This window comes from Cajanus cajan, chromosome 4 (assembly GCF_000230855.2).
Source record: "Cajanus cajan strain Asha chromosome 4, NIPB_CcT2T_4, whole genome shotgun sequence".
Lineage (NCBI taxonomy): Eukaryota > Viridiplantae > Streptophyta > Magnoliopsida > Fabales > Fabaceae > Cajanus > Cajanus cajan.
In genome coordinates, this window is record NC_138520.1 from 63015871 (window position 1) to 63066389 (window position 50519).

At 29.9% G+C, this 50519-nt stretch overlaps 3 protein-coding genes, 1 long non-coding RNA gene and 2 other non-coding genes across 6 annotated transcripts; 1 reads left to right on the forward strand and 5 right to left on the reverse strand.

Moving 5' to 3' along the window:
- Positions 1-7604: 7604 nt before the first annotated feature.
- On the reverse strand, positions 7605-10615 carry LOC109789753 (bidirectional sugar transporter SWEET3). The gene is made up of 6 exons (XM_020348782.3): positions 10000-10615; positions 9851-9887; positions 9532-9754; positions 9007-9168; positions 8611-8730; positions 7605-8513 (listed from the first exon to the last, which is right to left on the reverse strand). Exons 1-6 carry the CDS (start codon positions 10034-10036, stop codon positions 8235-8237), a joined length of 858 nt encoding a protein of 285 aa, XP_020204371.1. The 5' UTR covers positions 10037-10615; the 3' UTR covers positions 7605-8234.
- A 15944-nt stretch (positions 10616-26559) lies between these two features.
- Positions 26560-28043, forward strand: LOC109789744 (lectin DB58). The gene has a single exon (XM_020348773.3). The coding sequence runs from the start codon at positions 26778-26780 to the stop codon at positions 27852-27854; it is 1077 nt and encodes a 358-aa protein (XP_020204362.1). The 5' UTR covers positions 26560-26777; the 3' UTR covers positions 27855-28043.
- Positions 28044-31280: 3237 nt separating this feature from the next.
- LOC145956903 (uncharacterized) lies at positions 31281-38871 on the reverse strand. The gene is made up of 2 exons (XR_014433281.1): positions 38208-38871; positions 31281-31596 (listed from the first exon to the last, which is right to left on the reverse strand). It is a non-coding gene; the product is annotated as an uncharacterized LOC145956903 (long non-coding RNA).
- Positions 37791-37880, reverse strand: LOC114915185 (small nucleolar RNA snoR27). Its single transcript, XR_003803112.1, has one exon. It is a non-coding gene; the product is annotated as a small nucleolar RNA snoR27 (small nucleolar RNA).
- LOC114915184 (small nucleolar RNA snoR26) lies at positions 37970-38061 on the reverse strand. The gene has a single exon (XR_003803111.1). It is a non-coding gene; the product is annotated as a small nucleolar RNA snoR26 (small nucleolar RNA).
- A 4213-nt stretch (positions 38872-43084) lies between the features above and the next one.
- On the reverse strand, positions 43085-47539 carry LOC109789747 (chaperone protein dnaJ-like protein). The gene is made up of 7 exons (XM_020348777.3): positions 47301-47539; positions 46980-47189; positions 46441-46507; positions 44971-45302; positions 44712-44853; positions 44321-44446; positions 43085-43699 (listed from the first exon to the last, which is right to left on the reverse strand). Exons 1-7 carry the CDS (start codon positions 47320-47322, stop codon positions 43315-43317), a joined length of 1284 nt encoding a protein of 427 aa, XP_020204366.1. The 5' UTR covers positions 47323-47539; the 3' UTR covers positions 43085-43314.
- Positions 47540-50519: the final 2980 nt, after the last annotated feature.

Consider the following 50519-nt stretch of genomic DNA (forward strand, 5'->3'; position numbering starts at 1 on the left):
AATTATTTTCTTAATTTCTGAATCATTTGGTACACATATCCTATTATTAAATCTCAAAACTCCTCTTTGATCTAAATCGAACTTTTCACCATCCTTTTGACCTATCAACCTCTTTTTCTTCTGAATGAATTTATCAACTACCTGAGCCTCACCAATTTGTCCATGTAAGTCACTAGTAATTTGAACCGCATGCAATTGTATTTTATCTTGACTTACCGTAGTTGATAAACTCATGTCTCTAAATTTTTCTATCAAATTCATCTCTTGAATCATTAATGAGGAGACATGTAAGGATTTTCTACTCAGTGCATCAGCCACAACATTGGCTTTCCCTGGATGGTAATGTAATTCAAAATCATAATCTTTCAAAAATTCCATCCACCTTCTTTGTCTCATATTCAGTTCCTTTTGATCAAACAAATATTTTAAACTTTTATGATCACTAAAAACATCAAACTTACCACCATACACATAATGTCTCCATATTTTGAGTGCAAAAACAATGGCAGCTAGTTCTAGATCATGGGTTGGGTAATTCCTTTCATGAGCTCTCAATTGTCTAGAAGCATATGCTACTACCCTTCTATCTTGCATAAGAACACACCCTAATCCCATTTTTGAGGCATCACAAAATATGACAAATTGTCCATTAGGATTGGGTAAGGCTAAGACTGGTGCAGTAGTTAATCTTTTCTTGAGCTCCTGAAAACTATTCTCACATTTTTCTGTCCACTCAAAGGGTTGTCCTTTCTTGGTGAGTTGAGTTAAAGGCATAGCTATTTTAGAAAATCCCTCAATGAATCTCCTGTAATATCCTGCCAAACCCAAAAAACTACGGATTTCTGTTACCGTCTTTGGAGGTTCCCATAGTAGAACTGCTTCTACCTTAGATGGATCCACAGACACTCCATCTTTGGAAATCACATGTCCTAAAAACTTAACCTCCTCTAACCAAAATTCACACTTAGAAAGTTTGGCATACAGTTGTTTATCTTTCAGGATTTGGAGAACAGTTTGAAGGTGTTCTTCATGTTCTTCATGAGTTCGAGAATATATGAGGATATCATCTATAAAGACCACCACAAAATGGTCTAAATACGGACGAAAAATCCTATTCATATAATCCATGAACACTGCAGGTGCATTGGTTACTCCAAAAGGCATTACTTGATATTCATAATGACCATACCTTGTTCTAAATGCAGTTTTCTGTATGTCTTCTGCTTTCACTTTGATTTGATGGTATCCTGATCTTAGATCTATCTTAGAAAATACAGTGGCTCCTCTTAATTGATCCATCAAATCATCTATCCTAGGAAGAGGGTATTTATTCTTTATGGTAAACTTATTTAATTGCCGATAGTCCACACACAGTCTAAAGCTTCCATCTTTCTTTTTGACTAACAAAACAGGAGCCCCCCAAGGTGATACACTAGGGCGTATGAATTGTTTTTCAAGTAACTCCTCTAATTGTTTCTTCAACTCAGCTAATTCAGAAGGTGACATCCTATAAGGTTCCATTGAAATTGGTCCAGTTCCAGGTATTAAATCAATCGAAAATTCAATCTCTCTGTCAGGTGGCAAACCAGGAATATCATTAGGAAAGACTTCAGGAAAATTTTGAACGACAGCTATGTCTTTCAAGTTGACTTCCTCTTTAGTTTCCATAGAGGATAAGATTAAATATCCTTGAACTTTACCCCAAGGAAACTTGTTTATTGGTTTAGATAATGAAATCGATAGGTCCTTAGGATCAGAAAATATTATAGACTTTTCTGCACAATTAAGAAGAACGTGGTTGGAAGATAACCAGTTCATACCTAAAATCACATCTAATTGTGATAAAGGTAAGCAGATCAAATTTACAAGAAATTTTTTATCGCCAATAAAAATAGGACAGTCTGAACAAACCTTATTGGCAATTACAGATTTGTTTGTAGGGGTTGAAACAATCAAATTATTCTCTAAAGAAGAAATTGGTAATTGGAGGTATTGAACACAATTATTGGAGATAAAAGAATGAGTTGCGCCTGAATCATACAGTACATTTAAAGTTTTGCCTTTAATGAAACATTTACCTTGTATTAGATCATTGTTTTGAGCAGCTTCAGTTCCGGTCATGGTGTAAACTCTTCCAGTTGTAGAAGGTCTTGGTTTGGATCCGGAAGTATTCACGTGCGTCTTTGGTTGTCCACACTCAGAAAATACATGACCAGGCTTTCCACACTTAAAACAAACAGGTCCTTTGAGATGACAATCTTTAGTATAATGACCCTGTCCACACTTAAAACACTTGGCTTGATTATTAATGGACCTACTGGAATTTCCTGCAAATTGAGAGGATTGGGGTTTCCATTGTGGTCGAACATAAGGTTTTCTTTCATTATCCCTTTTCTTACTAAATTGAGGGCCAAAAGATTTTGGTCTATTATCCTTATTATGATCAAAACCTTCCAAAAATCGACACTTGTGTATTAATGTGGGAAAATCAGAGATTTCCAATATCCCTACTGCCTTTCTTAATTCTGATTTAAGTCCATCCTCGAATTTAATACACTTCATCCTCTCATCAGGGTGATAAAAGAAAGTAGAGTATTTTCCCAATTCCTCAAACTTAGAAGCATATTCTCCCACTGTCATATTCCCTTGTTTTAACTGCATAAATTCTATTTCTTTAGCCCTCCTAACATCATTAGGAAAATATTTTTCAAAAAATTTGGTTCTAAATACTTCCCATGTAATGATTATTTCCCCTCCTTCTAATAATCTCCTGGTACTATCCCACCAATATTCTGCTTCTCCTACTAACATAAATACTGCATAATTTACTTTTTGGTTGTCAGGACAGTTCATAGCTCGAAATATTTTTTCTATTTCTTTAATCCATAATTCAGCTTTTTCAGGATTGTATCCTCCATCAAATTGGGAAGGGTTATTGCTTCTGAATTCTACAAGTCCTTGTGACTCTCCTGTTCTTCCTGGTGGTTGATTCCTTAACAAGGCGGCAGCCATGTCCCTAATAGCTTGTACAGCCTCTGTTAGTTCGGTATTCCTTCTTCCTGCCATCTGTAATTTTATAGATCAGTTTATAATAGAAACATGGTTAGCACATTTCCCCAAGTTACACATGGAACGTTGCTCTGATACCATTAAATGTAACGCCTAATTCTAATACCCAAATTATACAATATAAAATTATAATATTTTCGCAATTATATCATTAAAAATATCTATATATTTATTTAATAAAAATAAAAGTAAAGAAAAGAATATCTTGTGAATTTAATACATAACATATCGTTCTAAAATATTTAGAATAACGTATTATTTTACACATTATTCATTTTCCTTACTCTTTTAATACAATATATATATTCATAACGGAAAGAAAATTACAATTAAAATAATATGATTGACAAGTAAAGTTATAACAGATCCATCAAATAGCCTCCGTATTCCAATTTCCTTCCACGTAGGACAGCAGTAATAATAACAGCAAAATGATCTGGAATCTCAAGTTGATCCATCTATTTATAATATATTTAATTAAAAAAAAACAAAGAAAAGAAAGGAGTAAGAACAATATCCAATAAATACAATAATTCGAACGAATAAACATAATTATTTATAAATAAAATTTTAACATATATATATATATAAATATATATTTATACAGATTAAATATTAGATTTTCTTGATACAATAAAATTTGAATTATACTTGTAGTGACTAGTCAGGATAAATGAGCATCATTATAACACCAACCAAAAGATATTCCACCTCCATTTCTTACTCATTTAAATCCCCAAGGTTAAACCTCCAGCTACAAATAATTCAAACTTTATCATCTATGGCCATAGAGTATTAATTATCTTTAAAATGAGTAAAAGACATTTTAACAAATTATATTAATCATAAAAAATTACTCAAAATAGATTTAAGAATTTATCATTATTTAAGCTTTAATTAAATAACACAAATTTAAATAAAATATATTAAGAGCACTAATTAATTAAATGACAATGACAATTATTATAAAATAATTAAACAATATAAAATGTGAATATATTAATAATTATTATAGATAAGAATAATCATAGAATAAGTAATAGTAATTAAAGGTTAAACAAATATATGAGGTTAGAAACACCCCACTAAATAATAACGTAAATAAATAAACATAATAATTAAAAGTTAAGTAGTTAGATGAGGTTAGGAACACCTCACTGAATAAATATAACAATAACATAGTAATTAAAAGTTAAGTAGTTAGATGAGGTTAGGAACACCTCACTGAATAAATATAATAATAACATAAATAAACATTGTAATTAAAAGTTAAGTAGTTAAATGAGGTTAAGAACACCTCACTGAATAAATATATAAATATAGTGAAGTTAGAAACACCTCACTGAATAAATATATAAATATAGTGAGGTTAGAAACACCTCACTGAATAAATATATAAATATAGTGAAGTTAGAAACACCTCACTGAATAAATATATAAATATAGTGAGGTTAGGAACACCTCACTGAATAAATATATAAATATAGTGAGGTTAGGGGCACCCCACTAAATAAATATAATCAAATAAATGCATAAATAATTACACATAATAGTATATAAAATTTTAAAAAGATAAGGTTCTCCTCCCCCTTACCTAAATAAACAAGAGCTACAACTTGAGCAGAACTTCCTCTTTTGGATTCCCTCTCTTTCCCTCTTTCTTTCTCTCTCCTTCTCTCTATTTTCTCTTCCTTCTCACTAATTTTTTTTTTTTTTTCCGTAAACTTGTGTTTTCATTACATGTGAAGCCTATTTATAATGATTGAAAAATACTATTCATAATAATATTATATTAGGATTACTATTTATAAAATAATATTATATTCAAATTAAGAAATTTGGAGGAATTCATTGAATTCCGCAGCCCCCTTCCGTAGCTTTGTAGCAGCCATTTACTATTTATTAAAATAATATTAAATTTACTATTCATTAAAATAATATTATATTTACTATTCATAATATTATAAAATATTATTATTATTATTTTTTTTTTTTACATTTTTTTTAACTTTTAATAATCCCATAAATATTTAAAATACATAAAAATAATCCTTAATACTGCATAAATTTTGGGATATTACATTGAGTCATAAAAGGAGGAGGGATAAGAGTAACAAATTCAAGGGAAAGAGAGAATTCGCAATTTTTATGCTAAGAGGGTTCTTCCCCCTACTAAGATCCATTTTTATCTCATTCTACTCACAAAAACCCTAACAAATTCATCTTATATATTTATATATATATATATATATATATTGTTGAGATTATGATATCAATTTCATCTTTCACCTTTTTCTTTTCTTAACGTGTGTCATAAAAAAAATTACCACTTAAAAGTTAAAATTTCAAGTATTTTTTTGTGTTATATAAAGGAACAAATTCAACTACATAGAATAAAATAAAGTAAGTCAATTAAAGAGAACGAACAGAAAAATAAAACAAGTCAATGACACTATCATTTACATATTAGAGTTTCACAAAATAGGAGAATGGTATGAGAATAGTATTATATATGAGCAATGAACAATAGTGTAGTATTATTAGTAGAGAAAAAATGGAGAAGACAGGAGCATAGAAAAAAAAGATGAAAAACTCACTTGAAAATTCTTAAAACACTTGAAAAATCATTTCAAACAATCCTTCAAAATCCGATGGGTTTGGATGGGATTGTTTTATGAATCTGGTATTTATAGATAACACTAGAAAGTCTTTCAAAATCCCTCTCACACAACAATCCTTTAAAATCCTTAAATTTTTGAATACCAATGGATTGTTTTTAAGTTGTAAAAAATCTCAAATGAATACCAGTGGATTTTAATGGACTCTTTAAAAAATCCTAAAAATCCAGATTGAATACCACTGGATTGTTTTTAAGTGACATAAAATCCTGATTGAATACCAATGGACTTTTTTACTCAAAAAAAGTCTTTTAAAATCCTACGAAATCCTAAACCAATACACCCCCCTTAATGTTTTAATTGTTGGAAGTGTGAAAAGAGAGAAAAAAGAAAAAAAGAGAAGAGACTAATGTGAAAATCAAAAAAATTAAAACGTTCCACTAAAATAGATGAAGAGTGGAGAGAATGTAAGATAGTATATGTGTAAATTAATAGGTGAAGGGAATGAAGTGTATAAAAAAAGGAGAAAGTGTTATATTAAACATTGGAGATAAAAAAGAAAGAAAGAAAAAGATCATGCAAAGGATTAAATGTATCTTAAGAATTTATTTATAAGGGAAAAAAAAAAGTATACCAAAGAGAGAGATGTCACGAGCCATCTTGTAATTGTTAAATCACATGTTATTCGTTCAATGCTATTTTTATTTTCCTGTAGCTTTACGTTCATGAAAAGAAAAAAAAATTCTGGATTAAGTTTTGAAGCACACATGTTTGAGTATTTCATTTTGTGTGTGCTCCTTTGTATTTTTATGTTGGCTGATGATGTAACTAGATCTTCTCAATCTCTACATATTTGGAATTAGTAGATCTATGAAGTGGGAATCATACGTTCAAATTCTTTTAAGGCAGAAAGTGCTTCGAAAATTGTGCTATAGAATAATGGTTCTATAAAGAGCATCCTGCTCCAACTATTGTGTTTAAGAAATGTCTTATTATATATATATATATATATATATATATATATATATATTAAGTTTGTAAATTTATTTAATTTTTTAAATTTAAAATTATTCTTTTTTGTGTGTATAATTTTAAAAATATTATTTTAATTTTTATATTCAAATTTTATTAGAAAAATATATTAAATATTGTCACATAAATTTTATTTATTAATATTTTTATCAATAAAAATATTACATTAAATTTAATTGATAATAGATAATTGTCTCAATTTATTACTTTTAGATATATAATTAATAATTTAAAAGATTAAAATAAAAATTTTAAAATATTATAAGATTAAAAATAATAATTTTAAATTAAAAAATTTACTTTAAATTTAAAAAATAAAAAATATATTTAAACTTTATATTCATATTTACAAATTGTCAAACGATGAAAAAGATAGGATAGAAGTTATGTTAATTTTAGAATAGGTTTGATTTGTATTAAGTACGGTCGCAAAATTATGCATTTAATGAAATTGAAATGAGGACAAAAAAAGCTCCACTCCTCCCTCCACTACTTCGTATGAAATTTAATGTAACGGACAAAAGAGGCACCAATTATCAAATCACCGAATCAGTTACAGAAATCTTTGATATCATGTCAAAAAATTCTATTCTCTTCTAAAGTTATACCGTCATATGGATAATAAATAAAACAATATATTATGCATAAGAAACATTAAATAATTTTACATTCTCATCGATCATAAATTATTCTATAAAAATTATCTTAATATGTATTAGTGAATTTGAGACATTTCATATTTTTAAATTTTATTTAATAAAAATATTTAAGAATTATTAATATTTATTATATAAAGTAATATTATATTTAATTATTAAATTTCAATATTTTGAGTTTGAGTTTTATTTTTATAAGAATATTAATTTTTAAGATTATTTTTATCATTTAAAAATATAAAAATAAAATCATCCAAAATATATATATACTAAATCAAACATTATAAAGCAATATTATAATACTTTATAGATTGTATTATGTCTTCATCATGGTTTCCCAAAACTAATACTTTATAGATTGTGACGCGTTGCGTAAGAAAGTGATCCCACACGTTCATACAACGAGGATCATTGCGATCTTAGCAGACACAATGACTATTCCCACTTTAACCACCACATTTTAAGGAACACCCAAATAGAACTTTAGAACCAGCTGCATAAAAAAACATTCAAGCGTCCACATTAAGTAGAATTTTTGTTATTCTTTTCTCGCGGGATATCTATCATGAGTAATATTATTGTCAGAACAGAGATCCTCTTTTGTTCGAATGTTGTTTAATCTCACATCCCATAAATTACCATAATATTATTCCTTAAATGGCACTTGCAGTAGAAAATCAAGAATCATAGTCAATGGACCAACACAGCAATACTTCCACGGACATAAACGACAACTAAAGCAAACCCTTCTTCAATAAAAGAAACCATTTATTCAGTAGTGTAATTAAGTTTCATGTCAACAATACATGGAACAAATTATAAACATTGAAAGGAATCTGAATAAAGCATATTGAAAATTTCAATCCTTCCCCTTGACACATTGTTCACGAGTAATTCCATTCATGCGATTTGTGACATTCATTTCAAGCTTCCCAATTTCTATGTCCACATCCTGAAAGTTACCATTCATGTGATTTGTGACATTCATTTCAAGCTTCCCAATTTCTATGCCCACCTTCTCCAAGTTACCCTTTTCGGTGTCCCCTTTGTTTGGTTCTTCCACAGCACTCCCTTTTCGGTAGTTAAAGTAAATTACAAGTTGAAGAATGCCCAAGGGAGTTCCAATCACACATGGCCCCTATCATTGTGAAAGAAATAAAATATCAGTATTTGGAGTACTAAATATTTTTTTTCTGAATTTATGAAATTATAATTGAAGAGACCATGAAACATACCGCAACGAATATATCACGAATGAGTAGTCCATAAGTCAGCCATAGTAAAGTTGCTAAGAATGAGCATACGGATAACGGTAGTGGCATAAATTCCACGCTCTTGGTTTGTATAACTTTCTTCTGCAGAAATAAAAAACGAAACATTGTTACAAAATTATTATTTAAGCCATCATATAATATACCATCTCAGTTAATTGAATATATCGTATAGCATAACTTTTGTTTATTTTAATTAGTGAGGTTATATTTTATATATTAGTATATTGTTTGATACTTTGATGGAACTTCTCTGTTTCTCTGTTTTGGATTTGCTTTCTATCAGTTCCCATTTAACTACAAGAATCTAAGCTAGTAGTAACAGAATATTACAGTGAAGGACAAAGATAAGTCACTCACCATGACAACTAGGGGTGATGCGTACATTGCAACTGAAACACCAAAGCCAATGCTACGCACGAGAAGCTTTTGGTGACGATGATCATGGAATGCAAAAGCTGACACTGCAGCAATTATGCTGAACAGAAGCAGAACTGGTATTGCTGTCATGGCCACCTTTCTCTGCAAAAGAAAATTATACTGTGTTTGCTTTCACGTTTGAAACGTGAAAAATAACGTTTAACGTGAAAGTTACAAGTATAACTTTCGTTAAACGTGATTTTTCACATTTCAAACATGATAGCAAACACGCACTTACTCGTCTCAAAAATCACATTTTTTGCTTCTTGTTTCTACATATATTTTTACTATGAAAAAGAAATGACTTAGGTGGTGCCAAACATTTTCATAAAATAATAAAAATGAAAAAAGTAACTATTTGTCAAAAAAAAAAATTTCAAGCAACGAAGTTAAATTGATGAAAACTTTATTGCATATGATTCAAACAATTTTGACACATGAAGAGAAGGATGAAGTGAAGCTAACCTTTCCTTTGGCCGAGGCATACCAGAAATAAATGAGAACATAGGATAACTCAAGAGCAATTCCAACTCCATTAACAGTGGCCAGAGGGAAATTTTCCGGCTTGTAGCTTACAGCAGGCAAACCGTACCAAGCGTAAAGGAGACAGTTCAAGAGTCCAATGATGTAAGGAATGCACGAAAACTCTTCTGTGCTTTTCTTCCTTATAACTCTTTTAAAGGTGACGCTGAACATGAAAAGCATGAAAAGCGTTAATCACTTTATACATTCTCTGAAGTTATTATAATGAGATATAACTTATAATGTTATATGCCTAACATACATTGGTGCAGCGTAAAGGGAAACTGAGGCTGCATGGCCTGCAAGAAAGAAAGAAAGAAAAACATTCTAATGAGCCACTGTTTTTGAAGACTCAAATAATCACAATCCTAAGTTGTAAGCTTAGGAATGAATGAATAAACGAAGAAGTACCAAGAACAGCAACAGCCAAACGAAGGTTCTCTGGCATCTTTTGTTCTTTTAGTGAATACTTTGGGGTTTGAAGTTTGAAGAGGTGAATATTTTATACTGTGTTGAGAAGTGCATCGAGAAAGCTCTATTTATAACAACAGCTTGGGAGTACTATTGAACGCGTAGGGTCAAACATAAAATAATATATAATTTAGAAATGAAAACAATATTTAAAAAGGAAGAAGTGCTGTCTACGTCTTTAATATTTATGTGGATGCAAAATTTTGTACAAATTCAGAAGCTTTCCATCAACTTGCTCAATATAAGAGTGCTCTTCCAAATTCCCACCCCAAACCCTCCTACTTTTTATTTCTTTTTCTTTATTTGCTCCAGTTTTAGCTTTTAGGGGCTTATGATATGGTGAAGCACGAGACAAAAACCATTATTTGCCCTAAACTCTGATGTTTGATGCCTTCATTTTTTATGGTATTTCATGTTTTCTATAATATTTTGGCCTAATAACTTTGTTCTTTCTGTTTAAATTATCAAGTGCTTCTGCTTCTTTTTTTGTTGGTAAAGCGTTTCAATAGTGCGTTTCAAAACATTACTAAAATGATCTACTCTTCATGATGTGGCTTCCATTTTGTAGAGATATGTGAGAGTTATTGGCACATGGCCACATATTAACTTCTCTAAACAGGTGTTAGCAGACTAAGTGACAAATTACGAGTTTTAAATAATGACATGTTTTAACTTTTTCCTTTGTAAATTGAAAAATGTAATTACGTATTATGTAAAAATTGATGGGATCACATAATTTCGAACAATAATATTTTTTTGAGAAATTATGATTTTATATTAAAAAATTAATGAAATAAATTTTAATTTATAATATATGCATGTGTGTATTTATTTATTTTTTTTAATCAAAATTGTGGTACATTTAGATATATAAACAACGTCGTTAAAAATTCAATAATTTACTACCGAAAGAAAAATTGTTCAGAAACTTAACTATAAAATTTACTAGAAAAGGTAAAAGAATTTTCAAAGAGATTAAGAATCATTTTGGATAACTCGAGAAAGTTAACTCTTCGAAATGTTCCGTAATATATTTTTTGAAAGTATAATGTTCCGCAAGTTGATTGATGGATTATTGTTTAAGATTTTTATTCCAAAGAATATTTTTTTAAAAGATATTTCTTCTTCTTCCAAAAAATAAAAAAGAAAGAAAATACCTAATATGGTATTTAACTATTTGATGAAGTTTTTTTTATAAATATTTTCTTTTTAAAATAAAATAAGCATTTGCAGTTAGCTTTTATAAAAGTTATATATTTTTTTTATTAACAAACAAGTTACTTTTATTTTAAAGATTTTTCAAATTTTATTTTTTCCATTTGCACTTTCTGAGGAAATGAAATTTTAAAAAATCTATATAACAGTGCGGTGCATGGGGGTGAAGTTATTTTTACTTCCATGTCGGTCGGGGTCTGAAATTCTATTAATCATATTAATAGTACTTGGCACAACACTGCTTGCTTTCATAGTAATAATTTAACTCTTCAAAACTAGAAAATTGTACTTCAGATAATAGAGTTCTTCCACAATGGTTGATTAAAAAATCATTGAGATATGTGATAATATTAAATACACATATAATAAAATTTATAGTTAATTATAATTTTAATGGTTAATTTCTTAATTAATAGTTATATTGTATTATCCCTACACTTCCCTTTTATAAGAATCAAACCTTTATAGTAATATCATATTCATCAATCACAAAATCTATCATAATTAGTAGTTGCAATCATCAAAGATTTGATTTCTAATTATGTGAATGAAGAAAGTTTTGTTTGAAGAGATAAATTCTACCGGACAATTCTTATGTTTAGAAATCAATTAGTCTCGAAATACCAATTGAGAAATATTTGTTTTTGTGTAATTTAAATATAAGTAATATTATATATACAATAAAAATTGTATAACAATTTATATAACGTTATTTTTCTTATCTATCTTTTTATTATTTTATTTATTGTAAAATGAAATATTATTAATGATAAAAAAATAAATACAAAGATAATATTAATGTTTTTCTTATCTATCTTTCTAAAAAAAAAAAATTCACAATTTTTTTCCTAATACATAAAATATCGTGAACTTTGTCCTCACGTAAACATATTTGACAGATTAAAATAAAAAATTTCACAATTTTTTTTAATGTTGATAATTTAAAAGAAAAGGTTATTTTTCTACGTAGGGGCAAAATTTACGATATTTTATGAATCAGGAAATGATTTGCGACAAAAATTCTTTGTTGATGATTAGGGCCCATGCATGTTTATGTTACGTACATGGGAATGTGATGAAAATTGCAAGAAGAGGACATGAAATTTGGATAATTAGTCCAAGTTCTGTTTGTGTGTCAACTCGATGTGGCATGAGAATAAAAATATTATATATATTAAATATTAATATTGGGATATCACTCAGAGCCAGTTGGAAGTCAAAAAGGAGACAGAAGCAGCAGAATTTGTCACTATCACACTGGAATTTAGCTCCCTTTATAGATCTCACATGCCCCTTTAGGCTTCAAAACTTAATGGCGATTATTACTCCACTATGGTGTAATGTTGGACATGCAAAATGTTTAAATTTAAAAGCACTAGTTTGACCTTCTTAGAAGGAGAATCAAATTGCATGGTGGCTGCTACATAAATATATTTATATGTAACAAGAAAATTGGATCTGTGTCACTGCCTTGTAATTCATGAGTAGGATACAATGCAAGTTATGCAGAATCAACCATAGTGGCCGCACTCTATAAAGGCCGTCCTGCTCCAATATATATATATATATTGGTTTGTAAATTTATTTAATTTTTTTAATTTAAAATTATTTTTTAGTATATATAATTTTAAAAATATATTATTTTAATTTTTATATTCAAATTTTATTAAAAAAAATCTATCAAACATTACCACATAAAACATATTTATTAATGTTTTTATCAGTGAAAACATTACATTATGGTGGATAATTATTTCAATTTATTATTTTTAGGGTTTATTGATATTTAAGAAATTAAAATAAAATTTTTAAAATATTATAAGATTTAAAATAATATTTTAAAATTAAAAAAAATTACTTTAAATTTTAAAAAATAAAAATGTAACAGCCCATTTTTCGTGGGCCAAAGGCCCAATTCGTGGCCCAGAACGGGCCGTTTCAATTTTGAAACGGGCCGTTCTGGAATAGTGAGTATGACCAAAATTGTAGAAACAGAACGGGCCGTTCTAATGGGAGAACGGGCCGTTCTAGTTTGGAGAACGGGTCGTTCCAATTGAAAAATTTACGTAGGTTTGAAGGGCCCAGAACGGGCCGTTCCGATTTTGGAACGGGCCGTAGTGGTAGGTGGGCGAAAAATCCTATAAATAGGCCTCAAATCCTCTCATTTCTAGACACCTCTCTTTCTCACTCTCTTTTCTCTTCTGTTCTCTCTTTCGTTCCTCTTCTTCTCTCTGAAGACCAAAGGGAACTCAGAGGATGAGGTTCTGCTCCAGTTTTAGTTCCGATCCTTATTTAAGGAAAAAGATGAGGAGGTTCTGCCCAAGTTCCTATTTATCCAGGTACGGGGGAAAAGGAGATTATTTATATGTAGAGTTACATGAGGAAATTGGGTAGAGGAAGAGCCCTTAGGGTTATGAATAATTTTATAATTATTTATGTTTGGAGAATTAATTATCTTATGTGATTCTATATATATTTAGGATTACGAATATATGTTTAACTTGTAAAAATGGTGCTCTGGGAGAGAGAACGAAATTATAGAAAAGTGCCTGCAAGTTAGGTTGTGAAAAATTGGATGATTTCTGTTTGAGAAATTGAGGATCCCATTAGATTCTGTATGTGTTGAGGATTATAGATATGCTAATAATTTGTAAGAATGGTGATCTGAGAGGGAGAACGAAATTGTAGAAAAGTGTCTGTGAGTTAGGTTTTGGAACAATTGGGGATTTTACTGTTTACGTTAAAATTATATTAAATTGATAATTCTGTTGTTTGTTATATTAGTTTATGAATGTTATTGTTATATTATTTGATGATCTAGATGATGAATTACTTGAGGGGTATGTGAATCACCATTTTGTGTGGATTGTGTATGTATTGTGGAATTGAGATGTGGATGTGGATGTGGATGTGGATGTGGATGTGGATGTGAATGTGAATGTGGATGTGAATGAGATGTGATTGTGGTTCTTCACACCTATGACCAGGGGTGAGCACGGCCCGAGATTGTTACATGAGTATCGTGACCTTGGTTAACATGTCAGGGGTGAGCACAGCCCTAGGTTAGGGATAACGTGACCTTGGCACAGTGTTATATCAGGGGTGAGCACGGCTCTGGATTGTTACATAAGTATCGTGACCTTGGTTAACATGTCAGGGGTGAGCACGGCCCTGGAATAGGAATAACGTGACCTTGGCACAGTGTTATATCAGGGGTGAGCACGGCTCTGGATTGTTACGTGGGTATCGTGACCTTGGTTAACATGTCAAGGGTGAGCACGGTCCTGGGATAGGGATAACGTGACCTTGGCACAGTGTTATATAAGGGGTGAGCACGGCCTGAGATTGTTAAATGGGTAGCGTGACCTTGGCATAGTGTGAAGTGCAAGATTTGTGATGATTGGTGTGATTGAGAATTATGACGTGATGACGATGTATGATTGATTGAAATACGATATGTTGAAATATTTATGAATATTAAGTTATAATGAGATAATATGTTGTGTTTTCTTATGTGTTATATATATAGATGTTTTCTTTTCTCACCGTGCGATTTGTGGATATTTTAGGTGAGAAAGATCCGACTACGAGTGACATCTAGAATGCTAACGGTTGAGTTGTGGTTATGCTCTGATATTGTGACATCGGAGCAGAGGATTTTCTTTAGGACATAGATTGTTATATGAAATTAGAATTGTAAATATTATTTTTGAAAATCATTTGTAAACTCTCACGTTTCATTTTTATCGTTGTGGTTATTGAAGAATAATTTTAAAGATTCTCATGTGAACCCTTTTACCGAAATAGAGAAATTGTTTTTGTTAAGTTTTCATTATTACAATATATGTGTCGGGGTAGTAAAGGTGTCACAAAAAATATTTAAACTTTAAATTTATATTTACAAATTGTCAAACGATGAAAAGATAGGATAGAACTTTTGTTAATTTTAGAATAGGTTTGGTTTGTATTAAGCACCGTCGCAAAATTATGCATTTTATGAAATTGAAATAGGACAAAAACAATATATCATGCATAAGAAATATAAAATAATTTTACATTCTCATCGATCATAAATTATTCTATAAAATTTATCTTAATATATATTAGTAAATTTGAGACACTTCATACTTTTAAATTTTATTTAATAAAAATATTTAAGAATTATTAATATTTATTATATCAAGTAATATTATATTTAATTATCAAATTTTAAGATTTTTATTTTGAGTTTTATTTTGTAAGAATTATTAATTTAGTATTATTTTTATTGTTTAAAAATATAAAATAAAATAATTTAAAAAATATATATACTAAATCAAACTATTTATCTTTATATAATATTAATAAAGTCGAGATATTTTATATTTTTATATTTTATTTAATAAAAATATTTAAAAATTATCAATGTTGGATAATTAATATTGTATTTAATTTTCAAATTTAAAGGTTTTAAGTTTGAATCTTATTTTTGTAAGAATGATTATTTTTTAATATTTAAAAAATTTTAAGAATAAAATTATTTAAGAAATAAGTATGCAAAATTAGATAATTTTCTTTGTTTTATATATATATATATATATATATATATTAATTTCTTCTTAAAATGTGATTTTATAAAATTGAGTTAAGTTTTAATCTTAATTCTTAAAATAACATAATATAATATAAATTCCCACCAATTAAGTTCTTCCCGTTCCAAACTCAGTCAATAACTCAATGTCTTCATCATGGTTTCCCAAAACTAATACTCCCACACGTAGGGGCAAAATTTACGATATTTTATGAATCAGGAAATGAATTTGCGACAAGAATTCTTTGATTATGATTACATAACTTTGGCGGGGTAGGTGGTTGTGTCGGCAGAGAAGCACATTATATAATCTTATCCATTGACAGTTAGGGAAGTGACACAGATCCAACTTTCTTGTTACATATAAATATATTTATGGAGCAGCCACCATGCAATTTGACTCTCCTTTTAAGAAGGTCAAACTAAACTCTCAAGTGCTTTTAAATTTAAACATTTTGCTCTGAGTGATAATCACCATTAAGTTTTGAAGCCTAAAGGGCCATGTGAGATCTATATAGGGAGCTAAATTCCAGTGTGCTAGTGACAAATTCTGCTGCTTCTGTCTCCTTTTTGCCTTCCAACTGGCTCTGAGTGATATCCCAATATTAATATTTAATATATATAATATTTTTATTCTCATGCCACATCGAGTTGACACACAAACAGAACCTGTACTTCCCTAACTGTCAATGGATAAGATTATATAATGTACTTCTCTGCCCACACAACCACCTACCCCGCCGGCTCTTCCATCATATTCAGGTATTGTATTCATTGAGTTACTTTTCTCTTTATTTTATAATAGGTATTGTATTTAAAAAAAATTAAATATCATATTAATTTTTTTTAATATATTAAAAAAATTTATCATATAATAACACATATCTTATAGAAACATAATCACTAAGAATTATTTTTATTGAAGAGTTATTTTTACTTATATAATAAATATAATATGTTAGTATATTGTTAAAATGTGTAAATATATGTTATAATGACATATAAAATATATTATTAAGTTTTATTCAAAATAAACATTAAATTATATGTAATTATATATACTTATAACCTCAAGCGTGTGATTTAACGATAAGGGTTAATCCACGCTTAAACAAGGTCAGGGTTCGAATCCATATATATAGTGACAATTTTTATATGTTAAAATATGAGACTTTTAGGTATACTGAAACACAAGTAATATTAGTTGTTTCTTTTCATTTTACTCCTTATAATATATTTTAAAAAATAATTATTGTGTTATATTATTTCTAAAAAAATATAATCATGAGATTAATTTTGTAAAGTTAATATTATTTTTATATATTTATTCAATTTTTTAATTTGTATCAAAAAATCGGGGATAACATTTATTATGAGACTGATTATTATGTTATGTTGTTTCTAGTAAAAAAAATCAAACACAAAATTAATTTTGTAAAATTATTTTTATGTTCGTATTAGACTTTTTCTGTAAAAAAATTTGAGATAACATTTATTAGGAGATCGAAAGTAATTTTGTATGATTCTCCAAAGTCCAAAACACAAGTCATGAGTAGATCTTGTAATTTTAACATTAATTTTTTATTATTAAGAGTAACATTATATATTTGCTAGTTATATGTGTGTTTGTTAGAGAAATTATTATCGTTTCATAGTGAGGTGACATTATAGTTTCACGTGACACTTGGGATGGGATGGGCGCACCTAAACCATCCTAGCAAACAGGACGTGACACCCCACAATAGAAATTGCAAAGAATAATTCATGCATGAAAAATATGGTGTACAAATTAAGACAGTGATGTATCAATTAAATGCATAAGTTTAATATTAAAAAAATGCTTTGTGTGTGTGTGTGTGTTTTTTTTTTTTTTTTGGAAATTAAACATGCATGGGTGAGTTTACAATATTTACAGACTCTGCTCCACTAAGACTTCCGTAATGTTGAGTTTAATCAAATGTAAGATTGTATTATTATATTAAAACCTTAAATAAGATCTTCTTAATTTTAATTTTAATTTTTTTTTATCTAATAAAGCAACAACACAAAAATTATTTAACAAATAATATATTTATTTAAAAGTATAACTTAATTACATTTGTAGTGTTTTGTTTTTCTCAATTTACAATTTTTATCTCCTATTTAAAATAGAGATATTTATCCTTTTTATTTTTAAAATGTAATTATTAATTTAATGTTTGATAATCGTTAAATTTTGATATTATACACTAATTTACCGCTATTTAACTGATGTGATATTTATTAATATGATATGTAATAATAAATTTTTTAAAATAATGTATAATTTGTTTTGTTTATATATATTTTAATGAATGATTAATATATATTTTATTAATAAAATTTATTTAAATATTTTTTAATTTATTTTATCTCTAAATATTATATTACTAAATATTATATTACTTAAGTATGAATAAGCATTAAAATTTAATAATTAATAGATATTAATTTGATTTGAGAATTAAAATTTAATATTTTTAAAATTAAAAGAACTAAAATTACATATTTTCAATAGAGGATCAAATTTAAAAATATTTATCTTAAATAATTTAATTTGCAAATTTGAGGATTATTTTTAATTCATATATTTTTAAAAAAATTATAAAATTAAATATAATTCATCAATCAGAATTGTGCCTTAATTTTAAGGAGGTCGGTCATGATTATTTTTTAGGGAAGGGATAATAACAAGATTTTTAGGATCTTGTGACGTTAATTAGTTCTAATTTTATTTTTTTATTTAATTATGATTGAAGGTTAAATATTATTCTGAATAACTAATATATTTTAACTTGTAACACGTCGTTACAAATTATGTGTCAAAGAAATATTCTATCATGCATTAATGGTGTGTTTGGATGAAGAATTTATATAGGATAATTCATTTATTTGAAGAATTTCAAATTCTTTGAGGTAAAATGCTTTGTTTGGATGAGGAATTTACAAAGTATTTGAAATCCAAGCATTTGTGAAATTCTTTAAAATAGTAGAATTTTAAATTCTTCCAAAAATGGAAGAATTTGAAATTCCTCATATTTGTTTTTCTTATTTCACCTATATATTTTATCTTATCTCTTCATTCTTTTAATTATTGGATATTTAAAAAATATTTTTAAAATTATTAAATATTATCTTATATTAATTTTTAAAATTATTAAATATTATCTTATATTAATTTTTAAAATTATTTAATATTATCTAATATTAATTTTTAAAATTATTAAATATTTAAAATGGACTAATATTTATTTTTATAAAATTTAATTTAAAAATCTCAACATATAAATATATTTTTAAAATCAATTTTACTATGATGGAATCATATTATCATATTCAACCTAACAATTTAAAATTTAAGAAATTTGAATTGACTCATCCAAACAAAATATTTTAAGAATAATAGAAATTTAAATCAAAATAATTCAAATATCAAGAATTTAAAATTCTTTAAATTTCTAAAATTCTTCATCCAAACACACTATAAAGGTTCTTCAACTTCCCACTATCTTTCTCTCTAACCTAAATTTTACTCTCCCCTTGTATGAATACATGAATTCTTGACTCTTAGGATTTTATATGTTTCTCAGATCTTAGACTTTATCGCTCCACTCACTTAAGCTACCACGATGGTTCACTTAAGGGAACTCGTGTGGCCTTCTAGTGTTGTTATCGACCTTAGCTCGCTTAAAAGTATTGGTCTTCAAGCTTAAGCTAGCAAGGTTCTTCAATTTGCTTTTGCTCTCAACCTTAACTTGCTTAAGTGTGTATTTGTCTTTGCTTAAGCAAGCGAACTCTCATTCATAAGTTGCTCTCTACCTTGCCTCATCTGAGTGAAGGACAATAACTCTTAGTGAGTTAGTGTCTTCAAAAATTTGTACCTTTTGACTGACTTTTTCACTTCTCCTTTTCTTGTGTTTATCAACACACAAAAACATAAAACATATCTACTAAACTAAGAATTTACGTGACAACAACCAAAACCAATGCTTGTTTTAATCAAAAATAGGATTCAAAAGTATAATACATACTCAATAATTACCTAAACTTACTTTATATATATATATTGAAAATTATCATCATCTTATGTCAAGTTTGATATCTTAAATTAAATTTTATCTTTACAAAATAAAAAATATTGTTACCTCTTCACAAATAAATGTTAAATTAATTTTGAACATTTTTTTTATAATAGTCAATAAGTTGTGGTTTTTTTTATTTATTAAATTATAAAAATGTAATAATCTAAAAAAAATTAATTCCACATATATACCACATGTTAAGTATACTTTTGTGTCGGTAGATAATTATTTAGTATTAAGTTAATTACTAAATGTTATATTAATAAAGTTAAAAAATAATTTAAGAAAATTTTCATAAAAATAAAAATAATTATGCTATTAATGAGTTAAACAAGTTAAGCTGAAGCTTAATTCTTTTAGCAAGCTATCAAGCTCAATTTTCCAATTAGATAAATGAGCCAAACTTTAAAAATTTAAAATTTTTTCACGAGTCAAACTTAAATTTTAAGATAGTTCAACTTAGACTCAACTCCTTTACACCTTACTTAGACATTACATTAGTCTTCCTAATTATTATTTAAAAAATTATTACAATATGACCTTTTGTGCGGAAAGTAATTATAAACATTAAAAAAAATAGTGTTAGTACAAGCCCACAAAACTCCAATATTATCATTTAGAATCAAACAGTGAAAATTATAGAAATTTCGACCCCAACTCAAACTGAAACTATCAACACCCCTAAAAACATTATGGAATAAATGCAAGACTTGAGGAATAAAACAAAACTATCCATCCATGATCAACCCTCACAACAACGACAAAGTTATAGATCGATTAGTTTATAGAATCTACATCCTTTTGCTGTGGTTTGTAACTTTGTATTATTATGGTTGATGAGGGAAATTAGATGATTTCATTACTTGATTAAAATCCTTAACACGATTTAAAATTTTTGAGTCCGGAAGAAAAAATAAAAAATTCTGTTTTTATTTAGTGGCTATATTTTCTCATCTGCCATAGGGTCCAAATTCTATAGCTGGTAGTAGCGAAGCGAAGTAAAGCAAAGCATTGTTATGTTGCATGTGTTGGGTTGAGTAATAAGACAAAGAAAGCACGCGTACGTAGTATTTATTTTTTAATTTGGTGAGCTGGGTTTGCCCATGCCAAAGTGGGCACCGCCACGTACACCACAACTAACTGTCGCTTTCTCCATAGTTGGATGCTAACCAACAAAGGTTGTCCTCCTGCCTTCTGGATTTCCTTTCTTTTAAACACATCTAACAAAATTCTCTCTCCGATTTAACAATTTAGAACTTGAATTTCTTATATATATTTTTTATTAAAAAGTTTAAGCTAATTTCTTATATACATTTTTTATTAAAATGTTTAAGCTAGTTAGGTTCCAGAACTCATCAAGATCTAGATAGACTTCAATGCTCTATAAGTATTAAGAGGAGTACTTACATTTAATATCCTCATATTGATAGTGGAAATCAAATCGACTTTCTTTTTGAGATATAAATTCTTTATCAATTAAATCAACTTTTATTAATTGAATTATATATACATATATATATATATATAGAGGAGGGTTCAAACGACATCGGTGTAACTTTTACTAAGTGTTACACCGCTCAATAACTTTATATTAAATGTGAATTTTAAAAATCCAACCGTTAGATTAAAAGTTCATATCTCTTAGATCATATATATCAAATTTTATATTAATCTAAGATGATTTGATACTTCATTCTCATAAAATAAAATTGACGTAATATATTTATTTCAAAATATACTAAAATATGGACACTTTGATTACCTTCAAGTTGTTGTTCAATTTTAACAAAATTTGACATATATGATCTAAAAGATATGAACTTTCAATCTAACGGTTGGATTTTCAAAATTCACATTTAATATAAAGTTATTAAACGGTGTAACACTTAGTAAAAGTTACACCGGTGTCGTTTGAATCCTCCTCATATATATATATATATATATATATATATATATATATATATATATATATATATATATATATAGATGGAAGATTTACTTGTTTTAAGAGTAAATCTATTTACACATATTTTACTTAATAACTTATATTTTATATTAAATTTTAATGCATAGATTAAATATGCAAATTTTTTAAAGAATTTAAATTTGATACCTTATTTCATTAATTTAAATGAGGAATAATCATAAAAAAATTTATACATCAATTTGAATTAATGAAATTGAGTATCAAATAGTTTTTATTTTTTTTTAATTTGTAGATTTGATTTATACATTAAGAGTTTTTAATTCAACAATTAGATTTTTTGAATTCGATGTAGAATATGATTTATTAAGCAGAATAAATATATGTAAACTTACTCTTGAAATAAGTAGATTTCTTATTTTATATATATATATATATATATATATATATATATAATATTTACTTGAAATCTTGATTAAGAAAATTGACTACAATATTTATTGAACCAAATACTTGTTGATAAATAAATTTATTATAAATGGCAAAGTTCTTTCTTCATATATACTATAATGTAAGTATATATTCAAGACTTAAAACTTTAAAGGCTTAAATATGTTTTAATCTTTTAAATTTAAGATAAATTTATTTTTAGTCTCTCAAATTTAAAATTGATCTTTTTAGTTATTATAATTTCAAAAAATCTTACTTTAGTTCTTATACTCAATTTTCTTTAAGGAAATTGTCAAATACTGTTGTACAAAATCTACCTATTAGTGTCTCTGTTGATAAAAAGATAACATGATACTAAATAACTGTCACAATTTATTACTTTCAAATATATTATTGGCCACCTAAGGAACTAAAACAAGATTTTTAAAAATTAAAGAGACTAAAAAAATAATCTTAAATTGAAGAGACTAAAATCATATTTAAGTCAACTCTAAATTTATAATGATAGCTGAAAGGTATAAATACATCCCAACAACTTTTCTACCTCCACTTTATTGTGATTCTTTTATCTTTAAATTATATATATATATATATATATATATATATATATATATATATATATATATATATATATATATATGTGTGTGTGTGTGTGTGTGAGCGCGTGTGTGTTAAAATATTTTTTTAATCTCAATAATTTTACAAATTTTATTTTTTAGTCTTTATAATTTAAAATAGAATTTTTTATTTCATATACTTATATTTTAAAATTATTTTTAATTTATTTGTAATGTCATTTTCGTATGAGTGATGTAAATTTATTAAATCCACGTGGATAATGTATTTGATGTTTTAGACGATTATGTGTCATTTAATGATGTATTACATAATTAACAACAATTTGATTATTCATATGAATCATATTTGGTCATAGTAAATATTGACTATCTACCATTCGTACATTTTATTTTTTCCTCCTAAACTATTAAGTAACATATTATCCTCCACAAAATCAAATACATTAATGTTATGTAGATTTAATAACTTCACATCATTCACACGGAAATAACATTATAAAAAAAAATATCAACAATGACTAAAAAAAATAAAAAATGCAAATATATACTCTAAAAATGTCTATTTTGAATTATAAAGACGGTAAAGACAGTAAAATAATAAAAATTTTAAAAATATTTTAACCAATTATATATTACAAATGTATTAAATATCTATGGTTTTTCTCATTATTATTAGCAATCTTATCTCTCATTTGTAAGCATAATTTTTCTTTAATAATTATCTCAAAATTCATCTATTATTCATGTTACTTTATTTTCTCTCTTATTTTTTTAAATAAAATATATAAATAAAAAATAAGTGTCTCAACACTACTAATTAGTTACTTATTAAATTAAAACAATTATATTGTACCAATACTTCCATCAATTGAATGATATATACCTAAGCTTACATATAAAGTAAAAAAAGATAAAAAAATTAGTTAATACATAAATCAACTGGCATATATAAGATTTTTTCATCTTTAACAAGTGATCTCAAATTTAAAATATGAGTCTATAATAAAAGATATATGTGGTCTATTAAAAAAAAAGTATATTTATTTTTAATTTATTTATAAAATATAAACAAACTTGCATATAATGGTCCCCTTTATGCATAAGGTGGGAATTCCTTCTCTACTTTTTTCTGGGATTTGGCACTTGTCACTCTCGCACGGCTTTTTCTGCGTTTACCATACAAAAAAGAGAAATTATCCTTTCACAAGAATATTATGAAACCGGGGAGATCGCTTTGAGGAAAAGACAAGTATTGATACTTGCTGTGCATGTTACAAATAGATTCCATTCTTTTTTCTATACTCTCTTACAATTTAAGAGTCCCATGCTTTTTCTGTATAAGAAATTAAACAGTTTTTTTAAATTTAATTCACAATTAAAGTTGATACTACTTTATTTGCCTTATTTTACTTTTATATAATAAATTATTAATGAATTATATATATCATGTAAAATAAAAATATTATTATCATATAGTACACAATTTTTTTTATAAAAATAAATGAGTTATATCAAACTAATATTGATTCAACTCAACTTATCTCAATAATATTAATTTAATTCACAATTCGATTCAAATTTAAACTATATTGTTTTTTTTTTTCAAACTTAACTCGATACAAATTTCAATTTGTTAACAATTTTAGTTTAACTTATTAACTTGAATCACATAGACAAAAAGACAAATATTTTGAATCGTGCACATTTTAAAATTTCAATTTAATAATAATTTTTGATAAAATAATCTCTTAACTTTGTTTAGAAGACAAAACAACCTATTCTATTAGTTTTATAAAATTACAAGATATGATTCTAAAGAAATATAATTACAATCAAAACTTGTATAAATAAAAAACTATATCTTTCATAAAGTAATAGAAAATCTATTCAAATTCTTTTAATATTGTTAACTTAGAATTTAGTTTTGACAATTCTTTCAGTTGAAATTAAATAGAAAACTAATTATAAAAAATATATATATTTATATGTCGAATTGATTTATGAGTCAAAATTACTGAACTATTTCATAATTCAAGTTCGACTAATTTATTTATAAATAATTTTATATATTAAATTAATATATATTTAAATTTTTTTTTTAGAACATGTTTTATAATGTATTATTTTAAAAAATCAATTGATTAACAAAATTATTTTAATCTATATAAGAAAAAAATATTATATAATTATTTATAAAAATAACATTAATAGCATTAAGATATAGACATAGTTAATGGAACTTACACTACCTAATAAATAATGAAATCCCAAATGTTATTTTCAAGACAACCAATAAATGCTGTTACATTATTGTGGTTTAAATATGAAAGAGAAGTGCCAACAATTCAACATGTATTCGGATACAGAAAAGACACCGTAGGTGACATGAATCCTCTCATATCATGTGAAGCAATTAAAGTATTAAGTATATAAATGTCTGGATGAAACACCCTTTATTCCCAATTCCTCTAGTGAATTTATTACCGTGTCACTGCCCTAAAACATAAAATACATGCAATTTAATTGAGTTAACCATAATGGGGTAATAATTGAAAGAAAGTAAAATGTGATTGTTACTCTTTTAAAACTTGAGAGCTACCAATTATGATCTTCTTTTTTCGTTGTGGAAAGAATTAGAGAATTTTTTGAATTTAGAAAACGAGGATTAATATTTGGAGCATAAAATATCTGTTTGTTTTAACCAAACAAAAAATGTTTATTTTCCTTTTTTATTTTTTCACAAAAGTTGACCTATCACTAACTAAACCAACACAGTTAACAGAAGATAAAAGATGATTTTCAACCTAATTGCGAATTGTAATTGGATAAAAGTACCACTTTTCTCTTGCAAATTTTAACTTTCATACGATCTACCTTTTGCATTAAAATTACATTTAGTAGCTAACATATTGATTTATTGAATAAAAATTCTCACTTCCTACAACTATATTTCTGTCGCTGTCTCCCACTAGAAACACTATTGCAAGAGAAAATGCTGCAAAATGTTAAAATTAGACATAAATAAATTTTTTCTTAAATATATTTTTAATATCTTAAATTTGTTTTTAATCTTTTAAAAGTGTTTTTTTACTCTTATAATTTTTTTTAAAAACTTTGTTTTAATCTCTCAAGACATCAATAATATATTTAAAAATGATAGATTCAGACAATTATGTAATATCACTTAACAAAAATATTAATAAATATATTTTATGAGATAATATTTAACAGATTTTTTAATAAAATTTAGTATAAAGACTAAACTAAGTTTTTTAAAAATTATAAAATTAAAAATTTATTTTAAATTTAAATGATTAAAAATAAATTTATCTTATATTTAAGAAATTAAAAATATATTTAAATCATAATTAGGAAAACATTCAAACATATCACCATAAATACTTTTAGAATGATTCTTCAATCTGTGTTAAAGTTTCATCTTGAAAATATAAATTTACAATCAATGCAAATCTTGATATACATTTATATACACTAAATAAAATTTCAATTTTAACAAAGAACAATAATAACACTTTCATTATTTTTTATGTTCAAGTTTTGTTAACAAATATTTATAAAAAAATTGATAGATTAAAATTAATAACTTGTTAATATTATTAAATTCCCTAGTTGAGCTACCCCTACTCGTGAGAGAAAGTGAAAGTGAAGTGCACACACTGCAGATGCAGTTGCAGGGAATGAGTTAAACCGTATTTAATTTTGACAACCTCCAACTCCAACAACTTACCCAATATTCTTTACTTTCTTCCTCCGCCTTCTTCACTCCCAATTCCCAAACCCTAGAAACAGCAAAATCCCCCTTTTGATGCAAATGGGATCAACCCACCAACTCTAGAGTCGCACCCTGCAACATTTAGCTCATGCCCACTTCAATTATGGCACCATTTTCCATTTCCCCCCACTTCACAGCCCTCACCTTCCTCATCTTGCTCCTCAAAACCCAAGCTTTTGATCCCCTTTCTTCCTTTTCCTTCACAGATTTTGAGAAAGATCCAAATTTTAAGTCAAGTGTGGGGCTTTATGGAAATGCAAAGGTTGTCAATGACGGCTCTCAAGTCCTTCTTTCTGGGAATGGTGGGAGAGTCATGTACAAGAAACCCATCAAGCTTGTTCATGGTGTAGCAAGGGAATTGGTCTCATTGTCAACCTACTTTGGGTTTTCAATCAACTTGGATAGTGGGAAGAATGGCTTGGCTTTTGCTATGGTTCCAAGTGGTGTTCAAGGTGAGGTTTTTGGTAATAGTTCATATGGATTTTCTTTTGGAGTGAAGGAAAGTGAGTATAAGGTTATAAGTGTTCAGTTTAGTGCTTCAAGGGATGGTAGAAATGGGGGTTATACTAGTTGTAATGTGGCCATTAATGTTGGTAGTTCTGTTCCTGTTAAAACAATCAATGCTTCATCTGTCATTATGGGTCTAAAAAGTGAGGGGAAATTGCATGCTTGGATTGATTATGAAGCGAGTTCAAAGCGGTTAGAAGTTAGGTTGAATCAATATGGTCAATCAAGGCCATCTGATCCATTGCTTTGGCATTCAATCGACTTGTCAAATGTGTGGGGGACTGAAGAGATGTATGCAGGCTTTAGCACGCTGAAAGGGAGTACTTCTCAAGCATGCTTTCTCTATTCATGGAGCTTTATTGTGAGGCATTTTCCACATTGGATGCATTCGGAGCCTCTGGATCCGAAGGTGTTTGCTAAGAACACTGAAACTCCAGCAGTGAAATCCAGGAGTGATTGCCTTTTGAGGGTTCTTGCTGCCATGATATTTGGTGCTGGATGTGGAGCATTGACTGCATTCATTGTTCTCTATTTGTGGACCATCTTCGGTAATACACGACCGGTGGTGCCGGAGGAGTATGCTATGCAGCCTGTAGATTTTGAGTACAAGAAAGTGAACATTGTTGTAGATAAAACCATCAAAGATGCCAAGGAGTAGATCTACAGGAGGGATCTAGTTGGATGCTTGCATTGTAAATCAGTGTTTCTTGTATTCAGGTTTTGCTTTGTTGTAGTTTGATAAAGAACTATTTAATTTACTTATGTTATTGTCTATTTTTGAACAAATTGAGATCCAGATCTAACTCTGTATTAAGGATTACATGGCTTACTTTTTCTTTTGGAATCATCACTAAATGTCCAAATCTATGTTACTAATTTATTATATGTTGTTGACAGAGGTTCTATTGTATGATGATGGCAAATAACCATAATCACTAACCAGTCTGTATATTGAATATTGATTAGCTAGTAACAGTGTGATATCTGCTTGATACTCCTGTCACTGTCTACTTTAACAAGCTCAAATATAAGAAAGTAAAATATTATGTGTAAAGAATGAGGATTGTAGTGTATTTATACCTCATGCCATAATAGTCTTATAGTTGGTTTTCTTAGTATAGATTTGTAGTTGTTTTTATTTAATAATATTCTTTTTTAAAGTTGCAATTATTCTGTAACTCCTCTTTATTTAACAATATTATTTCCCATTTACTAACATAAGATTAAACTTACAAAAATAAAGAAATAAAACTGTCTGAGGAGCACAGCTTCCATGAAAAGGAGCAGCCATGGAAGGAAATTGCAGCATATTCAGCTTTGGATCATTTCTTCATTTCATTTCAGGTTTCTCAAATGACAGCAACATTTCTCCCCTTTTTTTTATTGATCTTGTCCTACATTCCTTCTGTAAAGCTAATTTTCAGATGTAACAGAAACTTGTAGCAGTCTCACTGATGGGAACTTTGAGTGCACTCAGCTACCTTTCTTTGACATTCAAGCACTTAATGCTCCATAGGTTAGTTGGTTTATACTTTTTAGGCATCTTTCAATCATATTCCCTGGCTCTCTGCATTCAGCTGAAAACGTTTCTGCAATAAAGGGATCAAGCACCTGATATGTGCTACTGCAGCAGATACTTGTATTGTTGACAGAAATTTCATCTAGTTTTCTTATGGAATATCAACACCATTTTGTTACTTTAAAGTAGTTTAGTATATTCTTAAGGGCTTGACTAAGCCTGTGCACGCCATTTGCTTTGTATGCTTGCTTACTAAAGAATAATTGAATTTGCTTGTGATGACACTCTGATTTAGGTATATTCTTGTAACTTTATATAATATTTTGGTGAGTAAAAGTTGGTTTGGATACAATATCAACTTATTATTATTTTTATTGTTTGCTATTAAAGTAAATATTTCTTTGCAATAATATTTACTAGGAATATTTCTGGTTGGCATGATTTGATCTCATTAGTTAATTGCAGACAATAGTAACCTAACTTTGTCCTGGCCCTTATTTTCTGGTAAATTATTGGGAATGGAATTAGGTTTTGAAATGGCTGATTGATTTGTCTATAACCTGAAACTTTCAAAGCATGAGGTAAAACTTAAGCGTTGTTTGAGTTTGCTTTAAATACTGAAGTTCGTTTCTGGTTCCTCTGTCAAGCATTTGTAGCTATGACATTGTCTTTCTAAATGAGTATGTTTGCTTATGTTTTCTCAAATAATGTGACCCGACATTGCGTGCCTAGTTTTGTGGGATGATATTTATCGTACTTTATTTTTTCTTAATCTTGTTATGCTTCACGGAATTATTTTCGTTCATACTCCAATACTTTTTGTCCTCTGCAGGTAGTTGATGATAATTATTTTACATTTAAATAGTCAGACATCTCTTGCCAGCATTGCTTTCTCTGTCTGGAATGCATTAATATATCTTATTTATTTGGTATTCATGGCCCCTGTGACTTCAGCTTTTATAGTATTTTTTTTCTATAAAAAAAAGTGCAGAGCCATGTATATGATAAACTTAAGGTGTCTAGATATTTAACATATGTATATCAAAGACTTGAATTTAAGATCATTGATTAAGCTTAATCAATAATTTCTTACTAGTTAATTCACCTCTTCATTCATTTAATCTCTACTGGCATATAACCTACTATGTAGTACCTACCACTAGGGTGCGAGTGTAAACAACTTCTATCATTTAGCAAACTAGAATAATGCTATACCTCCTGTATTATTTTAATGGTTTGTAAAATTAAACGAAATAGTGAATGCATTTAATAACTTAATGTAAAATGTATTCAATTATCCATTTAGTAAGTAGGATGATTCAAAATTATTCTTTTACTTTATTCCCTCCTTGTTGCTATACCGTGTTTTCCAAGTTATTATAATTTCAAGCATTAGCGGCGTTATTGTTATTTTGCCGAGGAAAAACCTTGCTTATTGACCGAAGGGCAAAAGCATACGGCGATATTTCTTGGTACTGGTGGAATCTGAACTATCTTGGTTCTGTTTACTTAGCATAAAGAGTTCATTTATCCATAAGCTTATTATACATTTGCCATTTGTTGCCCACTGGACATTTTTCATTTATGGCTTGGGGAGGTGATTGGAGCCATAATGTAGAAAGAAGGTAGTGCGTAAAAAGGTGACCTATTGAACAAGATTCAACCAAGTGAACTTTGTGGTAGGTAAGAATACACAATAACTAGAGACGATTGTTTTTTAGTGAAACTAAAAAATTTGAATCCTAATTCTAGATATAAAATAAATTATGTTAACCAGGAGGATCAAGACACTTCGTGTCTCTAATAGTTATACACAAATAAATATTAGAAGTTACGAATAGTTAATTGAAGAGAATGTAAGAATTATTATTTTTTAATTCAAGGAATATAATGATTCATTAAAAAAGTAAAAATTAAAAGAGTGGTTACCAAAATATATCCACTTTATAATAGATATAGATAAAAAATATTTATCTTAGATATCATTGGAAATTAGTCATTATGTCTCAATGATGAATATTTCATACTAAGATTATCATATAAAAAAACTAAAAAATCCTTACAAGTGAATTGTTTGTGATTGTACCTATGCTCTTGGGGTCACAAGCAGCACCCATACCTTGATTCAAGGCTCCCCTAAAATACAAATATACACAAAATTTAGCTATAAAAGTTGTCAAATCAATACATGCAAGTTTTTTTTTGTATTATTTGACTTTTAGTCTATAGTTGGATCGATGGACAGGGATGGAATTAAAATGAAATGAAATAGAATCAAATAAAACTTTCATTTCATTATTTGGATATATTATAATTGAATGGAATAAAATTCACATTCAATTGGTTGAATAATAAATAGAATGAAATAAATTATTATTCTTTAAATCTAATATTAGTCTTACCTATAGGCTATAGCAATTACCATTGATTTTTCTCAACCAGTCCGTAAGATTAGACAAGTAGTATGATTCGTCAATTATGTTCAAATAAATAATTGTTTACGATTATTGTTCTGATACGGATGACCTCTTTTAAACTTTAGTAGCAACTTTTCAATCTATAACATTTAAAGAGTGTAACCCAAATATCATATAGCCCTTGAATCAGGTTATATACATAATACATGTATTTTGTGTCTTAGAATTCCAAGATTTTGGGAGATAACCCCCTAAAATCACATAGTAATCTTTTATTTTGGTAAACAATCGACGCATATCTATGAGAGTAGCTCAAGAGTCTCCTTTATGCCTACTAGATCGGGTTAATTGCATCTTCCATTCTCTTCCTCCTCGGGTCCTCTTCCCCATTCTGTTTTTTCATTCCGAACTTCATTCTTTTGTTTTGCTTGCAACACATTGGTTTTGCATCCAACCTTGTTTGCCTTGTCCAGATAAAATGGTCAACAACAATTATCATGCTTCCAAGGTTTTGGAAAAAGTTCAAAGTCTTCCATTCTGCATTAAATCTGCCCAAAAACTCTTCCACGGGATGGTCGCGTTTAATTATTGTCCACAACCAATTTGGCCATTGGGAATACATTGGGTATGGATTACATAAAAAATCACTGATTTAATAATTTTATTAAAAAAAACTTGTTCTATTACATTTCTCCTGATTCTTAAGAAGATAAAAATTGAGAGATTTTTTTTTTCAATCTGAGACATTTGTTTTGAATGATGCATGTTTGTTATAATATTTCTTAGTTTTAGGAATTCAGATATAATTCAAAGAACAGAGATGAAATAGGGAATCTTATAAGAGAAAATGTTCCGAAGAGTTTATTGCGTGTTTGAGAGTTTACAAGATAGGAGATCTAGATACAACAAAAAATGGTCTCTCTAATTGTTTACCGGCTCTTTATATCTAACTCTCAAAACTGAATCTAACAATTTTCCTTAAAAATGGGACACACGTAACTAACTCATATCCAACAGCTAGCAATATTATTCCTCAGCTTTATTTCATATCAATGCCCCCATCTTGTCAACATCCTTGTCCTCAAGGATGGAATAAAGGGTACTTCTTCTTCAAGTCATAGTAAAATTTCCAAGTGGCATTCTCTAGAAGTTGGTGCTTCCATTTAACAAGAACTTTCGTCACTGCTGCTCCTTTCCTTTTAACTGTCATCCTATCTAGAATTTCTTCAGGCTCCTTCTCTGCAAAGGCATGTTCAGCTTGATATGGCAGATTGGTAGAAGTTACTGCATCTCCAATGTGTTTCTTGAGTTGTAAAATGTGGAATACATTATGAACTTTGGAATGCACAGGAAGATCCAACTTGTAAGCCACTGCCCCAATGCAATCAATGATTTTATAAGGACTAAAATACTTCGGACTTAGCTTAGCATGTCTCTTGTAGGCTACGAAAATTTATCTATAGGGATGCAATTTCACATATACTAAATCACCAATCTGATACTTCTTATTAGTTCTATGTTTGTCAGCTAATTGTTTCATTCTTTCTTGGGCTCTTCTCAAATGAAATTTGATTAATTTCAACATTTCTCCCCTTTTCCTTAAGCTTCTATCAACTAACTCCACCTTGGACTCTCCAGAAAGGTAAGGAAGGTAAATAGGAAGTGGTTGGCCATACATGATTTCATAAGGAGTAGCCTTGATAGCTGTGTGATAGGTAGTGTTGTACCACCATTCTGCCATAGGAAGCCACTTAGACAAATTTTGAGGGGAATCTGCACACATGCATCTAAGATAGGTTTCTAAACATCTATTCACCACCTCAAATTGCCCATCAATCTGAGGATGATAGCTTGTTGAAAGCTAAATTTGGACTACTTGGAAAGCCATAAAATCCTACCAAAATTGACTTACAAACACAGGATCTCTATCACTAGTAATAGAATCAGGAAACCCATGTAGTTTGAACACATTATCCATAAATGCCTAAGTTACTTCCCTTGCAGTGTATGGATGCGATAGAGCTGTGAAACGAGCAGCCTTACTCAACCTATCCACCACAACCCAGATGACCTGTTTACCAAATGAATTAGGCAAGCCCTCTATAAAATCCATTGTAATATGCTGCCAAATCTGATCAGGTATAGGCAATGGTTGCAACAATCCAGGGGTGACAGAATTATCATATTTACATTGCTGGCACACAGAACATTGTTGAATAAATCTCCTAACATCACTGATTAGCCCTTTCCAATAAACTACCGATTTAACTCTCTTCATGGTAACATTGATTCTTGAATGACCTCCTGTAGCAGATGCATGCAACCATAGTAACAAATCTTTTCTTAGTTCAAGGTTATTTCTAACTACAAGTTTCCCTTTCCTTCTCAATTCACCATTCTGCCACTTGTAGTGTTTATGAGTCTGAACTTTTTTGCACTTCACTAATCAAATTCTGCAAGCTCACATCGCTAAGCCAGGATTTACGAATCCTATCAACCAACTCAAATTGCAACTACCGAATAATCAAACTACTGCACTCAATAGGACTTACTCAAGACAAGGCATCTGCTACTACATTATCTTGACCCTTCTTGTACTCAATTGAAAAGTCAAATTCCATGAGTTTTGATAGCCACTTCTGCTGGAAATCTGTAGTCAGCCTTTGATCCAAAATGTATTTGAGACTATAATGATCTGTTTTTACTATAAAATGTTTATTCAAAAGGTAATGTCTCCACCTTTGTATAGCAAAAACTACAGCCAACAACTCCTTCTCATATGTAGATATAAATTGTTGTTGTAGATTCAATATCCTACTAATGTAAGCAATAAGATGGTGATCTTGCATGAGTACGACTCCAATTCCCCCACCTGAAGCATCAACTTCCACCACAAAAACTTTGGAAAAATCTGGAAGTGCTAAGATAGGAGTGTTACTCAGTAATTCCTTGAGCTTCTGAAATGTTAGTTTAGCATCTTGAGTCCACCTAAAATTGTCCTTCTTCAACATATCCATTAGAGGCTTAGTTATAACTCAATATCCCTTCACGAACCTTCTGTAATAACCGACTAAACCCAAGAATCACCTAAGTTGCTTAATAGTCTGAGGTAAAGGCCATTTAGTCATAGCTTCAATCTTACCAAGATCTGTAGCCACTCTTTCACTTGAAATAAAATGACCCAAATATTTCACCCTATTCACAACAAAATAACATTTGGATCTTCTAGCAAATAAGTAATTATTCCTCAAAGTTAGAAGGACCAATTTCAGATGATTCAAATGTTCTTGCAAGTTCACACTATAGATAAGAATGTCATCAAAAAAGAGTAATACAAACTTCCTTAAAAAATGTTGGAACATTGTATTCATATGGCCTTGAAATGTTACAGGTGCATTGGTAAGACCAAAAGGCATTACCACATATTCATAGTGTCCCCCATGAGTTCTAAAAGTTGTCTTGTGTACATCTACAGGGTCCATTCTCACTTGATTGTAACCAGACCTTAGATCAATCTTGGAAAAAATTGTAGAGCCATTTAATTCATCTAGTAAACCGTCTACCAAAGGAATTGGAAACTTGTTCTTCACTGTACTCTTGTTTAATTCCCTATAGTCCACACACATTCTCCAGGATCCATCCTTCTTGCTCACCAAAACTATGGGCTGGCATATGGGCTACTACTGTCCTGAATGATACCAGATTTCAAGTATTCTTGTACCAATTTATCTATAACATCCTTCTGATTTTTAACTTACCTATAAGGGCTTTTATTTACTGGATTAGCACCTTGCACCAGTGGAATTTTATGATCATGGCCAGGCCTAAATGGAGGTAACTGAGTTGGCTCTTCAAATATGTCATCAAACTCTTTTAATAGTTGGTCCATTTCCTCCGGTAATGAAGGTTGAGCAGCATGAGTAGTTAAAGACTGTAATAATCCTCCTTCCTCCTCACAAAGTTGTAGCATGGAAACATGAACACCATCACCCAAGGCCTTGTCGAGTTGTTGTTTCTTAGCAGTCTTAACACCTGTAGAAGGAGAGCCTCTCAACACATGCCTCTTACCATGGACCTTGAAGTCCATTGTCAACTTAGAAAAATTCCAAGTAATATTACCCAATGTGACTAACCATTCAATCCCTAAAACCAAATCACAACAACCTAAAGGAATCAATAACATGTCCGAAGTAAATGTAGTTTGCTAAATAGACCAAGTGAAGCCTTTCACCATAAAAGAAATTGTAAGCTTGGACTCATCTGCTACCACAACACTTAAAGGCTCCTTTTCTTCAATCTTGCACCCATACTTAGCCACTTGAATATCCAAGAAATTGTGTGTGTTGCCACTATCGATAAGGATGTGCAAAGGTTTTTTTTGATAATACCCCGTAATCCTCATGGTACGAAAACTAGCAACTCCTGTCAATGCATTAACCGATATTTGTGGTTCCCTTACTATAGGTCTATCATTTACATTATCCATTGTATCCCACTGGTCATCCTCATCATCAATCTCCAAAACATGCACTTGCAACTTCTTGTGAGTCAAACTATGTTCAGGTGAGTAAGGTTCATCACAAAAATAGCAAAGACCCTTGGCCCTTCCTTTCATTCATGTACGCAAGGGTCAAACTCTTCCCTAACCTTGCCTTAATCTTACTAGCATTAGTTACTGTACTAGAAGAATTAGAATTATCAACACTCAATGGTCTATGGCCCAATACACCTTTCTGCTGTTTATTGATCTCATTAATCACAAAACCTGAAGTATTAGCAGCCTTATACAATCTTGCTAATGAAAAAGCCTTACTTACTATAGTTGGTTGAAACATCCTTACCATTATTTGAATATCCTTCTTAAGCCCTCCCAAAAAACAACTAAGCAAATACTCCTAAGAAAAATTCAAGCGAGTAATAATAGCATCAAACTCCTCATAATATTCGATGACTGACTTTTTCTGCCTCAATTTCATTAAATCCACCATTGGATCATCACAAACATCACCAAACCTTTCAAGAACCAGTTTCTTGTACTTAAGCCAAGGCAAATTAGAACAATTAGTAGTTTTATCAATAGTTGTGTGCCACTGTAAAGCCCGACCCTCTATATGAACAACAAGTTTAACATGAAAGTCATCAGGTGTATTATCAATAAGAAAAAAATTGTCACATTGATACATCCACTGGTTCACATTCTCACCATTAAACCCAGGAAAATCAATCCTAGCAAGCCTAGTTCCACAAGAATAAAAAGACCCACGATTTTGTCCTTGAATAATTGATGATCCTAATATATTTCCCACATTACCCATCAATTCTTGCAATGTTTCTTTCATAGAATTAGTCAAAGTTCACTGACAACCATTCTTCCAACTCCCTCATGGCTACCGCATGATGAGTTGAGTCTACCATGGAAGATTAGTCCAAATGAATCGTCCCGACTAATACCAATTGTTATAATATTTCTTAGTTCTAAGAATTCGAATATAATTCAAAGAACATAGATGTAACAAGAAACCTTATAAGAGAAAAGGTCACGACGAGTTTATTGCATATTTGAGAATTTACAAGAAAGGAGATCTAGATATAACAAAAAGTGTCTCTCTAATTGTTTAGTCTCTTTATATCTAACTCTCAAAACTGAATCTAACAATTCTCCTTAAAAATTAGACACACGTAACTAATTCATATCCAATAGTTAGCAATATTATTCCTAAGCTTTATTTCATATCAACGTTTCGCCACTTCACCTTGTTCCGTCATTTTACATATTCAACTAATACAATATAATCTATATTCATTTTACTCCTTTTCAACTCATCTCTTTTCGTCAAACCAAACATAACTAGTTATACATTTCATCAATATTTTGGAAAGTTTAGATTTGTTCATTCATGCTTTTTTTCAGCATATATTACATTTCTCCAAAAAAAAAAAATCTTAAATTCCATTGTTCATTTTAAAAATTAGATACCGTCCCATGATATTAATACTTAAACAAGCCTATTTGAACGATGTTTTTTTTTGGCTCAACATTATGGGAAATTGGTTTTGAATCCCTACTATCAACTTTGGAACTCCAAACAATGAAATAAACATCTTGACTTATGTTTTAAATAAAAGTTGATCATGAGTTTTCAAAATTTCATTTTATTTACCCTAGTTCAAGTATCAATAATTTCATGTTTAAAATTAACTACCATACAAGTATTATCAGTAACATTTTTTTGCATTACAACTATCAATAAGATGTTTCAACAACCAAGTCTATGATATGCACGATGAATCAAAGAAACTACAAGCAAGCAAGATCTATGATACCGCTGCATTTACATACACGAAAGCTGTCTCTAAATACCCTCATAGATGCACGCTTTAAGCACTACTAGCTTTTTGAATAAACAAGTCATACAAATACAACCACAAATCTAAATAGAACAAATAATACAACATACAGCACATTTGTTCATTTCATGTAATATCACAAAACAGAACAAAATCACAACAGAAATTTAAAATCTTAACCCAAAGCAGTGAAAGAAACCAAAAACACATCGTACAAACTAAGTGCGGTCAGAATAAGAACAAATGATTTTTTTCATAAGATTGAAATAATGACGTTTATATAAGAAAACAAAAATCCTATATGAACATTAATGGATCTCAGCAATATATGGTTATCTGCAATTCCTTTAGGAAGCTTCAGATAGATAACGCAGTTTATAACTAACATCACCGATCCATAAATCCAACCAAGAAAAAAAATGAGTTTTTTTTTTCGAAGTGATCAAAAAGATAAAAAATTTAGCAGAATTTGCAGAGAGATAAAAGAAAGAGCATCTCAGAGTAATCATTCCCCATTAGCTTCTTCACTAGTAATCAAAGTGCAAGGATAACATATTGGAATTGCTCATCACTGATGCTCGTAAAACAGAGATGCATAAGTACCCTAAAAGATGATTGAAATTTGAAAGACGAAATCGTAGGTTTGAACCTCAGATTTGATTCTTCGAATTCCGAATGAATCTAAGACGCGAACAAAGGGAAAGAGGATTTTAGCGTAAATGTTTACCTGCGGCGTGTGCGTTCTGCGAATTTAAAGAAGCGCGTAGAAGCCTAGGGTTTTGTTTGGAGCCTTTCGATGATGGGTTCATTTTCCCGTTTACTTCACTACCACAATTTGGGCTTTTTATTCTATCGTTATTTTTTTAAAAATTTGTTTTCCAATCATTATTAAAACAGGATTTTTGACTTTACCCCCAAAAAAAAAGTTTTTATATATGCACCACTTATATTTATATTTAGTAATAAATTTTATTTTTAGTAGATATAAAAATTAACTAAAAATAATTTAATTGATTATTTTAAGTGATAATTGATTATTATAATGAAGTTTCTTAATTTACTGAAAAATAGAATAAATAATTAATTATTATTTAAAATAATCAATTTTTTAAATGAAAACTTAATATTTTGATTTTTCAAATCAATCCTCCTTTTAAAATATTTTAAAAACTTCTTTTCATCATCAAACATTATTTATATAGAGAAATAAGGTTAAGTTACATATAAAGCACAAAATCTACAAACAACAAAACTTAAACACACAACAAAATGTAATTTGCACTATTATCTTTCAAGAAACTTATATTTGTTATTATCAAAATTAAATATACTATGTCTTCATCTTGAGTTTGATTAATAGGAACCACCCTCAACCAATGAATGTTTATTAGGATCTTGTCAAAGTGCTATAATTATTTATGGTTATCTCTCACTCTTATTAGAGGTTCTTCACCATAGCCCCCCTTAAGGCGTAAGTAAATGACTTATGAAACTTACCTACATAGACTCACACTATTTTGTAAACAAAATATGTATGCATGAACTCTAACAACCACACCACATCATTGCATATAAATGCAACAACCATCAACTTCATTTGTCAATCTACAACACATACTAGACTTATTCACCACATCTTACCACATTACTCATAGTAACTTAATAGATCATGCATCAATATAATTTCTCATACAACAACACTCATACATACTCATCATTCATACATGCTAGAATATATTATTTATTGATCCTCTTACAATCATAGTTCTATTTAGTTCTCCCTTTTATATGTATACATCTTGTTACTAACTTGTTAGCTTCATTCTTATAATTATAATACTTAATCCCCCCTCACGAATCCTCCAATGTTAAATTATGTGTATAACTTGGTTTATTTGAGAAGAAGGCATGGTGCCTAACAAGGTCAAACTTATGCCTAGTGTTAGAGGTTAAAGACCTCTTTACCAAAGTTGCACCTGATGCGATGTTGGGTGAAATACCTCTCGCTTAGTACAAGAAAGTCAAAAACCTCTTTAACGTCCTCATTTCTTGCGTGAGTTCATTTATGCCCAACGCTGGTAACCATGCATCCACGCTCGACGCCATGAAGGCATACTCAAGGCAAACACAAATTTTGCACCTTGTAGAATCACTAGCTTCAAGATTTGGGTTTCCCCAAATCCCATCCACACATATCCACTTGTATCTTTGTAATCTAATCAGCCAAATAGTCACTCGGTTCTCATGCAACATCACAACATTACCAAATCATCTTTATTCATCCAATTAAGCCTAAAGCCCCAAATTCATACGTATAACAACCCTAACCCTCAAAATATATCAATTCATCAACATGTCAATTTAATCAAAATAAAATACATGAATTGCATAACAGAATAACAATTGATTCTCAATCATAGCCATATGTGTCCATACAAGTTAAACAAACAATGTAAGAGGCTTACGGATTGCCTCTCTACCCTTATATTTCATATATACTCATGGATGCGACAATCTCACTCCTCTTTACTGGTAGTAATAATCCCACAATTCTATGCGTTCCTTATAGCTCCAAGCTCCTATTTTCGCACTCTCTTTGATGGACTCCTCTAGGTTTCCTTCTACAAGTGTTCTTAGATTTTTAGAAGATGCACAAGAAAACCTAATCCCTTATTTTATTTTTAATAAGGTTTTGAGATAGGCTTGAAGTCCACCAAATACTCTCCACTTATAACCCCTCTTATTTTATTTAAATTAAATTAAGCATTTCTTTGTATTATAACTAAATTAATCTAAAATTATTATTTAGTTAATAAAAATATTATTTATATTATAAACTTAATCAATAAATTAACTTAGCCTATAACATAATTCTTATTAAAGAATAACATAATTCTTATTAAAGAGAATTTATTTTGTTGATTTCAAAACATTTGGAATGTTACATAATTGATATTAAAGCTAATTGAATAGTTAGTATCATGAAGTAATGAACCGATAGAAAGCAAATTAACATGAAAATTGAAAATATGTGTCATCTTCATGGCTCTATGCCACGAATTGAAGTTCTCCCCAGTGAGTGTCTGTGACACAAGAACAAGACTAGGGTTGTTCAATGGATTCAAGAAGAAAGGATTGGAGGGATCTTCCATAGTAGTGATGCCGAATGTAAGAGACATGAGGTAAAGACAAATGAAATAATCAGATTAGATGGAGAAGAAAGAGCTTAAGCGGAAGCATAAGTTTCTCCTAATACCATATTGAAAATTAGAATATGAAGATAGAAGAGAGAAAAACGGAATTCATGTTTGATCAATTGACTATTGAAAAATTATATCAAAGAAATACAAAATGTTCTTTTTATATCTCTTATAAAATTATGCTAACTAATTAGATGAAAAACAGAAACTAATGGTAATATAACAAATAACTTGAGTTGTAATAGTAAGTTTTAGCTTTTAGCTTGGTTTCTAAAATGACTTTATTTGTGCACGTATGTTGTTATCCTAAATACTAAACTTAGATTAGAATATAGGATATTTAAAAAATATTTTGCCTTTATTATTTTTTCTTAATAAAAACTGTTAAAAAATTCACTCAATAGTTAAAATAAATCACCCCTTAATTACATTGATGAAGTCCACTTCAAATTCATTCTAATGACTAGTTTTTTTAAATTTTTTTTATTCCAAACCAGTTTCGACCTTCCATATAAATTTGAATTCCATTTTTTTTATAGATATAGTGTAAAAACTGAAACAAAAAATGAGGAAAAAAATGCAACTTGCATTTACAAAGTTGTTTATTTACTAGTATTTTAAAATATGCAATATAGATGTTAAATGTTTATTATATAATTAAAATTTAAAATAAATTATATGTATAAATAAATACTATGTTTAAATATAAGTTAAAAAATTATATTTTTAGTCTTTTATCTTATTTTTTTAATTCATTTTAGTACTTTATTTCTTAAAATATTCATCTTAGTCATTTATCTCTTAAATTTATGTTAATTTAGTTCTTTTGAATAATTTTTTTTGATTAATTCAAGATTTAAAACTTATCTCGTAAGATTCATTTATATAAAAATTATTTAGTACAATTGAAGTTCAAACTTAAAGTGTTATATACATGGTGAAAATTAAATATTTTCTAAAAATTTAATTTCATATTATTTTATAATCATTCTTGGAATATATTTTTATTTCATTTTCACTATGTCTATGACACTTTTGGATTTGAGGGTCACTTGCATATCCATCAACTTTATGAATAAGCAATCTTTATCAAAAAAAAAATTGTTAACTATCTTTATAGTATGTTTGGATGGGAAATTTAAATGAAGTAATTCATTTATTTGAAGAATTTCAAATTCTTTGAGGTGATATACCTTGTTTGGATGGAGAATTTATAAGGAATTTGAAATTCAAGTATTTGTGAAATTCCTTGAAATTGTAGAATTTTAAATTCTCCCAAAAACATAAGAATTTGAAATTTCTCACATTTGTTTTTCTTATTTCACTTATATATTTTATCTTATCTCTTATCTCTTCATCCTTTTAATTATTGAATATTCAAAAATATTTTTAAAATTAGTAAATATTATTTAATATTAATTTTTAAAATTATTAAATATTTAAAAATTAGCTAAATTTTTTTTTAAAAAAAATTAATTTAAAAATATCAAAATATAAATATATTTTTAAAATCAATTTTATCATGGTAGAATCAAATTACCATATCCAACCCAATAATTTAAAATTTGAAAAATTTGAATTGACTTACCAAACAAAATATTTTAAGAATAATAGAAATTGAAATTAAAGTAATCCAAATACTAAAAATTTTAAATTCCCTGAATTTGTAAAATTCCTCATCCAAACACACCATTAGTGAAATCTCTCTTTTCAATCATCTTTTTTCCATCTCTAGGACACAGTTCCAAGATTTTACTTAAGAAAACCAAGTCTAATATTACTTGTATCAATAATTTGTTGGTTGACAACTCTATACTTAACGACAATAACTATTATCTTTTGATTGCCCTTAAATGACTATATGAGAAAAATATCGAAGTTGCACGCCTTAAAATATGATTGTGCTTGTTCAATAATATAAAATTTGCTGCACATATTGTCAAAGGCTATTCATGTTCAATTACTAACCAAAATCCATAGTCCAAACTGCTATTTATCAAGTTTGGAGGCCCTGTATTTTACACTTCAACATGCTATTCATTACTACCATGGAGGCAAGAAAGCATGGAATGGAGCACACTATAAAGTACTTATAAATCGAACTCGAATTCCTACTAGATGATTTTTATTTTTTATTTTTATTTTTTGACAAAGAAAATTACAGGCCATAATGATAAGCTGAAAAAGATGATCAAACCAAGAATCTATCAAAGATTAATAACAACTGCCAAAGAAGATAGATCGTCCACTATTTTTGTAATCAACTTTTTGTTTGAGTAAAACTGCTCTTCCTTCTTAGGTATACAAGGAAAGTGATCCAAACAAACTAATGGGTGATTAAAAGAAAACTGAGGGGACTGTCTTTTTATTTAAATAATTAACAGTAACGTCAAGAATTCATCACTTGCACTCCACTTGAATCTGGCCTTGTTTCATAAATATAATAACAAATTAAAAACATTGCTGTGATCCATACAAGCCAACAGATAATATGACAAAGTTCATCTTCACAAGTTCACAACCTACAAAACCCAGAAATCTGCTTCTGTTATTATCAATCTGAAGAGAGAACTCACAAACATGTAGATGAAACATATACACTGCTCAATGCTGCCAGAATGAGGAGTTTCAACATTACAACTTCAACCACTCCAAACAAGGACACAAGCCCCAACAATATCTTGCAGGGTAATAATCCTTTAAGTACACCTCCCTGCCATATTCAATAATATAGAAACTGAAGGATTGCCGACGATGAGACATGGTGACACGAGTTACCGGCACTACAGAGATTGTGTGCCTCTCACATATGACCCTTGCAGTGGCAGGTACTTGAGCTCTTTCTGTGATGACATCAGAAGAAAATTTGTTGAGAAAATAAGAATCAGCAAAAAAGGCTGGTGTGCATTGGTGTGCCTGAGTGTTGCACAACTGAACCCCTTTGGATCTATGGAAAACTTCATCTGGTACTGATGCTGCTCCACTTGTTGCATTTACTTTCCGAGTTGAGAGTGTCTTCCTGTAACAGCGCAAACACGTGTTCCTTTAGCATTGTCACTAAAAGGAATCAATATTAAGCATAACAACATGAAACTGGACATTTATGAACCTCTTAAACGAAGATTATATAATAGACCTCATATGTGATGTTTTGTAAGTTTACAATAACCTAGTCTGCAATAATTTTAGTGACAGATTGCAGTTCTGCACACCGATTGAGCAGTAATGTTTAAACATCAAAGAGTGGCATAGTAATTCAGTTTACATCATCCATTTTCTACAAACTCTATTCCTTATTATTTCTCAACTGATTGCGTCCTTTCTAACATCTTATGTGTTGGTTTGTGTTTAAAAGAGATAAAACAGAAACATAGGTGCTGAAACCGTGTGTTTAAATGGCACCACGGAGGTATGTTTATGCAAGTCTACAAAGACTTTTTGAAAGCATACCACACTGGTTTAAATTATAATACCTACTAATGCACATGAACTATGAAAACTAGTGCCTGACAGCCTGCTTAAGTAACTCCTCCGGATGATGTATTATAAATGAATTATGTATGACAAGTTTGAGTAAAATTATTCTAAAGACCAGAAGCATGTCTAATTAATGGCCAATTGTACCATCAGATTGACATACCATCTAATAATGGCCAACTTTCGTGCTAGAAGAGAACCACTTCCATTACATGTTGCACACTTAATTAGTCCACGAGACCCACAAGTCGCACAAGGAATCTTTCCCTTGCCATTACATTTCACACATCTGCAAGAAAATGTAACCTGATAAGTGAATTACAAGTATAAACATCCACCTTGACAGAAAGCAATGAGGCCTGCTTGAATTCAATGTTCAAAATTTTGATTTTCTATACATCATTTTAAGGAAAATAGCAATCTATCAATGCTACGAAGGAGAAGAAAAATGAAGACTATATGATCATTGTATTTTCTATAGGAGCTTCAGCCATATGCACCATACCATTGCTTCACCCTATCTATCTGTCTATATGAACAAACAAACTACTCACACTGTGTCAGAACCATCTTTATGAGCAATTAAACCCCTTCCGTAACAAGTTGCACACTGAGTCATCTGATTTTCCTTATAAAAACCAGGTTCTTGGTCTGCATTGCACGTAGCACAGACTATACTTCCTCGTCCAGCACAAACTGAAAAAAACTTCAAGGGTTTTGTTAGGAGAGGTAAAAGGAAACAGTAAGAAAATAGAGGTATATACATGTACATATTTGATTTGTGAATCTTGGAGATGAAAATCCAAAATTTACCAGAGCATTTCTCAATAACTTCAGAATGAGGAATCTTTTCTCGCACTTCTTTATAGGGTACAAATAGAACAGGGAACTGCGATCTTAGATCCAATTCCCAAAGACCAAGTTCAGGTCCATTATCCTTTCCGTCAATACTGCCACCAAGGTATGGTTCTGTCTCTCTTATGATCTCTCTTTCCTCTATAAATGTATCCAGAGTTCCTACATAAACATTACAGTCTTCCACCGAATGAATCCTCCATGTTCGAGCAGGACGACTACCCCAACAGCAACGATGACCAACATGATCAATGAGCAACTCTCGTATCTCCACTTCATCCAAGATTTTCCTAAAAGTTAATCATCCAGTTAACAAGATTATTTGTCAATACAGTGCTGGAATATTGAACTTGAGAAATCCATATCATAATGAACTTTATTAAAAGGCATACATTTTAGAGAATAGAGACAGCTGACATGTGGAAGATACTTTTTAATTAAAACTGTATAATATGCTCAACCATAAAATGACCTGCCAATTCTATGACCTATTGGCTGTTAGAGGAAACAAGACAAGTAATATTTTAATGAAGCCAATTGTGATGAGAGGTTTATCTTGATCAACCCTGCTTGTTTCTCTCGCTTTCAAAACCCTTTTGAGCTATAACCATTTTCTTAAACACATAAAGGGAGTAAAAACCTATCTTTATGAATTGGAATATTTCCACTGCAAATAAACTCTAGAATATAAATTAGTTGCTTTCTGCTGTATATAATATATGATTTCACTTATTTGCGCTAGATTCCAAAAGAATGGCACATAACACCACCACCCAGATCAGATATATTTTTACCAACACATTTTCAGGTAGCAAAGATACCTTGGTTCCGCAGAGGTCATTTTAATCAAACAGACCAAAATCAACCCCTAAATATCAAGTTCCATAAACCTTTGTTTCTGTTTTCTTCCCTGAAGTCTTATCTAGACCCCTCTGACCACTCAAAAAGCTAGACCCCTCAAATCCCTGAAGTCTTAACAATCAAGAGCATGGTTGAAAGCCTCTTCATAATAATTGAAATAATCGTTCAAGAGTTATTCATAAAGCCTTAAGCCAAGAGTTGTACCAAAGACTAGCTAAGATCTCTCCATGTAATGTCAACACTTCATAGAGTTAGCAGCTCGGTGACATGTTGCTCTATAATGTAGCTCTCTTATGCATAAGTAGCATAACAACATCACTTTCATTATCTAATGTGATTGGTCATCATTCTCTCAAAAAAATTGTCTGCCCGTTCACATATCTATCATTTTTTTTCTAACATCTAATTTCTTTCACAGTAAGGTCTAAATCATTGTAGAACAAAACCAACTATTTAATTCTTTCAGACAATAAAACCAAAACATTAAATAGCCTCATGAACAGCCTAGTTCCAATATTAAAGTTACATGAAAGAAATCTTCCTTAGATTCGTTTTACGTGATCATACCTCTGGAATTGGGCTCTGGGTCCACCATAATCTCCTCCATATCCACCCTGATAAACAAGAACTTGCCCTGCAACAAGTAATAACGTATTCAACATCCAGGTTTGCATACAGGCAAAAGTCTTCTGTAACAAAGTTAAATAAGAAAACTTAGCAACTCTTCAATTCACTCGTAATTATTTTAAAAAAGACATTGCTAAGGAAAAACAAGCAAACTCCCCCAACTAAAGCTCAAATGCTAGTAGCTATACAATGACCGACAAAATCAAAATCAATCATCAAGGTTTTAAAAACAGTCGGTGACCGCAATTTCGACCACAGCATCAAGGCTTTTGGGGTCTTCCCCACTGCAATTGTGACTGCTTCAGAGTTCAGCCACATTTATCTGCAATTTCCCACAATATCAAGAATTGCAATGAAACTGTGGTCCACATTTGTCCATAATATCAAGGGTTGCAATGAAACTGTGGCTGCTACCGCAATTTAAAACATTGGCAATCATCATAATTGAAATGAGAATCAGGAAAAACAAGAGCACCCACCTATAGGCTCAGGCTCAGGTGAACCAACCAAGGCCCCATGAAGGGAAGGGGGGTAGTAACCAGAAGAAGCAGCAGCAGCAGATCGTATTTCATCCACACTCACCTCAGTCCCAGCCAATGAAGCAGTTGGCACCACAGAACCGGTTTGACCCACATACTGATACGAGCTCCATTTTCCACTCTCCTCCTCAACCGATCCACTTCTTTTTTCTAATTCATACCCAATAAAAAAACAAAAAATACCCAGAATCAAAATCGTTATCTCTATTCAAGATCAACAATAAAAATTGAAAATTTTCCATTAAGGAAGTGAAATTGTACCCGGTAACAGAGGCTCCTCCATGGTGGGGTGGATAGGTGACAGTTGAGAGACAGGTTATGTATGAACTACGGTGCCTTATAATCGAGTATTACCTTTGCCATTAAGGAAACTAGAATTGTGGATTAGAATTAGAAGAGTCAAACGGTGTATGATTTGATCGTTGCGATTGGTCCCCGCGGTTCACAAACCGCGTTCTGCCTTGTAGTTTACAAACCAAACTGACAAAATAAGGGAACTTTTTTGGTGTCAAAATCCGAGATACGATCATGTTCTTTAATTTTACTTTTTATTGTTGAGAATCATAGTTGCTATAGAATTTGCAACAATTCACGTAACAAACAATTAAGTACATGTTACTTACAGGTCTAAAACGTCATTAGGAATAAAAATTACGTTTAAAATATAAAAGTTATAATTAATAGTTTTCATTTTAATGTAATTTATCACGTTAAAAATTTGAACCAAACACACACTAACTAATAGGAGTAACTGGATTATTAGAATTTTATGAGACTGTTTTTAGAAATATAATGAATTTTAAATTTTTTAAAAGATTTTTATAATCAACATTTTCATAATCTAATTTTTAATAGATTTATATTTTAAGAAATTATAAAATTTTAAAGAATTTAATGAACTTTTAAAATATAATACAATTAATAATAAAAAATAACATAAATAATAAGGTTTGAATAAAAAAATAATAATAATTTTTTCAATATTTTAATAAAAAATTAATTATTTTAATTGAATATTATTAGATTTAAACGTACTTTAAAAAAATTTAATTACCTTAATTGAATACCAACAAATTTTAATGTACTCTTAAAAAAATTTTATTGTCTTAATTGAATATCACAATATTTTTATATAAAAAATATATCTTAATTGAATATAAGACTTTTTTTATAATAAAAAATATTTTAAAGTCTTTTGAATTTTTTATTTTTTTTTTGGGTTAATTGACGGGATAAAAACATCCCAACACAATCAATTAAAAATCACAAAGGTGCAAAGTATGAGTAATATTAACTCTTATAAATAATAAAAAACAAGGCCTAACATATCATATATACAAATATTATTTTCTAGAGACAAACCAAAATTGACCATCTTATCAACTACTTGATTCGCTTTCCGCAACACATGAGATCAAATTAATCCTTCACTTGTCAAGTTAAAAGAAATAATGCTTTGCATCAATCGAAAATAAGGATGGTAGGGAGCATATGTAATGTAGTAGGTTATTTTAGAAGGCCCAAAAGTCCAATATGGGTGATTTAGTAGCCCAGAACGGGCCGTTCCCAATCTGGAACGGGCCGTTCTAAACTACTAAATTGACCTGTAAATCGTAGTTGAGAACGAGCCGTTCTGGAGGGAGTACGATGCGTTCTGGAGGGAGTACGGGCCGTTCTGGATAGAGAACGGGCCGTTCTGGATGAATCCCAGAACAGGCCGTTCTAGATTCAGAACGGGCCATTCTGCATGTGATTTTTGTACGTGATGAAGGGGTGTAGAACGGGCCGTTCCAGATTCGGAACAGGCCGTTCTGGCCACTCCTAAACCTCTATAAATAGGGGTTGTGTGGTTGAGGAGAAAGTGAAGTTTTTAGAGAGAAGTTTTAGAGAGAAGGACTCTAGGTCTGTGAGCTCCTTTCTCTTCCAAAATTCTCTGTATGATTCCTTTTCTCCTCTAGATCACTAATTTCTTCTGTCTTTTCTTAAAATTCAGATTAGGAAGCTTGCTTTGGGAGGATTGAAGTTCCGGGTTGAGCTCGGAAGGGAATTCTACTTCTTCTTAGTTATTGGCTATTTTGAGCCAATCTTCAGGTGAGGGAAGCTAGAATGTTTATTGTTTAAGTTGCATGTGGTTTAGAAACTCAATTGATGCATGAAAGTTGAGGATCCATGGCTGGATCGGAGAATTCGCTCATTTTTCGGGGTTTTGAGAAAAATGGGGTTTTTGGTGAATTTGATGCATTAGATGGGTGCATGTTGATTTTGAATTTGTTTTGTGTTGTATGGAGCCTATGCATTGTGTTTTTGTGTTTGCATATGGTTGGATTTGTTAGTTTAGATGAGAGTTTTGAACTCTCTGATTGGGATTAGGCTAGGCGTAGGTTGAGTGCGCCAGGCGTGAAAGAGCTTAGGGCTCTCGGGTTGGGTGTTGGGCCATACGTGATTTGGTTGCGTCAGGCGTGGAGACTCTTAGGAGTCTCTGTCTCAAGGACACCGAGCGTGAGTTGAACGCACCAGGCGTGGATGAGTTTTAGGACTCTCAGGTTGCCATTAGGCTGAGCGAGCTAAGGCTGCGTCGGGCATAAACATATTTATGAATGAAATGATGCTAATGCATGTTAAGTTGAAGTTTTGGATCATGTATGTATGATATATGATGTATGGTGAGGTGTGATTCATATGTATGCATAGTGATGATATATATGAATGTTTAAATATGATATGGCATGAGTATATGTTCATATGTGTGTGATTATTGATCATAATGGTGGGTAGACCATGTATGATGTATGATGCATTATTGCATGTGATGTCTTATGACATGTGTATGATTATTGATCATAATGGTGGGTAGACCATGTATGATGTATGATGCATTATTGCATGTGATGTCTTATGACATGTGTATGATTGTTGATCATGATGGTGGGCAGACCATGTATGATGTATGATGCATAATTGCATGTGATGCCTTATGGCATGAGTCTAGCCTAGGACTTGAGGAGAAGAAAAATATTTTTGAACTGGAAGAGTTCATATAGAGTCTCTTGAGAGTGGTGCTTGGATATGCCACTGATATATGAAAGTGGTGCTCAGGTAGGCCACTGGATTTGGGAGTGGTGCTCAGGTAGGCCACTGGGTTGGGTGAGTCTCCTCTAAGTCCTTAGCTAGTGTTGGAGCGGGGTATGAGGTCGAGGGTTATTCCATTAACCAAGTACTCGGGAAGGTGCGTGGATCCTTGCAGATAGTCAGTGGGCGAACTCCACAATTGACTTGGTTATGCATGCCAAGGTCGTGGTAAGCCTGTACCCAGCTATGCTATACCTGACGGTAGATCTGGACTTCCAATTGTGTAAGTGACATCATCCGAGTAAACCCGAGTGAGGATTATATCTTGTTTATCTATGACCGAGCGGGCGCATTGAGCGTGAAAACGATTGGGATGGTTTCGGTAAGATGGAATGTCACTTATACAACACT

Excerpts from the sequence above, each read along its gene's own strand:
- LOC109789744 (XM_020348773.3), top strand. The coding sequence starts at position 26,778 with ATGCCCACTTCAATTATGGCACCATTTTCCATTTCCCCCCACTTCACA.
- LOC109789747 (XM_020348777.3), bottom strand. The coding sequence starts at position 47,322 with ATGGAGGAGCCTCTGTTACCGG. Across the intron at positions 45,303-46,440 it reads CCCAGAGCCCAATTCCAGAG|GAAAATCTTGGATGAAGTGG; the intron begins GTATGATCACGT and ends ATTAACTTTTAG. Across the intron at positions 44,447-44,711 it reads AAAGATGGTTCTGACACAGT|ATGTGTGAAATGTAATGGCA; the intron begins GTGAGTAGTTTG and ends ATTTTCTTGCAG.
- LOC109789753 (XM_020348782.3), bottom strand. The coding sequence starts at position 10,036 with ATGCCAGAGAACCTTCGTTTGGCTGTTGCTGTTCTTG. Across the intron at positions 9,888-9,999 it reads TTTGGCTGTTGCTGTTCTTG|GCCATGCAGCCTCAGTTTCC; the intron begins GTACTTCTTCGT and ends TCTTTCTTGCAG. Across the intron at positions 8,731-9,006 it reads CATCACCCCTAGTTGTCATG|AAGAAAGTTATACAAACCAA; the intron begins GTGAGTGACTTA and ends TTATTTCTGCAG.